Source organism: Ranitomeya imitator, chromosome 2 (genome assembly GCF_032444005.1).
Source record: "Ranitomeya imitator isolate aRanImi1 chromosome 2, aRanImi1.pri, whole genome shotgun sequence".
Taxonomy (NCBI): Eukaryota; Metazoa; Chordata; class Amphibia; order Anura; family Dendrobatidae; genus Ranitomeya; species Ranitomeya imitator.
Genome location: NC_091283.1, coordinates 771,118,205 through 771,180,297, shown reverse-complemented (window position 1 = coordinate 771,180,297; position 62,093 = coordinate 771,118,205). Strand labels below are relative to the sequence as shown.

The 62,093-nt window shown below is 45.5% G+C and overlaps 1 protein-coding gene across 2 annotated transcripts; it reads right to left on the bottom strand.

Annotated features, from left to right (window-relative positions):
• Positions 1 to 19,915: 19,915 nt before the first annotated feature.
• On the bottom strand, positions 19,916 to 59,509 carry LOC138667768 (intelectin-1-like). 2 transcript variants are annotated; one of them, XM_069755862.1, is made up of 8 exons: positions 59,328 to 59,509; positions 54,313 to 54,386; positions 53,355 to 53,522; positions 21,236 to 21,483; positions 20,853 to 21,011; positions 20,566 to 20,686; positions 20,373 to 20,476; positions 19,916 to 20,264 (listed from the first exon to the last, which is right to left on the bottom strand). In XM_069755862.1, exons 2-8 carry the CDS (start codon positions 54,374 to 54,376, stop codon positions 20,112 to 20,114), a joined length of 1,017 nt encoding a protein of 338 aa, XP_069611963.1. In that variant the 5' UTR covers positions 54,377 to 54,386; positions 59,328 to 59,509; the 3' UTR covers positions 19,916 to 20,111. The 2 variants fall into 2 exon arrangements, with proteins under 2 accessions (XP_069611963.1, XP_069611964.1); XM_069755863.1 differs by having other exon boundaries at positions 19,927 to 20,264; positions 21,236 to 21,417; positions 59,328 to 59,361.
• Positions 59,510 to 62,093: the final 2,584 nt, after the last annotated feature.

Here is a 62,093-nt window from a genome sequence, read left to right as displayed (position 1 = left end):
ACTCCATCTTGCGAGCGCAGCTTCAGACTGGCTCGAAGTCAGAAGCTACGTCATAAAAACACAATGCAAGTCTACAAGGGCCAGAACGAGGCCAGAATTAGGCTCTCATAGACTTGTAATGTAAAGTGACCTCTGCACAGCTACACTGTAGCTGTGGGCAGGTCACTTTTTGCCAGAGACCAACCTCAAATGGGGGAGAAAATGGATGAAAATGCCAGAAGGTGAATATCAGACAGAAGGCAGGGGTCTTACATAAAAAAAACCCTAGAGTAATGCTTTAAATTGATCAGATTTTCTACACATAGTGTCCTCTACATCTAGCCATGTAGTGTCCTTCTACAGCTAGCATGTAGAAGAAGATGCTCTGGTCAGATGAGGCAAAAGTAGAACTTTTGGGTCTAAGCGCAAAACACTGTGTGGCAGAAAACATCACCCTGGCAACACCATCCCCACCATCAAACATGGTGGGGGTATTATCATGCTGTGGTGATGATTTTCTTCAGCAGCCTCATGGAAGCTGGTCAGAGCGGATCGGAAGATGCATGGAGCTAAAAACAGGTCAATCCTGAAGGAAAACCTGTTAGAGGCTGCAAAAGATTTCAGACTGGGTCGTCAGTTCACCTTGCAGCAAGACAGCAACCTTAAACATACAGTCACAGCTACAATGGATGGTTTAGGACAAAGCATATTCACGTACTTGAATGGCAAAGTCACAGTAATTGCGAAAGGTGGTCCTACAAAGTATTGACTTCAGGGGGCTGAATAGGAATGCACATAACAATTTTCAGATTTATATTTTTTAAATAATTAAAAAATCATGTGTCATTTCCATTACACTTCACAAATACTACTTGGTGCTATTATGTCACATAAAATCCCAATAAAACGGTAATTAGACTTTAATGGTAATTGTATTTCCAGGAGTCCATGCTGACAGCACCAAGGAGGTCATCCTTCTTATCCTTTCAGGGTTTGGAAGAACAGAAGAGGTTACAAGGCCTTTCCCACCCTTTAGTGTCAAGTACCATATCAGGATGGATGCAACAATATTTTATTAAATTCTCTTATACAAATGTTAAATCACATAAGTATGGAAAATTTTCCAAAAAGCGAGGGAACTAACCATGCTATCAGAATGGACTCCTGAAAATACAATTACTGGGAGGTCTAATTACTGTTTTCATGGGCATCTCTAATGACAGCACCAAGGGAAATACCAGAGTATGGCGCTAGGTTGGGACAACTGCATGGAGAACCTTCCTACCAAAAACAGTCTACTGCCCCGAGACCATGTCAAATTTGTAGTGTCTGGAACAGGTGTTCAGGCTGGACCACGTTGTGGCCCTAAAGATTTGATCTACCAAAGCTCCCCCTCTCTCGCAGCCCAGAATGTGGAGAAAGTTCTAGTCGAAAGGGCTTTTAAAACCTCCGGGGGGTTCCCTTCTCATGCATAAGCCAGACCTATCATGGCTCTAATTCATCTTGCTATTGTAGACTTAGCTGCCTTTTTATCTCCATTTCTTCCCCCATATTGGATAAACAAATTGGGGTCCTGTCTCCAATCTCTGGTAAATGATTGTCCCTGACAAATAGAGAGTGAAAAAACTGATCCTTCCGATTCTTGGGATGCTGACAAAATGAAGGCAGGACTACCTCCTGGTTCATATTTGAGATAGACACTCCTTTTGGAAGAAAGGCCAGATCAAAAATGAAGACTATTTGGTCTTTATACATCTGTAGATTTAGATCTCTGATGGACAAGGCCTGTAACTATCCAAGTCTTAAAAGATAGTCTGCTAATATTCATATCACTCAAAGGATCGTAGAGATATTTACATAATGCATTAAGTACTAAGTTCAGAACCCATGGTAAAACAGATTTCCTCACCAAGGGTTTCAGTCTCTGAACTGCCTGAAAAATCTAGCAATCCAGGGATGTGATGCTAGAAAGGAATCAAAGGAAATACTTATGGCTGAATTTTGATCCCTGAGAGTACTTGGCCTTAACCCTTTGTTGAACCCTACCTGCAAAATGACTAGGAATATTTGGATGAGAAATATTTACAGAGGACCCTCCACATTCTAAACAGAATTGTTTCCAGATCTTATTGCTGATGTTACTGGCTTCCTGCTTGCCTGCATAGTGGATATTACCTCATCAGATAGACACCAGGATCTTAGAATTTGCCTTTCAGGATCCACACTGAAAGATGAAATTTGTCTGCATCCTAATGAAGACCTGAGTCTTGGAGAAGGAGGTCTTCCCCGAAGGGAAGCAGGATAGGTTCCTCCAAAGCCATCTTGCTCAACAGTGGAAACCAGCTCATTTGTGGCCAGAAGGGCACTATCAGGATTACTTTTGCCCGGTCCTACTGAACCTTGGAATTAAGGGTAGTGGGGAAAAGGCGTAGGATAGATCTTTGCTTCAATCCTGAGATAGAGTGTTGACCCCCTCGGGATTGTTCAGAGGATTTAATGAATAAAATCTTCTGACTTTCGCATTACCCCTGGTCACAAAGAGGCCTATTTGTGGAAGTCCCCACTGTTGACACAACATGTGAAAACCTTCCCCATTTACCTCCCATTCTGTGGGTGAGATCCTTTGCCTGCTTAAATAATCCACCACCTGGTTTTGTGCCCCCTCTAAGTGGACCGCCAAAATGGACAGAACTGTCTCTTCTGCCTAACGAAGAATCCTCTTCACTTGACTTTATAATAAGGGATGCTTGTGCCCCCTGATGGTGTATAAAGGATACTGTTGTCACATTGTCCAACATTACCTTTATATGTCTGTTTTTGACTGAAGGCTGGATTCATTGTAAAACTTCCCATATGGCACACAACTCTCTGTAGTTCGGAAATCTGGATCGAACTTCCAGAGCCCATGTTCCCTGGAGAAACCTCCCTTCCAGATTACCTCCCCATCCTAACTGACTCGCGGCGGTTGTAACCACCATGCAAGAGGAGGGAATCCATGAAATCCCTACTTGAAGGTTCTGTGGAATTGTCCACCAGACCAACAATCTTTTCACTGATGGGGAAAGGTGCATCACGTTGTCTTGAGTTAGCTGCTGACTGTCCGAGGCTAATAAAATAGACTTTTGGAGATCTCTCGAATGGAATTGAGTCTATTGCAAACAGGGAATGCAGGACATCATTAACTGCAGAATTCTCATCGCCCCTCTGATGGAGTCACGGTTCCTTGAGAACAGACGAATCCTGTCTTTTACCTATGTTTGTTTCTCTGCTGGTAGGAATGAGATTCTTAGATGGGAAACTAAGAAAACACCCAGGAATTTTTTCCTGGTTAATGGCACTAAGTCTGATTTTTCCAAATTTATTACCCAGCTTAGTCTCTAAAATATAGAGATGGAGGTCTGCAGATGTTCTATTATCAGGAAATCGTCCACGTAGGGGACTATGACAATACCTATCTTCCTTAAGGTACCGTCATACTAAACAACTTACCAACGATCACGACCAGCGATACGACCTGGCCGGGATCGTTGGTAAGTCATTGTGTGGTCGCTGGGGAGCTGTCACACAGACAGCTCTCTCCAGCAACTAACGATCAGGGGAAAGACTTCGGCATCGTTGAAACTGGCTTCAACGATGCCGAAGGCCCCGGGTAACCAGGGTAAACATCGGGTTACTAAGTGCAGGGCCGCGCTTAGTAACCCGATATTTACCCTGGTTACCATTGTAAAAGTAAAAAAAAAAAAAAAAACACTACACACTCACATTCGGTGTCTGTCACGTCCCCCGCCGTCACTTTCCCTGCACTGTGTCACCGCCGGCCGTAAAGCAGAGCGGTGACGTCACCGCTGTGCTCTGCTTTACGGCCGGCGCTGACACAGTGCAGGGAAGCTGATGGCGGGGGACGTGACAGACATCGGAATGTGAGTATGTAGTGGTTTTTTTTTTTACTTTTACAATGGCAACCAGGGTAAATATCGGGTTACTAAGCGTGGCCCTGCACTTAGTAACCCGATGTTTACCCTGGTTACAGGTGAACACATCTCTAGATCGGTGTCACACATGCCGATCTAGCGATGACAGCGGGGTGATCAGCGACCAAAAAAAGGTCCTGATCATTCCCCACGACCAATGATCTCCCAGCAGGGGCCTGATCGTTGGTTGCTGTCACACATAAAGATATCGTTAGCGAGATCGTTGCTACGTCACAAAAAGCGTGACGTTGCAACGATATCCTTAACGATATCGTTATGTGTGAAGGTACCTTTAGGTTAGCCCTTTTCTCCGCTACTAGTTTAGTTAAGACCTAGGGGGCCGAGACTAGGCCAAAGGGAAGACATCAAAACTGAAAATGATGAAAATGATGAATCAGTTTTTGGGATTTTATTGCAAACCTGACGGCATTCATCCTGACGGCAAGGATGAATGGGAACTTGATAATACACATTTTTAGATCCAGCGTACACATCAGTGCATCTCTGTCTATCAGGGGAATTGTTGATTTGATTGGCTTCATCTTGAACCTCTTGTATCTTACCCAGCAATTCAGAGGTTTTTCCGGAGAGCTTTTTGACCAAAAAAACACTTGAATAATGACCCTGGAATCTTTCTCCCTTGTGAACTGGGACTATTGCTCCAATTTTTAATAGGTCCTGTGTATCTAACCACAAGGGGGTGAGGGCCAAAGGGGACTGGGAATCCGTTAGGACAAACATTTCTGGTGAGATTTGAATACACTCTATCATATACCCTGACGATATAGTTTTTAGCATCCGTTGATCCTGAGAAATTTCCTGCCAACCTTCTAAATATAACTTAGCGGTACTCCCACACTCATGGGGTCATTGCCTTCCTGGACCTGATCCTCACCTGCCTTCTTTGGGGTAGCTCCACCTGCTCGATTTCCCCTTCCTTTTATAGCCTGGTTTCTTTGAGGGTTGGGGCCTATGAAAATGCTGATATTTCTTAGCCCTATCCTCAGGGAACCTTTCTTTGTGTCCTTTGCCTTTTACAGAATTTCATCCAGAATGGGTCCGAACACTCTAGATCCTGAAAAGGGAATGGAACAGAGTTTTTGTTTTGGACTGGGTATCCCCTGATCACATTTTCACCCAAATGGCCTGACAGGCAGCATTTAACTGTGCACTATTCCTGGCAGCAAATCTGACTGTAGATGCATCCGCAATTAATCCTGTAGCTAATTTAAGCAATGGAAGGGATCTTACAATAAGTTTTATCTCTTAAATTTTCTTCCAGGTCGTCGACTCACACAGATGCATGGACCAAACAACCAAAGTTATATTAGTTCTTATTATAGCTGCTGATGTTTCCCAAGTTCCAATTCAAAGTACTTGTTCTCTCCCACAAAGCTCTCCGCAGTGCAGCACCCCCTTACATCTCCTCCCTCATTTCTGTCTATCGGCCTAGCCGATCGCTGCGCTCTGTAAATGACTTTCGACTAACCTCTGCACTAATCCGTACCTCCCACTCCCGACTCCAAGACTTCTGTCACGGGGAGCCTAGGTAGGCTAAAGCTAATAACCCGGGCCCCTGCGATATCCCTCAGACTAGGGAAACCCTGTATGTCCCTCTCCCAGAGATTACACTGATGATGTGCTTGTCTGGGCCGCCAGGCCTGCCCTGACTCCTGTTTCAGTACTAATCTGAAACCTCCACCCTCCACCCAGTGATAATTCCTCACACCAACCCCTACAGGAAGCACAGACAGGGTAAACCAAAAACGCACCACGCCACAAACACACTCAGAAAAACACTATAATGTGCACAGGGCAAAACAAAACACAAATAGGAAGGAGAAATATGACAAAGGATCATACACCACCAGATATGATATTTCCACTCCAAGACCACCACTCCGAACCGAGATCACCAGGTACAAGACACAAGCCATAATTGGCGACGCCCAAAGTTCAGAAGAACTATTTAAAGGCCGTGGGCGTGACCCAGCCTCCAATCCGAGTACCAGCTAGATTAACCCTGGAACAACCTAGATAAAATCTAGCCGGCGCCACTGAGCGCATAGTGGACGAATGCAGAATTACCGCTGTCTGTCGGACGCCCTAGTGTGAATAGCGTCCGAAATGACAGTACCCCACCTTCTACAAGGGACCTCAGGGCCCTCATGACTTATAGGACCCGGCTTGTCCGGATGGCGGCGGTGAAACATACTGACCAGCCGGTCCGCATGAATGTCCGAGGCTGGTACCCAGGACCTCTCCTCAGGCCCATAACCACGCCAGTGTACCAGGTATTGTAAAGTGCGGCGCACTACTCGAGAGTCAACCACCTTGGAAACTTCAAACTCTAAATTGCCATCCACCAAAACTGGAGGTGGCATCGGTGCCGCGTCCACGAAACCCACCACCTTTTTTAATAAAGACCTGTGGAACACATTGTGAATCTTATATACCGTAGGGAGCTCCAAACGGTAGGCTACCGGGTTAATGATGGCAGTGACCCTAAACGGACTAATAAACCTTGGGCCCAATATAAGGGATGGTATTTTGAGTCGTATGTTTTTTGTGGACAACCACACCCAGTCACCCACACTCAGGTCCGGACCTGGCACACGTCTACTGTCAGCCACACGTTTGTACCTTGACCCCACGCTCAACAGGCGCTGTTTCACTCTCCTCCAGACTGATGACAGTTGTGCTCCTAACTGGTCCCCTGACTCAAAGTACAAAATTGAGGATGGTGCCCGTAAACATAAAAAACGGAGACTCCCCAGAAGATTCCTGGCGGTGATTATTTATGGCAAACTCAGCCAAAGGAAGGAACGTCGACCACTCCTCCTGGTTGTCAGAAACAAAGCAGCGTAAGTACTGCTCCAAATTTTGGTTCATCCGCTCGGTCTGACCATTTGACTGAGGATGAAATGCTGAAGAATGTGACAACTTGATCCCCAGCCGTAAGCAAAATGCTTTCCAAATTTTTGTCACAAACTGAGAACCCCTATCAGACACGATGTCAGACGGGACCCCTTGAAGTCTGACCACCTCCTGCACAAATACCTGAGTCAGAGTCTTAGTGTTAGGCAACGAAGGTAAGGACACAAAGTGCGACATCTTTGAGAACCATAGTAACATAGTAACATAGTAACATAGTTAGTAAGGCCGAAAAAAGACATTTGTCCATCCAGTTCAGCCTATATTCCATCATAATAAATCCCCAGATCTACGTCCTTCTACAGAACCTAATAATTGTATGATACAATATTGTTCTGCTCCAGGAAGACATCCAGGCCTCTCTTGAACCCCTCGACTGAGTTCGCCATCACCACCTCCTCAGGCAAGCAATTCCAGATTCTCACCACCCTAACAGTAAAGAATCCTCTTCTATGTTGGTGGAAAAACCTTCTATCCTCCAGACGCAAAGAATGCCCCCTTGTGCCCGTCACCTTCCTTGGTATAAACAGATCCTCAGCGAGATATTTGTATTGTCCCCTTATATACTTATACATGGTTATTAGATCGCCCCTCAGTCGTCTTTTTTCTAGACTAAATAATCCTAATTTTGCTAATCTATCTGGGTATTGTAGTTCTCCCATCCCCTTTATTAATTTTGTTGCCCTCCTTTGTACTCTCTCTAGTTCCATTATATCCTTCCTGAGCACCGGTGCCCAAAACTGGACACAGTACTCCATGTGCAGTCTTACTAGGGATTTGTACAGAGGCAGTATAATGCTCTCATCATGTGTATCCAGACCTCTTTTAATGCACCCCATGAGCCTGTTTGCCTTGGCAGCTGCTGCCTGGCACTGGCTGCTCCAGGTAAGTTTATCATTAACTAGGATCCCCAAGTCCTTCTCCCTGTCAGATTTACCCAGTGGTTTCCCATTCAGTGTGTAATGATGATATTGATTCCTTCTTCCCATGTGTATAACCTTACATTTATCATTGTTAAACCTCATCTGCCACCTTTCAGCCCAAGTTTCCAACTTATCCAGATCCATCTGTAGCAGAATACTATCTTCTCTTGTATTAACTGCTTTACATAGTTTTGTATCATCTGCAAGTATTGATATTTTACTGTGTAAACCTTCTGCCAGATCATTAATGAATATGTTGAAGAGAACAGGTCCCAATACCGACCCCTGCGGTACCCCACTGGTCACAGCGACCCAGTTAGAGACTATACCATTTATAACCACCCTCTGCTTTCTATCACTAAGCCAGTTACTAACCCATTTACACACATTTTCCCCCAGACCAAGCATTCTCATTTTGTGTACCAACCTCTTGTGCAGCACGGTATCAAACGCTTTGGAAAAATCGAGATATACCACGTCCAATGACTCACCGTGGTCCAGCCTATAGCTTACCTCTTCATAAAAACTGATTAGATTGGTTTGACAGGAGCGATTTCTCATAAACCCATGCTGATATGGAGTTAAACAGTTATTCTCATTGAGATAATCCAGAATAACATCCTTCAGAAACCCTTCAAATATTTTACCAACAATAGAGGTTAGACTTACTGGCCTATAATTTCCAGGTTCACTTTTAGAGCCCTTTTTGAATATTGGTACCACATTTGCTATGCGCCAGTCCTGCGGAACAGACCCCGTCGCTATAGAGTTCCTAAAAATAAGAAATAATGGTTTATCTATTACATTACTTAGTTCTCTTAGTACTCGTGGGTATATGCCATCCGGACCCGGAGATTTATCTATTTTAATCTTATTTAGCCGGTTTCGCACCTCTTCTTGGGTTAGATTGGTGACCCTTAATATAGGGTTTTCATTGTTTCTTGGGATTTCACCTAGCATTTCATTTTCCACCGTGAATACCGTGGAGAAGAAGGTGTTTAATATGTTAGCTTTTTCCTCGTCATCTACAATCATACTTTCCTCACAATTTTTTAAGGGGCCTACATTTTCAGTTTTTATTCTTTTATTATTGATATAGTTGAAGAACAGTTTGGGATTAGTTTTACTCTCCTTAGCAATGTGCTTCTCTGTTTCCTTTTTGGCAGCTTTAATTAGATTTTTAGATAAAGTATTTTTCTCCCTATAGTTGTTTAGAGCTTCAATGGTGCCATCCTGCTTTAGTAGTGCAAATGCTTTCTTTTTTTACTGTTAATTGCCCATTTTACTTCTTTGTTTAGCCACATTAGGTTTTTCCTATTTCTAGTCCTTTTATTCCCACAAGGTATAAACCGCTTACAGTGCCTATTTAGGATGTTCTTAAACATTTTCCATTTATTATCTGTATTCTTATTTCTGAGGATATTGTCCCAGTCTACCAAATTAAGGGCATCTCTAAGCTGGTCAAACTTTGCCTTCCTAAAGTTCAGTGTTTTTGTGACTCCCTGACAAGTCCCCCTAGTGAAAGACATGTGAAACTGTACAATATTGTGGTCGCTATTTCCTAGATGCCCGACCACCTGCAGATTTGTTATTCTGTCAGGTCTATTAGATAGTATTAGGTCTAAAAGTGCTGCTCCTCTGGTTGGATTCTGCACCAATTGTGAAAGATAATTTTTCTTGGTTATTAGCAGAAACCTGTTGCCTTTATGGGTTTCACAGGTTTCTGTTTCCCAGTTAATATCCGGGTAGTTAAAGACCCCCATAACCAGGACCTCATTATGGGTTGCAGCTTCATCTATCTGCTTTAGAAGTAGACTTTCCATGATTTCTGTTATATTTGGGGGTTTGTAACAGACCCCAATGAGAATTTTGTTACCATTTTTCCCTCCATGAATTTCGACCCATATGGACTCGACATCCTCATTCCCTTCTCTAATATCCTCCCTTAAAGTGGACATTAGACAATGGATGGAGCGGTACAAACGATTTGTTAATGGGAAGCTCAGGTGGTACCGCCTCCTGAGCCTCGGCAATCTCAGCCTCAACCTCGGTTGTGAGAGGCGAGACCACTACACCCTTTTGGAGGATGGGTACGGGTTCTTCCCGAGGTTCTCCCCCCAGAAAACACCTGGACAAAGCATCCGCTTTAGTGTTCTTAGACCCAGGTCGGTAAGTAACAAAAAAGTTGAACCGCGAGAAAAACAATGCCCAGCGAGCCTGCCTGGAGGACAGACGCTTGGCAAACTCCAAATAAAGCAAATTCGTATGGTCGGTAATAACAGCAACCTGGTGAACCGACCCCTCCAAAGAGTGTCGCCATTCCTCAAAGGCCAACTTGATAGCCAACAATTCCCTGTTGCTGATATCGTAGTTACGTTCGGCGGGCGACAGTTTCTTGGAAAAATAGGCGCTAGGACGCAACTCGCTCAAGGATGAGCCTTGTGACAGCACCGCCCCCACACCAACCTCAGGCGCATCAACTTACACGGTAAATGGTTTCGATACGTCCGGCTGCACCAGAATGGGGGCCGAAGCAAAACTGTTCTTTAGAAATTCAAATGCGCGCACAGCAGCCTCAGGCCAGACGGAGAAATTGGTACCCTTTTTCGTCATGTCAGTAAGCGGTTTAGCAATGGTAGAAAAATCTTTGATAGACTTCCTATAGTAGTTAGAAAACCCAAGGAACTGCTGAAGCGCTTTTAGGTTATCAGGCCGTTCCCAACGCAGCACCGCTTGCGCCTTAGCGGCGTCCATTTTAAATCCAGAAGCGGACACAAGGTAACCCAAGAAAGGCAACTCCTGAACCTAAAATACACATTTCTCAAGTTGTGCATAAAGCTTATTCTCTCTGAGAAGCTGTAATACCTGCCTGACATGCTCTAAATGAGTATCACGGTCGCAAGAATATATGAGAATGTCATCAAGGTACACAATAACGAATTTCCCCAAAACATGCGAGAACACATCATTTATGAACCGTTGAAATACTGCAGGCGTGTTTGTCAACCCAAATGCCATCACCAAATTTTCAAAATGACCCTCTGGAGTATTAAAAGCCGTCTTTCACTCATTACCTTGACGGACTCTTATGAGGTTGTACGCCCCCATGAGGTCAAGCTTGGTAAACCACTTAGCACCTGCCACCTGGTTGAACAAATCAGGTATCAGTGGCATAGGGTATGGATCATGAACCGTAATCTGGTTTAACTCCCTGAAATCCAGACACGGGCATAGTCCGCCATCTTTCTTCTTAACGAAGAAGAACCCCGCTGCCACCGGCAAGGACGAAGGCCTGATGTGTCCTTTGCTCAAACTTTCAGCAATGTAGTCCTTTAACGTTTGCCTCTCAGGACCAGAGATGTTAAACATCCTTGCTTTCGGCAATTTGGCCCCTGGTTTAAACCTGATAGTACAGTCATAGGGGCGATGTGGTGGCAATTCAGAGCAACCCTTCTCTGAAAACACATCCGCGAAATCCAGCAGTGACTCAGGAATGCTAAGAGTCACAGCGGACAAACATGTGGCCAGGCAATTCTCCTGGCAGAATTCGCTCCACTGAATTATGTCCTGAGTTTTCCAGTCAATCACCGGGTTGTGCATAGATAACCATGGAAAACCCAAAACCATTTGTGCAGGAAGATTCCTGAGTACCCTACATGTAACCTGCTCGAAATGTAGAACCCCAATGTGGAGTTTCACCTCAGCCACAAACTCAGTAATCTCACCCTGTGGGAGAGGAGCAGCATTGATGGTAACTACCCAGATAGGATGAGGCAGTTTTTCGATCCTGAAACTGGCCGTGCGTGCAAACTCTTCATCAATGAGATTAGTGGCAGAACCACTATCCACAAAAACAGTGATTGGCAGCTCTCTGCCAGCGATCATAACTTTGGCAGGGAGCATGCATTGAGAAACCACCATGGAGGATAAGCATAAGCTCAGATTGGCCTCCTCCACACCCTCTGAGCTTAGTAGTTTTCCGCCGTTGCGCTTTTCTTAGATAGCAGAGGACAAGTATTTACATAATGACCAGTTTTACCACAGCAAAAACAGGCTCCCTGCTTCCTGAACAGAGGGGTTCGATGTTTAACATGTGACACCCCTGTGACTTGCATAGGCTCCATGGGATCACCTGCAGCAACCTCACGTGTACCTACTCCCTCTCCCATCGGCGGCGTCTCCTGCTCCCCCTGACGCAAACGGCGATCAATGCGGACAACAAGACTCATAGTGGACTCTAGAGAAGCAGGAGTCTCGTACATCAGAAGGGCTTTTTTAACCCTGCCTGAAACCCCATGAATAAACTGACTCCGCAGCGTGGGATCATTCCATTTTGTGTCAACCGCCCAGCAGCGAAATTCCGAACAGTAATCCTCCGCCATACGCTCCCCCTGGCGGATAGCGCAAATTTTAGATTCTGCTAGAGCCATTCTGTCAGGATCATCATAAATGAGTCCAAGAGCAGAAAAAAAACTCTCCACTGAGTTAAATGCAGCTGAATCAGATGGTAACGAAAACGCCCATGCTTGGGCGTCCCCATTGTGTAATGACAACACCAGGCCCACACGCTGAGCCTCATTACCTGAGGAGATCAGGCGCATACGAAAATAAAGTTTGCAAGCTTTACGAAAAGTAACAAATTTACTGCGTTCCCCAGCAAACCTTTCAGGAAAAGGAAACTTAGGCTCAGCAACTCTACCTGCAGATTCAGCTTGCACACTACTAGACCCTGTTGTTGAACTGCCCCCTTCAACTCAGTGACCTGTAGGGACAGCGCCTCCAACTGACGGGTTATGGAAGTCATGGGATCCATGGAATACAAAAATATGGGCCGATTATAATGTCACGGGGAGCCTAGGTAGGCTAAAGCTAATAACCCGGGCCCCTGCGATGTCCCTCAGAACTAGGGAAACCCTGTCTGTCCCTCTCCCAGAGATTACACTGATGGTGTGCTTGTCTGGGCCCCCAGGCCTGCCCCTGACTCCTGTTTCAGTACTAATCTGAAACCTCCTCCCTCCACCAAGTGATAATTCCTCACACCAACCCCTACAGAAAGCATAGACAGGGAAAACCAAAAACGCACCACGCCGCAAACACACTCAGGAAAACACTATAATGTGCACAGGGCAAAACAAAACACAAATAGGAAGGAGAAATATGACAAAGGATCATACACCACCAGATATGATATTTCCACTCCAAGACCACCACTCCGAACCGAGATCACCAGGTACAAGACACAAGCTATAATTGGCGACGCCCAAAGTTCAGAAGAACTATTTAAAGGCCGTGGGCATGACCCAGCCTCCAATCCGAGTACCAGCTAGATTAATCCCGGAACAACCTACATAAAATCTAGCCGGTGCCACTGAGTGCATAGTGGACGAATGCAGAATTACCGCTGTCTGTCGGACGCCCTAGTGTGAATAGCATCCGACATGACAACTTCTCCCGCATTGCATCAATCCTCTGGAATGTTCTACCCCAAGAAATTAGGACCAGTCACAACTTGCACAGTTTTAGGTGCTCCCTCGAAACACATTTGTTCAGAGCAGTCTATCACGTTGCCTAATCAAAGTCATTTTATGTGTAAGTGTGCTTGTGTAACCCATTCACTATCTCGACCTATCCCCCAACCCCTGAAGATGGCTGGACCTTCACTGTAAATATATAATTATAAATACACACTTGTACTTTGTATCTCCCCCACCTCATTGTAGATTGTAAGCTCTCACAAGCAGGGTTGTTTTATTTTGCTTTAACCATGATATTATTGTTAAGTTGTTACTTATGACTGTTTTGTTTGAAACTGTTTAACTGTAAAGCACTGTGGAATATGTTGGTACTAAATAAATAAAGATTATTATTACTATTCTTTTAAGGAGGAAGTCTGCCTTACTATCCATGGATTCTTTTAGACTTGAAGAATCTTCAAATGGGATTGACATCTTTTTCAATACCTTGGCTACCGGGACGCAGGGCCATATTTAGAGTTTCTGCTGCCCTAGGCACTTTTAGTGCTGCCTCCCCAATGGTGAGTATGACACTAACGGCAGTGACTTTGGCAAGAATCGCTGTTGTGAAAGTCGCCTTTTGCAGCAGATCGGGCAGTTTTTTTCGCATCTGCCGCGTAACGGATCACTTACAGCAACACTGCGTTCGGGCTCATTCATTCCCTATGGGATTTGCATCACTTGCTGTGATCTGGCAAATGCGGTACCATACCTCCCAACTCTTGAAGGAAAAGAGGTGTAAAGGTTGCGGCGCACTATGTGCGCTGCAGCGAATTTTAGGCCACGCCTCTGACCACACCCATTTCACAACTAGTCACACCCATATCCAAGTCCCAACCACACCCATTTAGCACTGCTGATCACACTGTTTCATATACAATAATTATAACCAAAAAAAAATTTGGCCACACAATGCTTCATACTTTATAATGGCCACACATGATGCTCCATACTGTATAATGACCCCACATGATGCTCAATACTGTATAATGGCCACACATGATGCTCCATACTGTATAATGGACACACATGATGCTCCATACTGTATAATGGCCGAACATGATGCTCAATACTGCATAATGGCCGCACATGATGCTCCATACTGTATAATGGCCACACAGTGCTCCATACTGTATAATGGCCACACAGTGCTGCATACTGTATAATGACCACACATGATGCTCCATACTGTATAATGGCCACACATGATGCTCCATACTGTATAATGGCCACACATGATGCTCCATACTGTATAATGGCCGCACATGATGCTCAATACTGTATAATGGCCGCACATGATGCTCCATACTGTATAATGGCCACACAGTGCTCCATACTGTATAATGGCCACACACGATGCTCCATACTGTATAATGGCCACACATGATGCTCCATACTGTATAATGGCCACACATGATGCTCCATACTGTATAATGGCCGCACAGTGTTCCATACTGTATAATGGCCATACATGATGCTCCATACTGTATAATGACCACACATGATGCTCCATACTGTATAATGGCCACACGGTGCTCCATACTGTATAATGACCACATATGATGCTCCATACTGTATAATGGCCACACATGATGCTCCATACTGTATAATGGCCACACAGTGCTCCATACTGTATAATGACACCACATGATGTTCAATACTGTATAATGACCCCACATGATGCTCAATAGTGTATAATGCCCCCCTCCCATCTTGTATGCATGGCTCATCTTCTTCCCATCCCATATGCATGGCTCATAATTCCCCCCGCCTCCTGTATGCATGGCTCATAATTCCCCCCCGCCCTCCTGTATACATGGCTCATATCCCCCCACCTCTTGTATGCATGACTCATATTCCCCCCTATGCATGGCTCATCTCTCCACCCCCCCTCCCGTATGCATGGCTCATCACTCCACCCCCCCCATGCATGGCTCATCATGCATGGCGGCGGTCGGAGGGTGGGTGGGTTGTATGGCTGGGCCAGGGGGGGCGTGTGGGGGTTGGGGCAGTCGGGAGGTAAAAAAAAAAAAACCTTGCTCACTTGCTCAGGTGCCACCCCCCGCATCGTCCCCGCCCTAGGCACGTGCCCTTGAGTGCCTAGTTGCAAATACGGCCCTGTCGGGACATCTATCTTCAGGAACTCTTACCAGGGTTTTATATGCTCTGACTCAAAGGGCAGATAGAGTCTAAAGTCCCAGGGAATTAATAGTCTTTTCTCCGCATCCTCCTATTCTTCCATAATCATGGCGCGGATTTGGTTGTTTACAGGAAAGACTCTATGTATCTGAGATCTTAGTTCCTCGAACATCTCATCCTGTATAGAATGAGACTTCTGGGCTTCCTCTATCTGCATGGTATTCCTGACCACTCACAGGAGCTCATCTGTATTTTCGGATGAAAGAAGTATTTTTTCCCCTCTTTTGGAGGATCTGCAGCTATTTCTCCCTCCTCCTGAACTGATCTAAAGGAGTGTACAGTTAGGGCCAGAAATATTTGGACAGTGACACAAATTTTGTTATTTTAGCTACAAAAACATGTTCAGAAATACAATTATATATATAATATGGGCTGAAAGTGCACACTCCCAGCTGCAATATGATAGTTTCCACATCCAAATCGGAGAAAGGGTTTAGGAATCATAGCTCTGTAATGCATAGCGTCCTCTTTTTCAAGGGACCAAAAGTAATTGGACAATGGACTCTAAGGGCTGCAATTAACTCTGAAGGGGTCTCCCTCGTTAACCTGTAATCAATGAAGTAGTTAAAAGGTCAGGGGTGGATTCCAGGTGTGTGGTTTTGCATTTGGAAGCTGTTGCTGTGAGCAGAAAACATGCGGTCAAAGGAACTCTCAATTGAGGTGAAGCAGAACATCCTGTGGCTGAAAAAAAAGAAAAAATCCATCAGAGATATAGCAGACATGCTTGGAGTAGCAAGATCAACAGTTGGGTACATTCTGAGAAAAAAGGAATTGACTGGTGAGCTTGGGAACTCAAAAAGGCCTGGGCGTCCACGGATGACAACAGTGGTGGATGATCGCCGCATACTTAATTTGGTGAAGAAGAACCCGTTCACAACATCAACTGAAGTCCAGAACACTCTCAGTAAAGTGGGTGTATCTGTCTCTAAGTCAACAGTAAAGAGAAGACTCCATGACAGTAAATACAAAGGGTTCACATCTAGATGCAAACCATTCATCAATACCAAAAATAGACAGGCCAGAGTTAAATTTGCAGAAAAACACCTCAAGAAGCCAGCTCAGTTCTGGAAAAGTATTCTATGGACAGATGAGACAAAGATCAACCTGTACCAGAATGATGGGAAGAAAAAAGTTTGGAGAAGAAAGGGAACGGCACATGATCCAAGGCACACCACATCCTCTGTAAAACATGGTGGAGGCAACGTGATGGCATGGGCATGCATGGCTTTCAATGGCACTGGGTCACTTGTGTTTATTGATGACATAAGAGCAGACAAGAGTAGCCGGATGAATTCTGAAGTGTACCGGGATATACTTTCAGCCCAGATTCAGCCAAATGCTGCAAAGTTGATTGGATGGCGCTTCATAGTACAGATGGACAATGACCCCAAGCATACAGCCAAAGCTACCCAGGAGTTCATGAGTGCCAAAAAGTGGAACATTCTGCAATGGCCAAGTCAATCTCCAGATCTAAACCCAATTGAGAATGCATTTCACTTGCTCAAATCCAGACTTAAGACGGAAAGACCCACAAACAAGCAAGACCTGAAGGCTGCGGCTGTAAAGGCCTGGCAAAGCATTAAGAAGGAGGAAACCCAGCGTTTGGTGATGTCCATGGGTTCCAGACTTAAGGCAGTGATTGCCTCCAAAGGATTTGCAACAAAATATTGAAAATAAAAATATTTTGTTTGGGTTATGTTTATTTGTCCAATTACTTTTGACCTCCTAAAATGTGGAGTGTTTGTAAAGAAATGTGTACAATTCCTACATTTTCTATCAGATATTTTTGTTCAACCCTTCAAATTAAACATTACAATCTGCACTTGAATTCTGTTGTAGAGGTTTCATTTCAAATCCAATGTGGTGGCATGCAGAGCCCAACTCGCGAAAATTGTGTCACTGTCCAAATATTTCTGGCCCTAACTGTATTTCTTCCTTGGAACTCAGCTTCATCTCACATCTTGATATTTTAACACGAGGACGACCATGCGAGGAAAGTAGACCAGATATAGAAGCTTGAACTTCATCTCTGATCATGGATCTCATATTCATTAGGAAAGATGATTACTCCTCCCTGATGACTTTGGAAGTGCAGCTTTCACATAACTGTTTTCCCCATGTCTCAGGTAATTTGATGCTGCAGATGGCACATCTCCTAAGCTTCCCTGATGCTTTGCTGACATCCTTTTTAGGTCCTGATACTGAAGTGGTGGATGCTCCCCTGTCCTAAAATATTTGTTTAGATAGGGTTCCTTTTATCCTAAAGTTCCCATCTGCTTATTATGCCATAAAAAAGCCCCCACTCATGTGCATGTGGGTCTGTTCGGATGGGACATATGTTCTTCTAGAATACTCCATCATTTCCCACTCTCAGTAGGGCCAAACTTCATAGACAAAGGGTAATGGTTTTAAACATTACTGTGTCTGTGTCTCTTTACTTCGGTGTTCCACCATGGAACGCGTTCTGAGACACAAACTGGAAGTGCTTGCTGCTCCACTTCTGTTGATGTGCAGAAGTGCGCCTCTCTCTTAACCGCATCTTCAGCCTACTGGAGGCAGCCACTGGAGCCGAGAGCCCCCCACCGGAGGGCAGCATCTCATAAACCAGGAGCAGCACTCGACCGCTTAAGGCTGAGGAACCCCACTTTGAGGGGTTTCGGACACAGGTCACTTGACAATGGAAAGAAATAGCTGGGCCCCCGATCACCCTGAGTCTGCCTCAAGTGATCTTCTGCTTTTCTCTCACTGTTTCTATCCTCACAGGTACAGGAAAAACACTGGAGGGTGGGGGCAGGAGGGGATGACCTTTTGGTGCTTTAATGAGGGACATCCTGGAAATACATTTAAGTTTGAGTGTAAAGTGAAAAAAATCGGGAAAACGTCACATGATATGAATAATTTTTCAAGGCACTGTACATGACAACTGTTTGATTCCTGAGTATTGCAGTGTTGGAGCCCCAACTGATTACTAAAATGGCAGAATCAAGCAATCATTTGTAAGTAATATACGGTAACTGGAGACATCAGTATCAGTGCCCACAGATATGAATGTTATGTAAATAATGTTTATAATGTGTTATAGGCTTTTTTATTATATGTTTTTAAATTCCTATAGGATTGGTCATCAATATATAACACAGGTCAACAAAAAAAAATTTTTTTTCTGGTGTCCAAAATATTTTAATGAATTTGGGGTATTTTTGGGGTGCTGATTCTGAATATGCTATCAGTTTTGCCAGATTGGCTCAAGTTTTTGAGATTTTTGGTATCTTATTTATAGCACTTGTTGGTAAATGCGACGCATCATCTCATTAATTTCTTTGGATTAGTACTTGAACTGAGCAGTTCTCAATATAGTTTTGTGTTAATTAGTGTTCTAAAAGTTTGTTCATAGCTTGATTTTTGCACTAACTTTATGTTGTTGTCTGTTTTCCAGTGAAAAGCATGAACTCATCAAGAAGAAGTCTTAACGATCCAGACTCATTCTGTTACATTTGTGGTGAATACACACTGCCAATACACACTTCATCATCATCAGGTGGGGGAAGGTCAGGTAACATGGTAAACACAGGTACAGGCACATCTTCACAATGAGGGACAGGCCTTCTTGCAGATTCCATGTTAGGATACTCCCATTTTCGTTTCTTATGCTTATTGAATCCTTGCACTTGCACTGCACAGAAATAACAGTCATCATGATAATTTTTTTGCTCTCTCCACACCATTGGAACACCAAATTTGAAGCTTTTTCTTTGTCCTTTGCTCCATTTTCGTAATAATTCGATACATGCTTTGCACACTATGTGTGGTGCCCAAAACTTGTCTTGGTCCCCAAGCATAACCCCAAAATAGGCAAAATACACTTTTTTTTTACGAAGTCTGTTATGTTTCTTCTATGTTTTGGCAGTGTGTATTCACCACAAATGTAACAGAATGAGTCTGGATCGTTAAGACAACTTCTTCTTGATGAGTTCATGCTTTTCACTGGAAAACAGACAACAACATAAAGTTAGTGCAAAAATCAAGCTATGAACAAACTTTTAGAACACTAATTAACACAAAACTATATTGAGAACTGCTCAGTTCAAGTACTAATCCAAAGAAATTAATGAGATGATGCGTCGCATTTACCAACAAGTGCTATAAATAAGATACCAAAAATCTCAAAAACTTGAGCCAATCTGGCAAAACTGATGACATATTCAGAATCAGCACCCCAAAGTTACCCTAAATTCGATGAAATATCTTTGGCACCAAAAATGCTGTTGACCAGTGTAATCAAAGATAGTTCCACCATGAAGTGACTAACCCATCGGCACTCTTAGCCTTGTTTGGTCAGAGCTACAATACCAAATACTGTCTGCAACATTGCTATTATCAGAGCCATGGAGTTTTTGAGCCAAAGCTAGAATTGGATCCAGCAGTTTAATTTTTAATGTATTTCATTAACAGAGAAAAAGTGTAAAGCAAAAAAAAAATGTTTTTGTCCAAAATCCTCAAATTTCATTTGAAAGGCAATTTCAGCATTTCTGATACTTAATATATTTTAGTTTTATTGAATTCTTTATTGCTATAATACCGTATATATTAAATTAGCGGTAAAAGAGAAGAACAGCAGACTCCGTAATTTCCTTGCTGTTACTCCCTCCAACATGGGTTCCATAACCATCCCAGTCAAAGGCAGCAAAGTCTCCGCACTGTCTGGAACCTTCTCCTGGGATATAACCTCCTCCACCAATGCAGTGCTACAAATACAACAAGTACAAATGGAGACATTTTAGAAGTTTACCCACATTATTAAAGACTCTTATTAAATACAATATAGGTATTTAGATTAATATATAAGTCCTTACATGCTCTGCATTGCACGTTGTCACCTTCATTCCAGCACATAAAGCCAGGGCAGCTCTTTCAAGATTAACAGCCCGGAACTGGACATAGCCGGGGACAAACTCAACTGCAGTCAGAGAAAAGATTATTACTTTTGCATTCATTATTATGAAGATCACTGTAACCTTGAGGTACAATTTTAAAAAGCAACATTACATTGTCCATTTGGTGAATAATAAGCTTTTGTCTCTTGAGCACTTCCAAAGTCATACACAACGGGAATAGCAGGTCCATTACTTGTGAGGCAGGTTCCAGCATTGAACATCACAGGATATTTCTGTTAGAGAATTACTTGAATATTAATGGAGACATGAACAGAGCAATTGCCAAAATAATTATGTCATCTCAATGATTTATGGGATATCCACAGGTGTAGGGATATAAGTAATTACAAATAGCTACCTGTCTCACTACTACAAATAGCTACCTGTCTCACTACTCACCTTGTAGAGATGGAAGAGGTTTCCACCTTCCTGGGAAAAGAAACCATTGTTTGTATGATACCTTAAAATAGCGGTATCTCTCCATTTAGATAAGTGTGCGTTGTTGGGTACATGCCATAATCCCAGATCGTTAGAGACAATATCATAATATCCTGGGTTCTAGAAAAAATCAAGAGGTAACATAAACATAGATTGAACCTGGTAGCTCAGTGGTTAGCATTGCGATCTTCCAGTGTTCTGGAATCAAATTCCACCAAGAACCACATGTGCAAGAAATTTTTATTTTCTACTCGTATTTGTATGGGTTTCCTCCGGTCTCCTACTGTATGTATAGACTATCTGGTTGTGTTGTTGAAAGATTATACAACAGTAATAGTAAGAACCTTATAATCATCACTGGTTGCTCCTTCAGGTTGTCCAAATGTGGCGTAGTTAGCCCAGTTGTTATCTCCCTTTGGGTTGTTTATGTTATTCCCTGATTGGCTGGACCACCGATCTCCGACTGTGCATTTACCATCCATATTGTTTTCATGGACACTGGCCACCAACGTCCAACCTCCACCATCTGTAGTCATATCACAGTAGGTCTGATACACCGTACCAGCTTCAGTGGTCAGTGTGTATATTCCATCTAGAGGGCAATATAATTACATCATTGGTTATTTGATATACTATATTATAGGTGCATAATTCTTGTATACATATATATATATATATATATATATATATATATATATACATATACAGTGCTTACGGAAAGTATTCAGACCTCTTTAAATTTTAAATTCTTTGCTTCATTGCAGCCACTTGGTAAATTCAAAAACTTCATTTTTTTCACATTAATGTACATTTTGCAGCCCATCTTGACTGAAAGAAAGAAGTAGAAATGTAGAAATTTTTGCAAATTTAATAAAAAGGAAAAACTGAAATATCAAAATATCACATGGTCATAAGTATTCAGACCCTTTGCTCAGACACTCATATTTTAAGTCACATGCTGTCCATTTCCTGGTGATCCTCCTTGAGATGGTTCTACTCCTTCATTGGAGGCCAGCTGTGTTTAATTAAACTGATAGGATTCGATTTAAGAAGGTGTAGGGATGGTGCTGTTATGGGCAGTAAGGAACACGCTACCACTTTTTAAGAGACAGCACCCTCTTGTCTGCTGTAATGGAATGTCCTGCTCCCCCCTGCAATAGACTGTGTAAATGAACTGCCCTGTGCTAAGGGGAGGGGTTGAGCATTGGGAGTGTGTGAGTTGAAGCTGCTGCAGAAAACGTCGGTGCTTGTAGCTGAGGAACAGGACCCACAGCTGGGACAGAGTGGACTCGTGAAATTGGACAGACTCTTTGAGTGCAGCAAGGGTGGCTGTCCTGTGCTAGTTTGAGATGCCACTACGATACCAAGAAAGGGATTTACAATTTCCAGGAGCACCTCCTAGACCCAGAAGCAAGGAGAAGACCACGTTTCACGGAGCTGGCAGAGAGCCGTGCGCACCACTGTACTTGACTGTTGATGGCCCCCCGTGTTAGGAGTCGAGTTTCCTCTGCTGCACAGGGGGAATCTCGATCCGTGTCTGCTACAGTCTCCCATTCTGCATTGGCCGCAGTGGAGCCTGGTCAGCGGAGACGTCGGTCCCAGCGTCTCACTGAGACTGATACTTTGCAAAGGGTTACTGCTGCCTCTCCAGGCTCTGCTATTGTACCCTGCACTGATCTGCGGCGAGCAGGCTTTTCTGGGACTAATGTTATGACCTGGTGGTCAGGACAATAATGGACCTGGTGGTTAAGAGCACACGGAATGACCTGATAGTTACTGATAATAAGGACGAGCTCTGGGACGTGAGAACTCTGCTGACCGCAATCCCTAATCCTATCAATCACACTAGAAATAGCCGTGGATTGCTCCTAACGCTCCCTATGCAACTCGGCACAGCCTAAGGAACTAGCTAGCCCTGAAGATAGAAAAATAAAGCCTACCTTGCCTCAGAGAAATTCCCCAAAGGAAAAGGCAGCCCCCCACATATAATGACTGTGAGTAAAGATGAAAATGCAAACACAGAGATGAAATAGATTTAGCAAAGTGAGGCCCGACTTACTGAACAGACTGAGGATAGTAAAGGTTGCTTTGCGGTCAGCACAAAAACCTACAAAAAGACCACGCAGAGGGCGCAAAAAGACCCTCCGCACCGACTCACGGTGCGGAGGCGCTCCCTCTGCGTCCCAGAGCTTCCAGCAAGCAAGGCAACAATAAAAATAGCAAGCTGGACAGAAAAATAGCAAACCAAAGAAAAACAAGCAGGAACTTAACTTCTGCTGGGAAGACAGGTCCCAAGAACGATCCAGGAGAGAACTAGACCAATACTGGAACATTGACAGGTGGCATGGAGCAAAGATCTAAGTGGAGTTAAATAGAGCAGCCAGCTAACGAATTAACCTCGTCACCTGTGGAAGGAAACTCAGAAACACCCAGCAGAGGAAGTCCATGGACAGAACCAGCCGAAGTACCATTCATGACCACAGGAGGGAGCCCGACAACAGAATTCACAACAGACTAAGTCCTGCTTTGCACACAATGAGCATGCCCAGGGCAAGATCTCTCAGTGGAGATCTAGGGTCACATGCTCAGGTACTGCAGCAACTTCCATTGGTCCTTCTTGGAAGGTCCTGTAGGTGCTAGGACTAAGTCCTACTTTGCACACACTGAGCATGCCCAGGGCAAGATCTCTCAGTGGAGATCTAGGGTCACATGCTCAGGTACTGCAGAAACTTCCATTGGTCCTTCTTTGAAGGTCCTGTACGTGCTGCAACTATTTAAGGCTCGCATGGCCGCACGGCCATGCGCTAGTATCTTCTTAAGTTATGTGCTTTGCGCCAGTGTGGTCATGTGTTTGTATGTGTTCAGGGACCCGGCTGAAATAAGCCCCTAGAATGCTGGCACCTCTGGCAAGGAGATTGTGTTTATGTGTATTCAGGGACCTGGCTGAAATAAGCCCTAGAATGCTGGCACCTCCGGCGAGGAGTTTTGTGTGCATGCATGACCACTGACTGCTCTCATTTGGGTAGTTAGCCTGTGCCTCTGTGAAAGTCTAACAGGGCACAGAGCCTTGCTTTCTCGGCTGCTCTGTGAAGCTAACAGAGCTGGATCATACCGCCATATAGTGCCGCCATTTACTTAACAGCAGGTTCTTTCCTGTACGGTGGATCCCGGGTTGCGAACGCACCAATCCCATCTAATAAATATATTCGGTGCGTTCCGCCAACCCTAACAGTATACTAGCGCCAGGATCTGGCTAAGTAATGGTGGATGAACAGCGATTGCAGGGTACATCCAGCTGCTGGAGGGCCGGTTGGTATCTCTTGAGCGTGCAACCTCGGCGGTGGATATTATCCCAATAGTTGTTCAGGCTGCTAGCGTGGCTGCAGCAGCTTTACCCACTGCCACTTCTGTTCCGACCCTATCTCACCTCCCTTTGCCTGAGAGATACTCTGGGGACAGTAAGTCCTGTAGGGGTTTCGTGAGCCAGTGTGGTATACACCTCGAGCTCCTGGCTGCACGTTTTCCCACTGAGCGGGCAAAGGTGGGATTCATAATCTCTTTCTTGTCGGACAGAGCGTTGGAGTGGGCTACGCCGCTGTGTGAGCGCAACGATCATGTAGTGCGGAGTGTTCCTTGGTTTCTGGACACTCTGAAACAGGTCTTTTTAGGACCTCAAGTCACCCACAATACAGCGCTCCAACTGCTGGCTTTGACTCAGGGTTCAACCATGGTCAGCCATTTTGCTGTTCACTTCCGGACATTAGCGTCTGAGTTGGAATGGCCAGATAAAACCCTCATTCCCATATTTTGGAGGGGACTGGCTGACCATGTGAAGGACGCTTTGGCTACTAGGGAGATTCTCGCCACACTGGAGGAGCTCATAGCTGTATCTACTCGCATAGACCTTCGTTTTCACGAGCGAAGGTTGGAGCGAGCCCAGTGTAGGCAGAGGTTTCGGCTGGCTCCCACCTTCGCCAAACCTTTGGAATCTCCAGTCCAGGCGTCTGAGTCACATGAGGCCATAGAGGTGACTCGAGCGGGATCCAAGTCCCAGTCCGCTCGTGCACATAAGGTCTGTCATGTTTGCCGGCAGTCAGGACATCTTGCCTCCAAGTGTCCTCAGCGGTCGGGGAAACGTCAGCGTCTAGTGGCAGTTGGAGGAGGTACACTAGACACGGCGACGTTTGCCTCAAAGTTGTCCTTCAAGGGGACAATTACCAAAGGCCCATCCACTCTTTTGGTAGAGCTATGCGTGGACTCTGGGGCAGAGGGTAATTTTATGTCATCCGTTTTCGCCCAGCGTCATGCAATACCCCTGGTGATGCTCGCCAAACCAGTAACCGTTCGAGTGGTAAATGGGTCGACACTACCCTCACAGATTACCCACCAAACCATTCCTATCACGCTTTCTGTGTTTCCATCACATCAGGAGATTATCTCCCTATTAGTCATTCCTGAGGGAATTGAAGGCTACGCTATCATTCTCCTCATATAGAGTGGTCCTCAGGGAGAATTTTGGGATGGAGTAAATCCTGCAAGGATAGAGGTCAGAGGGAGTGCGTTCAGGTTGCTACAACACAGGTACCCGGAGATCTTTCCTCTCTCCCCAAGCACTATTGGTCCTATGCAAACGTGTTCTCCAAAAGGGCTGCGGAGACCTTTCCGCCTCACCGCCCCTTTGACTGTCCTATTGACCTCTTGTTGTGAATTCTGTGGCAGAGCTCCCTCCTGTGGCCACAAGTGGTATTTCGGCTGGTTCTCTCTGTGAGCTTCCGTTTGTGGAAGGGAGTGGTACTGCGGCTTCTGAGTCTCCTTCCTCAGGTGATGTGGTGATGTCGTTAGACGTTTCCTATTTAGCTCCACCTGGTGCTTTGATCCTGGCCTCTTGTCAATGTTCTAGTGTGGGTCTAGCTTCCTCCTGGATCGTTCCTGTGGCCTGCTGCTCTGCATAAGCTAAGTTGTGCTTGTGTTATTTTTTGGTTTGCTGTTTTTTCTGTCCAGTGTGCTCTTTTTGTTTTTGTGCTTGCTGGAAGCTCTGGGACGCAGAGGGTGTACCTCCGTGCCGTTAGTTCGGTACGGAGGGTCTTTTTGCCCCCTCTGCGTGGTTGTTAGTAGGGTTTTGTGTTGACCGCAAAGTTATCTTTCCTATCTTCGGTCTATTCAGATAGTCGGGCCTCACTTTGCTAAATCTGTTTCATCTCTACTTTTGTCTTTTCATCTCACTCACAGTCATTATATGTGGGGGCTGCCTTTTCCTTTGGGAAATTTCTTTGAGGCAAGTTAGGCTTGTTTTCCTCTTAGGCCTAGCTAGTTTCTCAGGCTGTGCCGAGTTGCATAGGTAGCGTTTGGCGCAATCCACGGCCGCCTTTAGTTGTGGTACGATAGTATAGGGATTGCGGTCAGCAGAGTTCCCACGTCTCAGAGCTCGTCCTATGTTTTTGGGTTATTGTCAGGTCACTATTTGTGCTCTGAACTTCAACATCCATTGTGGTTCTGAATTACCATTTCATGACAGTACAAGAGGCCAAGTACTAATGATTCTCAATAGAGGGAAAAAAGAAGTTCTGAGACCATTTTTTTTTTCTCTGCACTGTGTTCTGCCTTTTTTTTTTTCCCCTAGACATTTGGGTGGTTCAGGACACAGCTGTTGCAATGGATATTAAAGGTCTGTCTTCATGTGTAGATCAGCTCACGGCAAGGGTACAAAGTATTCAAGACTTTGTGGTTCAGAATTCTATGTTAGAACCGAGAATTCCTATTCCTGATTTGTTTTTTGGAGATAGAAATAAATTTCTGAGTTTCAAAAATAATTGTAAACTTTTTCTGGCTTTGAAACCTCGTTCTTCTGGTGATCCTGTTCAACAAGTTAGGATCGTTATTTCTTTTTTGCGTGGCGATCCTCAAGACTGGGCATTTTCCCTTGCGCCAGGGAATCCTGCATTAAGTAATATCGATGCATTTTTCCTGGCGCTCGGATTGCTGTACGATGAGCCTAATTCTGTGGATCAGGCAGAGAAGAATTTGCTCTCATTTTTCATATTTCAGTGCAGTAATGCAGTTCAAATTTTGTGTTTTCAAGTTTGCGTGTTTTGGCGCTGCGGTGTGCTGCCCTGTTTACTTAACTATATACGAGTTGGCGACTCTGGGTTCAGCACCTGTTCACGCTGTGTCTATGTTTGGATGTGCAGGTCAGGTTTTTGAAATGTATTCTCTAGCCTTCTGATCGTGCACTCCCCGCCTCCTAGCTTCAGGTGTTTTAATTATAGTAGGTCCAATACCCCTCCACAGTGAGAGAGAATTTGAGTCCAAGGAGAGGTTTCACATGTACCCATTCAGATGGAGACGTTTATTCTCAGCGAGGTAGGTCAAGCGTAGGGCCTCGTATAAGAGAGATGCCTTAACGTGGCTACGAGGTACACATAAAATTGGCCATTTTTATGCGCTAAAAGCTCTCATTTTTCATATTTCAGTGCAGTAATGCAGTTCAAATTTTGTGTTTTCAAGTTTGCGTGTTTTGGCGCTGCGGTGTGCTGCCCTGTTTACTTAACTATATACGAGTTGGCGACTCTGGGTTCAGCACCTGTTCACGCTGTGTCTATGTTTGGATGTGCAGGTCAGGTTTTTGAAATGTATTCTCTAGCCTTCTGATCATGCACTCCCCGTCTCCTAGCTTCAGGTGTTTTAATTATAGTAGGTCCAATACCCCTCCACAGTGAGAGAGAATTTGAGTCCAAGGAGAGGTTTCACATGTACCCATTCAGATGGAGACGTTTATTCTCAGCGAGGTAGGTCAAGCGTAGGGCCTCGTATAAGAGAGATGCCTTAACGTGGCTACGAGGTACACATAAAATTGGCCATTTTTATGCGCTAAAAGCTCTCATTTTTCATATTTCAGTGCAGTAATGCAGTTCAAATTTTGTGTTTTCAAGTTTGCGTGTTTTGGCGCTGCGGTGTGCTGCCCTGTTTACTTAACTATTTGTGCTCTGAACTTCAACATCCATTGTGGTTCTGAATTACCATTTCATGACAGTACAAGAGGCCAAGTACTAATGATTCTCAATAGAGGGAAAAAAGAAGTTCTGAGACCATTTTTTTTTTCTCTGCACTGTGTTCTGCCTTTTTTTTTTCCCCTAGACATTTGGGTGGTTCAGGACACAGCTGTTGCAATGGATATTAAAGGTCTGTCTTCATGTGTAGATCAGCTCACGGCAAGGGTACAAAGTATTCAAGACTTTGTGGTTCAGAATTCTATGTTAGAACCGAGAATTCCTATTCCTGATTTGTTTTTTGGAGATAGAAATAAATTTCTGAGTTTCAAAAATAATTGTAAACTTTTTCTGGCTTTGAAACCTCGTTCTTCTGGTGATCCTGTTCAACAAGTTAGGATCGTTATTTCTTTTTTGCGTGGCGATCCTCAGGACTGGGCATTTTCCCTTGCGCCAGGGAATCCTGCATTAAGTAATATCGATGCATTTTTCCTGGCGCTCGGATTGCTGTACGATGAGCCTAATTCTGTGGATCAGGCAGAGAAGAATTTGCTGGCTCTGTGCCAGGGTCAGGATGAAATAGAAGTATATTGTCAGAAATTTAGAAAGTGGTCCGTACTCACTCAATGGAATGAAGGTGTGCTTGCAGCGATTTTCAGGAAGGGTCTCTCTGAAGCCCTTAAGGATGTCATGGTGGGATTTCCCATGCCTGCTGGTCTGAATGAGTCTATGTCTTTGGCTATTCAGATCGGTCGACGCTTGCGCGAGCGTAAATCTGTGCACCATTTGGCGGTATTACCTGAGCTTAAACCTGAGCCTATGCAGTGCGATAGGACTTTGACTAGAGTGGAACGGCAAGAACACAGACGTCAGAATGGGCTGTGTTTCTACTGTGGTGATTCCACTCATGCTATCTCTGATTGTCCTAAACGCACTAGGCGGTTCGCTAGGTCTGCCACCGTTGGTATGATACAGTCAAAATTTCTTCTGTCTGTTACCTTGATCTGCTCTTTGTCATCGTATTCTGTCATGGCATTTGTGGACTCAGGCGCTGCCCTGAATTTGATGGACTTGGAGTATGCTAGGCGTTGTGGGTTTGTCTTGGAGCCCTTGCAGTGTCCTATTCCACTGAGAGGAATTGATGCTACGCCTTTGGCCAAGAATAAGCCTCAGTACTGGACCCAGCTGACCATGTGCATGGCTCCTGCACATCAGGAGGTTATTCGCTTCCTGGTGCTGCATAATCTGCATGATGTGGTCGTGTTGGGGTTGCCATGGCTACAAGTCCATAATCCAGTTTTGGATTGGAAATCCATGTCTGTGTCCAGCTGGGGTTGTCAGGGGATACATGGTGATGTCCCATTTCTGAATATTTCATCATCCACCCCTTCTAAGGTTCCTGAGTTCTTGTCTGATTACCGGGATGTATTTGAGGAGCCCAAGTCCGATGCCCTACCTCCGCATAGGGATTGTGATTGTGCTATCAATTTGATTCCTGGTAGTAAATTCCCAAAAGGTCGACTGTTTAATTTATCTGTGCCTGAGCACACCGCTATGCGGAGTTATGTGAAGGAGTCTTTGGAGAAGGGGCATATTCGCCCGTCATCGTCGCCATTGGGAGCGGGGTTTTTTTTTTGTAGCCAAGAAGGATGGTTCACTAAGACCTTGTATAGATTATCGCCTTCTTAATAACATCACGGTTAAATTTCAGTACCCCTTGCCATTGTTATCTGATTTATTTGCTCGGATTAAGGGGGCTAGTTGGTTTACCAAGATAGATCTCCGTGGTGCGTATAATCTTGTGCGTATTAAGCGAGGCGATGAATGGAAAACTGCATTTAATACGCCCGAGGGTCATTTTGAGTACCTGGTCATGCCATTCAGACTTGCCAATGCTCCATCAGTGTTTCAGTCCTTTATGCATGACATCTTCCGAGAGTACCTGGATAAATTCCTGATTGTATACTTGGATGATATTTTGGTCTTCTCGGATGATTGGGAGTCTCATGTGAAGCAGGTCAGAATGGTGTTCCAGGTCCTGCGTGCTAATTCTTTGTTTGTGAAGGGATCAAAGTGTCTCTTCGGTGTTCAGAAGGTTTCATTTTTGGGGTTCATTTTTTCCCCTTCTACTATCGAGATGGACCCTGTTAAAGTCCAGGCCATCCATGATTGGACTCAGCCGACATCTCTGAAGAGTCTGCAAAAGTTCCTGGGCTTTGCTAATTTTTATCGTCGCTTCATCTGCAACTTTTCTAGTATTGCTAAACCATTGACCGATTTGACCAAGAAGGGTGCTGATGTGGTCAATTGGCCTTCTGCTGCCGCGGAAGCTTTTCAAGAGTTGAAGCGTCGTTTTTCTTCTGCCCCTGTGTTGTGTCAGCCAGATGTCTCGCTTCCGTTCCAGGTCGAGGTTGATGCTTCTGAAATTGGAGCAGGGGCTGTTTTGTCGCAGAGAAGTTCTGATTGCTCGGTGATGAAACCATGCGCCTTCTTTTCCAGGAAGTTTTCGCCTGCTGAGCGAAATTATGATGTTGGCAATCGAGAGTTGCTGGCCATGAAGTGGGCATTCGAGGAGTGGCGTCATTGGCTTGAAGGAGCTGGTGGTCTTGACTGATCACAAGAATCTGACTTATCTCGAGTCTGCCAAACGATTGAATCCTAGACAGGCTCGTTGGTCATTGTTTTTCTCTCGTTTTAACTTTGTGGTTTCATACCTTCCGGGCTCTAAAAATGTGAAGGCGGATGCCCTGTCTAGGAGTTTTGTGCCCGACTCTCCGGGTTTATCTGAGCCGGAAGGTGTTCTCAAAGAGGGAGTAATTTTGTCTGCCATCTCCCCTGATTTGCGGCGGGTGCTGCAAAAATTTCAGGCTAATAAACCTGATCGTTGCCCAGCGGAGAAACTGTTTGTCCCTGATAGGTGGACGAATAAAGTTATCTCTGAGGTTCATTGTTCGGTGTTGGCTGGTCATCCTGGAATCTTTGGTACCAGAGAGTTAGTGGCTAGATCCTTTTGGTGGCCATCGCTGTCGCGGGATGTGCGTTCTTTTGTGCAGTCCTGTGGGATTTGTGCTCGGGCTAAGCCCTGCTGTTCTCGTGCCAGTGGGTTGCTTTTGCCCTTGCCGGTCCCGAAGAGGCCTTGGACACATATCTCGATGGATTTTATTTCAGATCTTCCCGTCTCTCAAAAAGTGTCAGTCATTTGGGTTGTATGTGATCGCTTCTCTAAGATGGTCCATTTGGTACCCTTGCCTAAGTTGCCTTCCTCCTCTGATTTGGTGCCATTGTTCTTCCAGCATGTGGTTCGTTTGCATGGCATTCCAGAGAATATCGTTTCTGACAGAGGTTCCCAGTTTGTTTCGAGGTTTTGGAGAGCCTTTTGTGCTAGGATGGGCATTGACTTGTCTTTTTCCTCGGCTTTCCATCCTCAGACTAATGGCCAGACCGAACGAACCAATCAGACCTTGGAGACATATCTGAGATGCTTTGTTTCTGCTGATCAGGATGACTGGGTGTCTTTTTTGCCTTTGGCTGAGTTCGCCCTCAATAATCGGGCCAGTTCGGCTACCTTGGTTTCGCCGTTCTTCTGCAACTCTGGGTTCCATCCTCGGTTCTCGTCTGGGCAGGTTGAGTCTTCAGACTGTCCTGGTGCGGATACTGTGGTGGACAGCTTGCAACAGATTTGGACTCATGTAGTGGACAATTTGACCTTGTCCCAGGAGAAGGCTCAACGTTTCGCTAATCGCAGACGCTGTGTGGGTCCCCGACTTCGTGTTGGGGATTTGGTTTGGTTGTCATTTCGTCATATTCCTATGAAGGTTTCTTCTCCTAAATTTAAGCCTCGTTTCATTGGTCCGTATAGGATTTCTGAGGTTCTTAATCCTGTGTCTTTTCGTTTGACCCTTCCTGAATCTTTTTCCATCCATAACGTGTTCCATAGGTCATTGTTGCGGAGATACGTGGCACCTATGGTTCCATCGGTTGATCCTCCTGCCCCGGTTTTGGTGGAGGGGGAGTTGGAGTATATTGTGGAGAAGATTTTGGATTCTCGGGTTTCAAGGCGGAAACTCCAGTATCTGGTTAAGTGGAAGGGTTATGCTCAGGAAGATAATTCCTGGGTCTTTGCCTCTGATGTCCATGCTCCCGATCTGGTTCGTGCCTTTCATATGGCTCATCCTGGTCGTCCTGGGAGCTCTGGTGAGGGTTCGGTGACCCCTCCTCAAGGGGGGGTACTGTTGTGAATTCTGTGGCAGAGCTCCCTCCTGTGGCCACAAGTGGTATTTCGGCTGGTTCTCTCTGTGAGCTTCCGTTTGTGGAAGGGAGTGGTACTGCGGCTTCTGAGTCTCCTTCCTCAGGTGATGTGGTGATGTCGTTAGACGTTTCCTATTTAGCTCCACCTGGTGCTTTGATCCTGGCCTCTTGTCAATGTTCTAGTGTGGGTCTAGCTTCCTCCTGGATCGTTCCTGTGGCCTGCTGCTCTGCATAAGCTAAGTTGTGCTTGTGTTATTTTTTGGTTTGCTGTTTTTTCTGTCCAGCGTGCTCTTTTTGTTTTTGTGCTTGCTGGAAGCTCTGGGACGCAGAGGGTGTACCTCCGTGCCGTTAGTTCGGTACGGAGGGTCTTTTTGCCCCCTCTGCGTGGTTGTTAGTAGGGTTTTGTGTTGACCGCAAAGTTATCTTTCCTATCTTCGGTCTATTCAGATAGTCGGGCCTCACTTTGCTAAATCTGTTTCATCTCTACGTTTGTCTTTTCATCTCACTCACAGTCATTATATGTGGGGGCTGCCTTTTCCTTTGGGGAATTTCTTTGAGGCAAGTTAGGCTTGTTTTCCTCTTAGGCCTAGCTAGTTTCTCAGGCTGTGCCGAGTTGCATAGGTAGCGTTAGGCGCAATCCACGGCCGCCTTTAGTTGTGGTACGATAGTATAGGGATTGCGGTCAGCAGAGTTCCCACGTCTCAGAGCTCGTCCTATGTTTTTGGGTTATTGTCAGGTCACTATGTGTGCTCTGAACTTCAACATCCATTGTGGTTCTGAATTACCATTTCATGACACCTCTTGCCTGGTGCTGAGCCTCCCCGGGGTCGAGTGTATCCGTTATCTCTCCTGGAGATGGAGGCAATGACTCAGTACATCAAAGAGAATCTGGCAAGAGGATTCATTAGGAAGTCAGTGTCACCTGCAGGGGCTGGGTTCTTCTTCGTACAGAAGAAGCCTGGAGACTTACGTCCATGCATAGACTACAGGGGTCTTAACGCCATCACCGTTAAGAACAAGTACCCATTACCCCTGATATCTGAGCTTTTTGATAGGCTACGGAGAGCAAGGGTATTTACCAAATTAGATCTGTGGGGTGCTTACAACTTGATTCGCATCTGTGAGGGGGACGAATGGAAGACGGCTTTTAACACCAGAGATGGGCACTATGAATATCTGGTGATGCCCTTCGGGCTCTGTAATGCTCCAGCCGTTTTCTAAGACTTTGTGAATTACATTTTCCGCGATATGCTCACCACCTCGGCCGTAGTCTATCTGGATGATATTCTCATCTACTCTCCAGATATTGACTCCCATCAGAGAGATGTTCGCAAAGTCTTCGACCTCTTACGGTCAAACTCCCTCTACGCCAAGTTGGAGAAGTGTGTGTTTGAGCAGGAGTCCTTGCCTTTCTTTGGTTATATTATCTCTGCCCAGGGTTTGGCTATGGATCCTGCCAAGCTACAGGCTGTGATGGACTGGCAGGAACCCCATTCACTTAAAGCGGTGCAGTGCTTTATGGGGTTCATTAACTACTATTGTCAGTTCATCCCACACTTCTCAACTTTGGTAGCTCCCTTGGTTGCCCTCACCAAGATGGGAGCAAATCCCAAGTTGTGGTCAGAGGATGTCTCCAAGGCCTTCCTTTCGGTTAAGTCACACTTTGCTAGTGCTCCCATTCTACATCGCCCCGATGTAGATAAACCATTTATCATGGAGGTGGATGCCTCATCCGTTGGTGCTGGAGCAGTCCTTTTCCAAAAGGATGCTCAAGGTCGGAAGCATCCTTGCTTCTTCTTCTCTAAGACCTTCACACCGGCATAGAGGAATTATTCCATCGGGGACAGGGAGTTGCTAGCCATGAAGTTGGCTTTTTCAGAATGGAGACATCTCTTGGAGGGCGCTCGCTTTCCCTTCCAGGTTTTCACTGACCACAAAAACTTGGTATATTTACAGATGGCCCAGCGGATGAATTCTCGCCAGGCTAGATGGTCCCTGTTCTTCTCCCGGTTTCATTTTACTCTTCATTTTCTCTCCGGGGAGAAGAACATTCGCGCCGACTCTCTCTCCCGCTCCGTAGTGTCATCTGAGGAGGAGGAGGAGCCTCGGCTTATTGTTCCTTCTGAGAGTCTGTGAACTGTAGCTCCGGTTTCGCTAGAGTCTGTGCCCCCGGGCAAGACTTTCGTGCCAGCGAACTTGCAACCGGAGGTTCTCTCTTAGGCTCACTCGTCCAGAGTGGGTGGGCATTTTGGGACCAAAAGGACATCCGAGCTTTTGGCGAGAACTTACTGGTGGCTGCATATGGCCCGTGATGTCAGGGAATATATTCGGGCGTGCGTTTCCTGCGCCCAGAATCGGTCTCCTCGGCAACGGCCTGCTGGGTTGCTTAACCCTCTACCGGTGGCAGACAGGCCCTGGGAAATGGTTGGGATGGACTCCGTGGTGGGCTTACCCCAGTCGCGTAGCTGCACCGTTATCTGGGTTGTCACCGACCATTTCTCTAAGATGGTGCACTTGGTGCCGCTTCCACGGTTACCTTGTGTTAGGGCTAGTGGAACGCATCAAATAATAAGATAGGTAGAATAAGGTGCGATCGCAGCCCGGGGTCCACCGTGCAGAGATGGAACCTGCTGCCAAGTAATGATGGACTATATGACGGTACAATGTGAATACACACGTGTTAACTTCACCCTGTGTGAAGGAAGCGAACCCTGCTAAGCCACAGGGCCGCGGTACCGCACACAAGAGCACAAGCAAGGAGTCTCAAAGCTCAGTCCTAAGACTTGGGATCTGAGTCTGTGTAGACTACTTGCAGTCGACACCGCAACTGGGGTGTCAGCGTAACCAAAATAATAACAAAGGAATACACGAGAGTGCGTGCAGTGCCGCACTGGCGGACGCCACTAACCACCCAGGCTTGGGTCAGGAAAGCACTGTGAAAGCGCACGACGCTGCACTGGCGGACACAGCAACTAGACGCTGTATTGGTGTGTAACATGCTGTTGGGTAAGTCGGGCGCTAAATAGCAATCATACACCTTCCGCGAACAGTCATCCAATAGGGAGGGTTATTTAAAGAGCGACTTTCACTCACAACACACACACGTTTACAAATGTACACTAGCGCATGGCCGTGTGGCCATGCGAGCCTTAAATAGCTGCAGCACGTATAGGACCTTTCAAAGAAGGACCAATGGAATTGCTGCAGTACCTGAGCATGTGACCCTAGATCTCCACTGAGAGATCTTACCCTGGGCATGCTCAGTGTGCAAAGCAGAACTTAGTCCTAGTACCTACAGGACCTTCCGTGAGAAGGACCAATGGAAGTCACTGCAGTACCTGAGCATATGACCCTAGATCTCCACTGAGAGATCTTGCCCTGGGCATGCTCAGTGTGTGCAAAGTAGGACTTAGTCCCAGAAACGTCTGCTCGCCGCTGGCCAGCACTGGCTTCAGTGGCAGAAGCTGGAAAAGCAGCAGTAACCCTATGCACAGAGTGAGACTGAGCAAGACGCTGGGACCGACGTCTCCGCTAAGCAGACTCCACTGCAGCTGGAGAAGAATGGGAGACCGCAGCAGAGATGGTTCAAGATTCCCCCTATGCAGAGGCGGGAACTCAACACCTAACATTACCCACCTCCCAGGGCCCCCCCCCCCCCACTGGACCCCACCACGCTCGAAGGCAGCAATGAGCTGTGGAGCTCGAATGTGTTCATCAGGCTCCCAGGACCTGTCCTCTGGGCCATAACCCTTCCAATCCACCAAATACCACGTACCACCTTGCACCCCAAAATAGCGTTCACCTCGTAATCGTCCATAGACGAACCCGATGTGCCGGCAGATGACTCGGAAAACGGGACATGTTTCAAGAGGGACACATGAAAGGTGTCGGTGATACCCAGGCATGGAGGAAGGACCAGACGGTAGACCACAGGGTTAACCTGTTTGAGGACCTTGAAGGGACCCAAGTAGCGAGGTGCAAACTTAGTGGACTCAACACGCAGCCTCATGTTATGGGCGGAGAGCCACACTAAGTCGCCAGGAGCAAAGGTTGGAGCGGGGCGCCGATGAGCATCGGCGGAGGACCTCATTCTCTCCTTGGAGACCTGAATGGCATCCTGAGTGTGGTCCCAAATGTCCCGTGCCTCCACAGCCCAGTCTGCCACCCTGGAGTCGGCGGAAGACACGGGCATGGGCACAGGGACACGCGGATGCTGGCCGTAATTTAGGAGGAATGGAGTCTGACTGGTGGAGTCGGCTATGGCGTTGTTAAGCGCAAACTCTGCCCATGGTAGCAAGGATGCCCAGTCATCCTGCCTGGCAGAAACAACATGTCGTAAATATGTGACCAGGGTCTGGTTGGCCCTCTACCAACCCATTCGTCTCGGGATGATATGCCGAAGAGAGATTCAACTCAATACTGAGTAGATGACAAAGCTCTCTCCAGAATCGAGATGCAAACTGGGGACCCCGGTCACTAACAATTTTGTCTGGCATACCGTGTAGGCGAAAGATATGCTTGATGAACAACACAGCCAGAGCCCGTGCAGAAGGTAGCCGTGGAAGAGGCACCAAGTGCACCATTTTGGAAAAATGGTCGGTGATCACCCAGATAATGGTGCAGTTACGAGACTTGGGTAAGCCCACCACAAAATCCATCCCGACCATCTCCCAGGTAAAGCAACCCAGCTGGCCGTTGCCGAGGAGACTTGTTCTTGGTGCAGGAAACACATGCCCGAACATAGTTTGTGACGTCACGAGCCATATGCGGCCACCAGTACGTCCTCGCCAAGAGCTCAGATGTCCTCTTGATCCCAAAGTGTCCATCCACCATGGACAAGTGAGCCCAAGAGAGAACCTCCGGTCGCAAATTAGATGGAACAAAAGTCTTGCCTGGGTGCACAGACTCTAGCGAAATCGGAGCCACCGTTCTCAGGCTCTCTGAAGGGACAATAAGCCGAGGCTCCTCCTCCTCCTCCACAGATGACACAATGGAGCGAGAGAGAGCGTCGGCCCGAATGTTCTTCTCCCCAGAAAGAAAATGGAGGGTGAAATGAAACTGGGAGAAGAACATGGACCATCTGGCCTGGCGAGAATTTAACCGCTGGGCTGTCTGCAGGTACACCAAATTTTTACGATCTGTGAAGTCTTGGAAGGGAAAACGAGCTCCCTCCAAGAGATGTCTCCACTCCGAGAAAGCCAACTTCATGGCTAGCAACTCCCTGTCCCCGATGGAATAATTCCTCTCTGCTGGTGAGAAGGTCTTAGAAAATAAGAAGCAAGGATGCTTCCGACCTTGAGCATCCTTTTGGAAGAGGACTGCTCCAGCACCAACAGATGAGGCATCCACCTCCATGATAAATGGCTTATCTACATCAGAGCGATGTAAGATGGGAGCGCTAGTGAAGTGTGACTTTATGGAGTTAAAGGCCTTGGAGACCTCCTCAGACCACAATTTCTGATTTGCCCCCTTCTTGGTGAGGGCAACCAAGGGAGCTACCAAAGTTGAGATGTGTATAATGAACTGGCGATAATAATTAATGAACGCCATTAAGCGCTGCACCGCTTTAAGAGAATGGGGTTCCTGCCAGTCCATCACAGCCTGTAGTTTGGCAGGATCCATAGCCAATCCCTGGGCGGAGATGATATAGCCTAGGAATGGTAAGGACTCCTGCTCGAACATACACTTCTCCAACTTGGCGTAGAGGGAGTTTGCCCGTAGGAGGTCGAACACTTTGCAAACATCTCTCTGGTGGGAGTCAATATCTGGAGAGTAGATGAGAATATCATCCAGATAGACTATGACCGAGGTGGAGAGCATATCCCGGAAGATGTCGTTCACAAAGTCTTGGAAAATGGCTGGGGCATTAAAGAGCCCGAAGGGCATCACCAGATATTCATAGTGCCCATCCCTGGTGTTCAAAGCCGTCTTCCATTCGTCCCCCTCACGGATGCGAATCAGGTTGTAAGCACCCCGCATGTTATGATCCGGTGACCTTGGAGCAGCATGAAAACTTTCCCTGGAGTAGGTGTTAACTATACTGACCGCAAATCCTGATCTTAACACCGCAACTAGAAGTAGCCGTGGGGTGTACCTAACAAGCCCTAAACACCTCGTCACAGCCGGAGGACTAAATACCCCTAAAGATGGAAATAGGAATTCTACCTTGCCTCAGAGCAGAACCCCAAAGGATAGGCAGCCCCCCACAAATATTGGCTGTGAGTAGGAGAGGAAAGACACACACAGTCAGAAAACAGGGTTTAGAACAAGAGGCCACTCTAGCTAAAATAGGAAAGGATAGGACAGAGTTCGGTGCGGTCAGTATTAAAACCCTTCCAAAAATATCCACAGCAGATTATACAAAAAATTCCTCCATCTAACTAAAAACGTGGAACGTATATCTGCAACTCCAGAGACTCCTACACACAGAGCAGGAATACAATAAAAAAAACAAGCACACAGCTTGTGTGCCATAGAAAAAGGAACAGACACTTATCTTTGCTGAATTGGCAGCTAAGCAGGAGAAGCCAGACAGAGGTCCAACACTTCCCAAGAAACATTGACAACTGGGAAGGACTAATGAGTCCAGCAAACCTAAATACCCCAGTCAGAATTGCAATCAGCAGATACACCTGTCCAAGACTGCAGCCCAGGGACAACTGCATTACCACCTACAACCACCGGAGGGAGCCCAAAAGCAGAATTTACAACAGTACAAGTTCCGTTTGTCGACTTAGTCCATCGGCATTACCGTTTTGTTTGCGGGTCTGTAGTGGATGGTGAAGTCCAGAGGTTGTAGGGCTAAACTCCACCGCAGTAAAGCAGAATTCACAACACCCGCAGATCTAATTTAGAAAATACACTTGCTCCCCGAAGCCTATCAAAGAGCTCAAATATCAAGGGCAAAGCATACTTATTCTTAACGGTGATGGCGTTAAGACCCCTGTAGTCTATGCATGGACGCAATTCCCCATTCTTCTTATGCATGAAGAAGAACCCTGCTCCAGCAGGTGACACTGACTTCCTAATGAATCCTCTTGCCAAATTTTCCTGGATGTACTGTGACATTGCCTGTGTCTCCGGGAGAGATAACGGATAAACTCGACCCCAAGTAGGCTCAGCACCAGGCAAGAGATCAATAGGACAGTCATAGGGGCGATGGGGCAGAAGGGTCTCCGCCGCCTTTTTGGAGAACACGTCTGAATAAGACCAATATTGCTTGGGGAGAGAGGATAAATCTGCGGGTACCTCTGTAGTAGCAACCTGAACGCACTCCCTCTGACACCTACCCCCACAAGATTCACCCCATCCCAGAATTCTGCCTGAGGACCACTCGATATGAGGAGAGTGGTACCGCAGCCAAGGTATTCCCAACAGGACCTCATCAATTCCCTCAGGAATGACGAGCAGAGATATAAACTCCTGATGGGATGGCGACATGGACAGAGTAAAAGGGATGGTCTGGTGTGTTATCTGTGAGGGCAGCGTCGACCCATTCACCACTCGTACCGTTACTGGTTGAGCTAGCATAACCAGGGGTATTGCGTGACGTTGGGCGAAGGCAGAAGACATAAAATTGCCCTCCGCCCCAGAATCCACGCAGAGCTCTACCGAGTGAGTGAATGAACCTATTGTTATTGTCCCCTTAAAGGACAATTTGGAGGCAAACGTTGCCGTGTCTAGTGTACCTCCACCTACTACCACTAGACGCTGACGTTTCCTCGACCGCTGGGAAGATCTGGTGGCAAGATGTCCTGACTGCTGGCAAACATGACAAACCTGGAGTGCACGAGCGGTCCGGGACTTAGATCCCGCTTGTGACACTTACATGGCCTCATGTGACTCAGGGGCCTAAACTGGATATTCCAGAGGTTTGGCGAAGGTGGGAACCAGCCGAAACCTCTGCCTACACTGGGCTCACTCTAACCTCCGCTCGTGAAAACGGAGGTCAATACGAGTGGACACAGCTATTAACTCCTCCAGTGTGGCGGGAATCTCCCTAGTGGCCAGGGCGTCCTTCACGTGGTCAGCCAGGCCCCCTCCAAAATATCGGAATTAGGGCTTTATCCGACCACTCCAGCTCAGATGCTAGGGTGCGGAAGTGGACGGCAAAATGGCTGACCAAGGACAAGCCTGGAGTCAATGCCAACAGTTGGAGCGCCGTATCATGGGTGACACGAGGTCCTAAAAAGACCTGTTTCAGAGTGCCCAGGAAAAACGAAGCACTCTGCACCACATGATCGCCATGCTCCCACAGCTGCGTAGCCCACTCTAACGCCCTGTCCGACAGGACTGACACAATAAACCCCACCTTTGCCCGCTCTGTAGGGAAACGAGAGGCCAGAAGCTTGAGATGTATAGAGCACTGACTCACGAAACCCCTACAAGTCTTACTATCACCAGAAAATTTTTCTGGCAGCGGGAGGCGTGATAGAGTCGGTACAGGGGTGGCAGTGGACAAGGTTGCTGCAGCCACGCTAGCAGCCTGAACAGCAACTGCGGTTACATCCACAGCTGAGGTTGTGCGCTCGAGAGCCGCCAACCTACCCTCCAGCTGCTGGATGTACTGCAAGGATTGCTGTTTGTCTGTCATTACTAGCCAGACCCTGGCGCTAGTGTAATGTTAGGGCTAGCGGAACGCACCAAATAATAAGATAGGTAGAATAAGGTGCGTTCGCAGCGTGGTTCCACCATGCAGAGATGGAACCTGCTGCCAAGTAATGACGGACTATATGATGGTACAATGTGAATACACACGGATTAACTTCATCCTTCACCCTGTGTGAAGGAAGCGAACCCTGTTAAGTCACAGGGCCGCAGTACCGCACACAAGAGCACAAGCAAGGAGTCTCAAAGCTCAGTCCTAAGACTTGGGATCTGAATCTGTGTAGACTACATGCGGTCGACACCGCAACTGGGGTGTCAGCGTAACCAAAATAATAACAGAGGAATACACAAGAGTGCGTGCAGTGCCGCACTGGCGGACGCCACTAACCACCCAGGCTTGGGTCAGAAAAGCACTGTGAAAGCGCATGGTGCCGCACTGGCGGACACAGCAACTAGACGCTGTATTAGTGTGAAACGTGCTGTTGGGTAAGTCAGGAGCTAAATAGCAATCATACAGCTTCCGCGAACAGTCATCCAATAGGGAGGGTTATTTAAAGAGCGACTTTCACTCACAACACACACACATTTACATATGTACACTAGCGCATGGCCGTGCGGCCATGCGAGCCTTAAATAGCTGCAGCACGTATAGGACCTTTCAAAGAAAGACCAATGGAATTGCTGCAGTACCTAAGCATGCGACCCTAGATCTCCACTGAGAGATCTTGCCCTGGGCATGCTCAGTGTGCAAAGCAGAACTTAGTCCTAGTACCTACAGGACCTTCCGTGAGAAGGACCAATGGAAGTCGCTGCAGTACCTGAGCATGTGACCCTAGATCTCCACTGAGAGATCTTGCCCTGGGCATGCCCAGTGTATGCAAAGTAGGACTTAGTCCCAGAAGCGTCTTCTCGCCGCTGCCCAGCACTGGCTTCAATGGCAGAAGCTGGAAAAGCAGCAGTAACCCTATACACAGAGTGAGACTGAGCAAGACACTGGGACTGATGTCTCTGCTAGGCAGACTCCACTGTGGCTGGAGAAGAATGAGAGACCGCAGCAGAGATGGTTTGAAATTCCCCCTGTGCAGAGGTGGGAACTTGACACCTAACACCTTCTGGACGGGCCTTGGCGGTGTTATTCATTAAGCACATTTTCCGTTTACATGGTATTGCCGTTTACTCAGCATAGAGTTGAACATCTCCTCTGCATACCATCCCGAGACGAATGGGTTGGTGGAGAGGACCAACCAGACTCTGGTGACATACTTGCGACATTTTGTCTCTGATAGGCCGGATGACTGGGCATCTTTGCTACCTTGGGCGGAATTTGCCTTGAACAATGTTATAGCCGATTCCAATGGTCAGACTCCTTTTCTCCTTAATTACGGCCAGCATCCACGTGTCCCTGTGCCCATGCCCGTGTCATCCACCGATTCTAGGGTGGCAGACTGGGCGGTGGAGGCACGTGATATCTGGGACTGCACACAGGATGCCATCTGGGCCTCCAAGGAGAGCATGAGGGTTTCGGCTGATACACACCGGCGCCCTGCTCCGACCGTTGCTCCTGGCAACTTAGTGTGGCTCTCCGCCCGTAACATCAGGCTGCGAGTTGAGTCCACTAAGTTTTCTCCTCGCTACATTGGCCCGTTTAAGGTTCTGGAACAGGTCAACCCTGTGGTCTACCGTTTGGCTATTCCTCCCCGCCTTGGTATCACCGATACTTTTCACGTTTCCCTCTTAAGGCCCGTTCATTTGTCCCAGTTTTCTGAGTCATCTGCCGGGACATCGGGTTCATCCACGGATGAGTTTGAGGTGAATGCTATTGTGGGGTGCAAGGTGGTAAGTGGCAAGAAATTTTATCTGGTGGACTGGAAGGGTCACGGTCCGGAGGATAGAACCTGGGTGCCCGTGGAGCACATTCGGGCTCCGCAGCTTTTGAGAGTAGCGAGGCTCAAAGAGGGGGGCCCTAGGAGGGGGGGTAATGTTAGGAGTCGAGTTTCCTCTGCTGCACAGGGGGAATCTCGATCCGTGTCTGCTTCGGTCTCCCATTCTGCATCGGCCGCAGTGGAGCCTGCTCAGTGGAGACATCGGTCCCAGCGTCTCACTGAGACTGATACTGTGCAAAGGGTTACTTGCTGTGAATTCAGTTTTTGGGCTCCCTCCGGTGGTTGTAGAGGGTAATGCAGTTGTGCCTGGATTGCAGGAGTGGACATGTGTATCTACTAATTGCAGGACTGACTGGGGTATATAGCTTTGCAGGATCCTTTAGTCAGTGCCAGTTGTCCATTGTTCTTGAAGGATTCACTTCCCTGCTGGTCTTTCCAGTTTGCTGTGTTTTTCTACAAAGATAAGTCCTGGCTTTGTTTTTGCTGTCCACCTGCAGTGGACCTTATAGTTCTGTGCATTTTCATGTTTTTGTCTTGTCCAGCTTGGTCTGTGAAGGATTTTTTGCAGCCTAGCTATTTCTCTGGAGATGCAGATATACCCCCCATGTCATTAGTCAGATGTGGTGATCCGTATTTTCTGCGGTGGATATTTTCTAGTGTTTTTATACTGACCGCATAGTACTCTGTTCTATCCTTTCTTTTTAGCTAGTATGGCCTCCTATGCTAAAATCTGATTTCATATCTGCGTATGTTATTTCCCTCTCCTCTCACAGTCAATATTTGTGGGGGGCTATCTATCCTTTGGGGACTTTCTCTGAGGCAAGATAGGTTTCCTGTTTCTGTCTTTAGGGGTAGTTAGATCTTAGGCTGTGCCGAGGGGTCTAGGGAGTGTTAGGTACCCCCCCCCCACGGCTGCTTTTAGTTGCGCTGCTAGGTTCAGGGTTTGCGGTCAGTACAGGGACCACCTTCTCCAGAGTACGTCTCATGCTGCTCCAAGGCCACCAGATCATAACAGTACAACTGGCCAACAATGAGTTAATTGCATCTCAGAAGAAGGGTGGAAAGATTTTGAGCCATTTTTTTTCCTTAGCCTGTTTGGTCTGTTCCTCCCTCTTTACCTCTGGGTGGCTATGGAGTCTTGTATTAACATGAATGTTCAGGAGTTAGTTTCTCGGGTGGATCAGCTTGCTGCTAGGGTACAGGGTATTTCAGATTATATTGTTCAAACTCCTGCCTTAGAACCTAAAATTCCCACTCCTGATTTATTCTTTGGTGACAGATCCAAATTTTTGAGTTTCAAAAATAACTGTAAACTGTTTTTTGCATTAAGACCCCGGTCTTCTGGTGATCCAATTCAGCAGGTTAAAATCATCATATCTCTGCTGCGTGGTGACCCACAGGATTGGGCATTTTCCCTGGAAACTGGCAATCCCGCTTTGCTTGATGTTGATTCGTTCTTTCAGGCATTGGGGTTGTTGTATGATGAGCCTAATTCTGTGGATCAGGCTGAGAAAATTTTGTTAGCCCTGTGTCAAGGTCAAGAAGCGGCAGAATCGTATTGCCAGAAATTTAGAAAATGGTCTGTACTGACTAAATGGAATGAGGATGCCTTGGCGGCAATTTTCAGAAAGGATCTTTCTGAATCCGTTAAAGACGTTATGGTGGGGTTCCTCACGCCTGCTGGTCTGAGTGATTCTATGTCTCTGGCCATTCAGATTGATCGGCGCTTGCACGAGCGCAGAATTGTGCACACTGTGGCGTTGTCCTCTGAGCGGAGCCCTGAGCCTATGCAGTGTGATAGGATTTTGTCTAGAGCTGAACGTCAAACATTCAGGTGTCAGAATAGGTTGTGTTTTTACTGCGGCGATTCTGCTCATGTTATTTCTGATTGCCCTAAGCGTACTAAGAGAATCACTAGTTATGTTGCCATCAGTACTATACAACCTAAATTTCTGTTATCTGTGACCTTGATCTGCTCATTATCATCATTTTCTGTCATGGCATTTGTGGATTCAGGCGCCGCTCTGAACTTAATGGACTTAGAATTTGCCAGACGTTGTGGTTTTCCCTTGCAGCCTTTGCAGAACCCTATTCCTTTGAGGGGCATTGATGCTACACCATTGGCTAAAAATAAACCTCAATACCCCTTGCCTTTGCTTACTGATTTGTTTGCTAGGATTAAGGGGTCTAGCTGGTTTACTAAGATTGACCTTCGAGGGGCATATAATCTTATTCGTATCAAGCAGGGTGATGAATGGAAAACTGCATTTAATACTCCCGAAGGCCATTTTGAATATCTTGTGATGCCATTCGGACTCTTTAATGCCCCATCTATGTTCCAATCCTTCATGCATGATATCTTTCGGAGTTATCTTGATAAATTCATGGTTGTATATTTGGATGATATTTTGATTTTTTCCAATGATTGGGAGTCTCATGTGAAACAGGTCAGGATGGTATTTCACATCCTCCGTAATAATGCTTTGTTTGTGAAGGGGTCAAAGTGTCTCTTTGGAGTGCAAAAGGTTTCTTTTTTGGGTTTGATTTTTTCTCCCTCATCTATAGAAATGGATCCGGTTAAGGTTCAGGCCATTCATGATTGGATTCAGCCAGAAATTCTTGGGCTTTGCTAATTTTTATCGTCGTTTCATTGCCAACTTCTCCAGTGTGGTTAAACCTCTAACCGATTTGACCAAGAAAGGCGCTGATGTGACGAATTGGTCCTCCGCGGCTGTTTCTGCCTTTCAGGAGCTTAAACGCCGATTTACTTCTGCCCCTGTGTTGCGTCAGCCAGATGTTTCTCTTCCATTTCAGGTTGAGGTTGACGCGTCTGAGATTGGGGCAGGGGCCGTTTTGTCTCAGAGGAATTCTGATGGTTCCTTGATGAAACCGTGTGCCTTCTTTTCTCGGAAGTTTTCGCCTGCAGAACACAATTATGATGTCGGCAATCGGGAGTTCTTGGCTATGAAGTAGGCATTTGAGGAGTGGCGACATTGGCTTGAGGGGGCCAAGCACCGTATTGTGGTCCTGAACGATCATAAGAATCTGATTTACCTTGAGTCTGCCAAATGACTGAATCCTTGACAGGCTCGATGGTCCCTGTTTTTCTCCCGTTTTGATTTTGTGGTCTCGTACATTCCTGGTACTAAGAATGTTAAGGCGGATGCCCTCTCTAGGAGTTTTTTTCCTGATTCCCCTGGGGTTCTTGAGCCGGTCAGCATTTTGAAGGAAGGGGTGATTTTTTCTGCCATCTCCCATGATTTGCGACGGGTTCTTCAGGAATTTCAGGCTGATAAGCCTGACCGCTGTCCTGTGGGGAAACTGTTTGTTCCTGATAGATGGACTGCTAAAGTGATTTCTGAGGTTCATTGTTCTGTGTTGGCTGGCCATCCTGGGATTTTTGGTACCAGAGATTTGGTTAGTAGGTCCTTTTGGTGGCCTTCTTTGTCGCGGGATGTGCGTTCTTTTGTGCAGTCCTGTGGGATTTGTGCGCGGGCTAAGCCTTGCTGTTCCCGCACTAGTGGGTTGCTTTTGCCATTACCGGTCCCCGAGAGGCCCTGGACACATATTTCTATGGATTTTATTTCCGATCTTCCTGTTTCCCAAAGAATGTCGGTTATCCGGGTTGTCTGTGACCGATTTTCTAAGATGGTTCATTTGGTGCCTTTGCCTAAATTGCCTTCTTCTTCTGATTTGGTTCCGTTGTTTTTTCAGCATGTGGTGCATTTGCATGGTATTCCAGAGAATATTGTGTCCGACAGAGGTTCTCAGTTTGTTTCTAGGTTTTGGCGGGCCTTTTGTGCCAAGCTGGGCATTGATTTGACTTTTTCTTCTGCATTTCATCCTCAGACAAATGGCCAGACTGAGCGAACTAATCAGACCTTGGAGACCTATTTGAGATGCTTTGTGTCTGCAGATCAGGATGATTGGGTGGCTTTTTTGCCATTGGCCGAGTTTGCCCTTAATAATCGGGCTAGTTCGGCTACTTTGGTTTCGCCTTTTTTTTTTAATTTTGGTTTTCATTCTCATTTTTCTTCTGGGCAGGTTGAGCCTTCTGACCTTCCTGCAGTTGTGCCTGGATTGCAGGAGTGGACATGTGTATCTACTAATTGCAGGACTGACGGGGGTATATAGCTTTGCAGGATCCTTTAGTCAGTGCCAGTTGTCCATTGTTCTTGAAGGATTCACTTCCCTGCTGGTCTTTCCAGTTTGCTGTGTTTTTCTACAAAGATAAGTCCTGGCTTTGTTTTTGCTGTCCACCTGCAGTGGACCTTATAGTTCTGTGCATTTTCATGTTTTTGTCTTGTCCAGCTTGGTCTGTGAAGGATTTTTTGCAGCCTAGCTATTTCTCTGGAGATGCAGATATACCCCCCATGTCTTTAGTCAGATGTGGTGATCCGTATTTTCTGCGGTGGATATTTTCTAGTGTTTTTATACTGACCGCATAGTACTCTGTTCTATCCTTTCTTTTTAGCTAGTATGGCCTCCTATGCTAAAATCTGATTTCATATCTGCGTATGTTATTTCCCTCTCCTCTCACAGTCAATATTTGTGGGGGGCTATCTATCCTTTGGGGACTTTCTCTGAGGCAAGATAGGTTTCCTGTTTCTGTCTTTAGGGGTAGTTAGATCTTAGGCTGTGCCGAGGGGTCTAGGGAGTGTTAGGTACCCCCCACGGCTGCTTTTAGTTGCGCTGCTAGGTTCAGGGTTTGCAGTCAGTACAGGGACCACCTTCTCCAGAGTACGTCTCATGCTGCTCCAAGGCCATCAGATCGTAACAGTTACTGCTGCCTCTCCAGGCTCTGCTATTGTACCCTGCACTGATCTGCGGCGAGCAGGCTTTTCTGGGACTAAGTCCTGTTTTGCACACACTGAGCATGCCCAGGGCAAGATCTCTCAGTGGAGATCTACGGTCACATGCTCAGGTACTGCAGCAACTTCCATTGGTCCTTCTTGGAAGGTCCTGTAGGTGCTAGGACTAAGTCCTGCTTTGCACACACTGAGCATGCCCAGGGCAAGATCTCTCAGTGGAGATCTAGGGTCACATGCTCAGGTACTGCAGCAACTCCATTGGTCCTTCTTTGAAGGTCCTGTACGTGCTGCAACTATTTAAGGCTCGCATGTCGTATCTTCTTAAGTTATGTGCTTTGCACCAGTGTGGTCATGTGTTTGTATGTGTTCAGGAACCCGGCGGAAATAAGCCCCTAGAATGCTGGCACCTCCGGCGAGGAGATTGTGTTTATGTGTATTCAGGGACCTGGCTGAAATAAGCCCCTAGAATGCTGGCACTTCCGGCGAGGAGTTTTGTGTGCATGCATGACCACTGACTGCTCTCATTTGGGTAGTTAGCCTGTACCTCTGTGAAAGTCTAACAGGGCACAGAGCCTTGCTTTCTCGGCTGCTCTGTGAAGCTAACAGAGCTGGTTCATACCGCCATATAGTGCCGCCATTTACTTAGCAGCAGATTATTTCCTGCACGGTGGATCCCGGGTTGCGAATGCACCAATCCCATCTAATAAATATATTTGGTGTGTTCCGCCAACCCTAACACCCCGGGACTGGATCTGAGTCCCCAACATCACCGTGAGTTTGTTCCTGTTATGTGCACGTCAGGGCCTAGTGTAGGCTTCAATAGACAGAACAAGGCAGCCATGTGGCCTGCTTAGTAGAGGCCAGGGAGGCTATAGGGAGGCTATATGTAGCATTATTCTTTGTTTATTGTTTGCATTTGCTTGTGTACGTATATTGAGTCTGTAATAGTTGGAGCACCATGCTATTTTACGGCCACCTAAAGAATACAACTCTTGTAAATTATCTTATGCCATTGCAAACCCCTGTTTGCACCTTCCTCATCCACTTCATTCCTTGCCTTCCAATAAATTTACCCTTTATTGTTTGCACCTCATCTTGTATATGGTAGTCTACCTGCACTGTGGTGGTCCCCCGGCCATCGCTTCAAAGGCACGCACCTGTCTATATAAGACCTCATAGCGCATGTCACACCAAATGAGAATCATGAGGTCAAAGGAACTGGCCAAGGAGCTCAGAGACATAATTTTGGCAAGGCACACATCTGGCCAAGGTTACAACAGAATTTCTGCTGTACTCAAGGTTCCTAAGAGCACAGTGGCCTCCATAGTCCTTAAATGGAAGATATTTGTGACCATCAGAAGTTTTCCTAGACCTGGCCGTCCAGCCAAACTAAGCAATCATGGGAAAAGAGCCTTGGTGAGAGAGTTAAAGAAGAACCCCAAGATTACTGTGGCTGAGCTCCAGAGATGTAGTAGGGAGGGAGATGCAGCCCTTCACTAGTTGGGTCTTTATGGCAGAGTGGCCCAACGGAAGCCTATCCTCAGTGCAAGACATATGAAAGGCCGCATAGAGTTTGCTAAAAAACACATGAAAGACTCCCAGACTATGAGAAATAAGATTCTCTGGTCTGATGAGATGAAGATAGACCTTTTTGGTGATAATTCCAAACGGTATGTGTGTCTAAAACCAGGCACTGCTCATCACCTGCCAAACACAATCCCAACAGTGAAACACGGCGGTGACAAGATCATGCTGTGGGGGTGTTTTTCAGCTGCAGGGACAGGTCAACTGGTTGACATTGAAGGAAACATGAATGCGACCAAGTACAGAGATATCCTGGATGAAAACCTCTTCCAGAGTGTTCTGGACCTCAGACTTGGCCGACGGGTCACCTTCCAACAAGACAATGACCCTAAGCACACAGCCAAAATAGCAAAGGGGTGGCTTCAGAACAACTCTGTGACCATTCTTGACTGGCCCAGCCAGAACCCTGACCTAAACCCAATTGAGCATCTCTGGAGAGACCTGAAAATGGCTGTCCACCAATGTTCACCATCCGACCTGATGGAACTGGAGAGTAGCTGCAAGGAACAATGGCAGAGGATCCCAAAAACCAGGTGTGAAAAACTTGTTGTATCATTCCCAAGAAGACTCATGGCTGTACTAGCTCAAAAGGGTGCTCCTACTCAATACTGAGAAAAGGGTCTGAATACTTATGACCATGTTATATTTCAGTCTTTCTTCTTTAATAAATTAGCAAAAATTTCTACATTTCTGTTTTTTTAGTCAAGATGGGGTGCAGAGTGCATTAACGCGACAAAAATGAACTTTTTTGAATTTACCAAATAGCTGCAATGAAATAAAGAGTGAAAAATTTAAAGGGGTATGAATACTTTCTGGTCTCACTTTATATATATATACTGTATACATATATATATATATCTATATATACATACAGCATATACAGGTCCTTCTCAAAAAATTAGCATATAGTGTTAAATTTCATTATTTACCATAATGTAATGATTACAATTAAACTTTCATATATTATAGATTCATTATCCACCAACTGAAATTTGTCAGGTCTTTTATTGTTTTAATACTGATGATTTTGGCATACAACTCCTGATAACCCAAAAAACCTGTCTCAATAAATTAGCATATTTCACCCATCCAATCAAATAAAAGTGTTTTTTAATAACAAACAAAAAAACCAACAAATAATAATGTTCAGTTATGCACTCAATACTTGGTCGGGAATCCTTTGGCAGAAATGACTGCTTCAATGCGGCGTGGCATGGAGGCAATCAGCCTGTGACACTGCTGAGATGTTATGGAGGCCCAGGATGCTTCAATAGCGGCCTTAAGCTCATCCAGAGTGTTGGGTCTTGCGTCTCTCAACTTTCTCTTCACAATATCCCACAGATTCTCTATGGGGTTCAGGTCAGGAGAGTTGGCAGGCCAATTGAGCACAGTAATACCATGGTCAGTAAACCATTTACCAGTGGTTTTGGCACTGTGAGCAGGTGCCAGGTCGTGCTGAAAAATGAAATCTTCATCTCCATAAAGCATTTCAGCCGATGGAAGCATGAAGTGCTCCAAAATCTCCTGATAGCTAGCTGCATTGACCCTGCCCTTGATGAAACACAGTGGACCAACACCAGCAGCTGACATGGCACCCCACACCATCACTGACTGTGGGTACTTGACACTGGACTTCAGGCATTTTGGCATTTCCTTCTCCCCAGTCTTCCTCCAGACTCTGGCACCTTGATTTCCGAATGACATGCAAAATTTGCTTTCATCAGAAAAAAGTACTTGGGACCACTTAGCAACAGTCCAGTGCTGCTTCTCTGTAGCTCAAAAGTGGCTTTACCTGGGGAATGCGGCACCTGTAGCCCATTTCCTGCACACGCCTGTGCACGGTGGCTCTGGATGTTTCCACACCAGACTCAGTCCACTGCTTCCTCAGGTTCCCCAAGGTCTGGAATCGGTCCTTCTCCACAATCTTCCTCAGGGTCCGGTCTCCTCTTCTCGTTGTACAGCGTTTTCTGCCACATTGTTTCCTTCCAACAGACTTACCATTGAGGTGCCTTGATACAGCACTCTGGGAACAGCCTATTTGTTGAGAAATTTCTTTCTGGGTCTTACCCTCTTGCTTGAGGGTGTCAATGATGGCCTTCTTGACATCTGTCAGGTCGCTAGTCTTACCCATGATGGGGGTTTTGAGTAATGAACCAGGCAGGGAGTTTATAAAAGCCTCAGGTATCTTTTGCATGTGTTTAGAGTTAATTAGTTGATTCAGAAGATTAGGGTAATAGGTCGTTTAGAGAACCTTTTCTTGATATGCTAATTTATTGAGACAGGTTTTTTGGGTTATCAGGAGTTGTATGCCAAAATCATCAGTATTAAAACAATAAAAGACCTGACAAATTTCAGTTGGTGGATAATGAATCTATAATATATGAAAGTTTAATTGTAATCATTACATTATGGTAAATAATGAAATTTAACACTATATGCTAATTTTTTGAGAAGGACCTGTACATATATATATACACAGTATACATATATATGTTTATTAACATTGGATAAATTCTATACATTACTCACATGCGTGTGAGCTTATCTACTATAGAATTGTCTAAGGGTCACTTCCGTCTGTCTGTCTTTCTGACAGTCTGTCTTTCTGTCTGTCACGGAAATCCCAAATCGCTGATTGGTCGTGGTCAAACGGCCACGACCAATCAGCGACAGGCACAGTGCGCCTGTGAAATGGCCGCTCCCTACTCCTCTGCCGTCAGCGCCCACTCCATACTCCCCTCCAGTCAGCGCTCACACAGGGTTAATGGCAGCGTTAACGGACCGCTTTATGCCGCGGTGTAACGCACTCCGTTAACGCTGCTATTAACCCTGTGTGACCAACTTTTTACTATTGATGCTGCCTATGCAGCATCAATAGTAAAAAGATCTAATGTTAAAAATAATAAAAAAAATCATTATATACTCACCTTCTGTCAGCCCCCGGATCCAGCCCCTGCCTTTCTCGCTCCTTGCGACGGTCCGATCCATGCATTGCGGTCTCGCGAGATGATGACGTAGCAGTCTCGCAAGACCGCTACATCATCATCTCGCGAGACCGCAATGCATTCTTGGGACCGGAACATCGCGAGGAGCATCGGTAAACACCTGGGCTGGATCCGGGGGCCGACGGGAGGTGAGTGTATAACTATTTTTTATTTTAATTCTTTTTTTAACAGGGATATGGTGTCCACATTGCTATATACTATGTGGGCTGTGTTAGATACTGTGTTGGCTGTGTTATATACTACATCTCTGTGCTATATACTATGTGGGCTGTGCTATATACTACGTGGCTGTGGTATATATTACGCGTCTGGGCAATATACTACATTGCTGTGCTCTATACTACGTGGCCTGGGTTATATACTGCATGGGCAAAGTTATATACTATGTCTCTGTGCTATATACCACGTGGCTGTGCAATATTTTATTTGGCTGTGCAATATACTACGTGGCTGTGCAATATATTACGTGGCTGGGCAACATACTACGTGTCTGTGCTATATACTACGTGTGTGGGCAATATACTACGTGGCTGGGCAAAATACTACGTGGCTGTGCAATATACTACGTGTCTGTGCTATACACTACGTGTCTGTGCTATATACTACGTGTCTGTGCTATATACTATGTGTCTGTGCTATATAAAACATGTCTGGGCAATATACTACGTGGCTGGGCAATATACTATGTGGTTGGGCAATTTACTATGTGTCTGTGCTATATACTACATGTCTGTGCTATATACTATGTGTCTGTGCTATATACTACGTGGCTGGGCAATAAACTACGTGGCTGTGCTATATACTACATGGCTGTGTTATATACTACATGGGCTGTGCTGTATACTACGTGGCTGGGCAATATACTACGTGGCTGTGTTATATACTACAAGGCCTGTGCTATATACTATGTGGCTGGGCAATATACTACGTGGGCTGTGTTATATACTACGTGGGCTGTGTTATACGCTACTTGGCTGTGCTATATTTCTCTTCTGTATCTGTGCATCATGAGTCGTGGTATGTGTTAAAGAGGGGGGCCCACTGAGACTCTTTCGCCCGGGGCCCTCAAAAACCTGGAGCCGGCCCTGACTTCACTGATTGGTCACGCCCGGCCGCGAACAATCAGCGACAGTCGCAGTCTGCCCACGAATGGGCGCGGCCTTTGAACCACGCTTCGCTAATTGGTTGCGGCCGGCCGGCCGGCCGAATCCTTTGTATAAATTGCATTATTCTGAAAACTTCATAAATAAACTACATACATATTCTAGAATACCTGATGCTTTAGAATCGGGCCACCATCTAGTGTGTTAGAACTTATGAAATGATTCATGTATCTCACCCTCAGCATATGTATATAAATTCTTGATTTCCTGGCAGCTCCTGTATCCATGTTCTGACCCACCAATTGAATACCTAGCATTTGATGTAAAATTATTTGTATTATTCTTATCCAAGCACGCCAAGAGAGATTGAATGCTTTCCTCGATCTCAGGAACAGATGCATTTTCTAAGGATCAAAAAAATATATATAAATGATGCATTTAATGCAGTATAGATTACAAACAATCACATAACAATAAACCTCTAAAATAATTTATTCCCAATTTCTTAGTGTCTGGGACATGAAGTCCGTCAAATATACACTCTTTAAAATCATTTTTGTGGAAATAATAACAAAGCTAAGCTGATCACAAAATGACCAGTAAAGTGAGAATGGCACATTATTGTAAATATTTTTGTGATCAATTACCTTTCCATGTGATGTGTGTTTGAACACCAACAATGTTAATACATGCACTGAAAAAATGTTAGAGCACTGAAGTGGTGCAACTAGTGTAAGATCCCTGCACCTAATATTGTACTCACCAACAGCAATCTCAACTATCTTTCCGATGCCACACCAGTCCCGTGCCACCATCTTGTGACCGCAACTTATGACTGACCGGAAGTCAAAGGTACCGATCATAAGCTCTCAGTACAAGTCTAGGAGTGGCAGAACAATGCTCTCATAGACTGGCATTGAAAAGCGACATCTGACTCACTCCAGCAAACACTGAAATGATCTGGCAGGTCACAAACTGCTGAATACCGACCACAGCGGGAAGATAATAGCAAAAGATGGTAGATGGTATATATAAGACTAAGTGCAGGGGCCTTACATTAGTAGCATCACTCCAGCACTGCAATAAAGAAAAACGCTGGAGTGGTGCCTTAAAGTAAATTTGAATTTTTGAAAATACTATTTTATCCACTACTCTTATAGTAATTTACTTTTATAAAAAAAAAAAAGTACTCACTGCAATTGTTCGAACATTCTCCAGAAAGTGCTAAGGAGAGCACTACGATGCACAGCACCAGCATTTTAGCTTAGCTATGATGAAGTAAAAATTTGAAAGAAAATTACAATAAAGCGCATCTTTATGTCACCAGTTTGAATAGCCATTTTGGTTTCAAATTTGCTTTATACACTGTAGTGAGGACAGTTGAAATCAGACATCAACATAACAACAACAAAAAATCTTGTATATAAACACTTTAAACGTGTATCACTCTTATAGCTAGTAGAGGTAACCAAACATGTTATCCAAATTCAGCTGCTGGATCATGTGCTGGCTACAGAAGAGGATGCCACACATCATGGCAGTGGAGGAAGATGAGAATAATTGTTTCTTTTTAAAATGCACTGGAGTATAATGGAAGGTGCAAAGGATAGGAGACATTATACCAGAATGGGGGCATTGTATGAGAATTATACCAGAACGTGTACAGGAGGGGGGAAAACCTAGCTATAAGTGATGACCGAACGTGCTCGAAATAGATGTTATCCGAGCATGATCATGTGCTGAGTGTCTTCAGTGTGTTCGAGTCCTACAACTGCATGTCTTGCTGGCTCTTAGACAGCCTCAACACATGCATGGATTGCCTAATAGGGACTCGAACATATTTTTCAAGCATGCCGAAGACACTCGGTTAGCACATGAGCATGCATGGATAACACTTTATCCAAGCACATTCGCTCATCACTAATTGCTAGGCTTTTGTCCCTCCGATAAACATTCTTGTAGAATGTCCCCATTCTGGTATAATGTCCAGAATGTTTGAAATGCGGAAGAAAAAAATAAACATCTACTTTTCTTTCACAAAAATTTTCCTTTAGACCTAATTTTTTTTACTTTCGTAAGGGTAACAGGAGAAAATGGACCATACAATTTGTTGTGCAATTTCCCCCTGAGCATGACAATACCCGATATGTGGGGAAATCTACTGTTTGGGCACACGGCAGGGCTAGGATGGGAAGGAGCGCCATTTCACTTTTTAAATGTAAAATTTGCTGGCATAATTAGCGGATGCCATGTCATGTTTGGAGAGCCCCTGATGTGCCTACACAGTGGAAATTCCCGATAAGTGACATAATTTTGGAAAACATACCCCTTAGGGAACTTATCTAGATGTATATTGAGCACCTTGAACCCACAGGTTCACTTCACAGAGGTTTATAACGCTAAGCCATGAAAATAAAAAAATCACATTTTTCCCAGATAAATCTTTTTTAGCTCCAACCAAATTTTGGATTTTCATAAGAGTAACAGGAGAAATTGCTCCATATGATTGTTTTTGCAATTTCTCCTGAGGGAGACTTGGAAGGGAAGGAGCGCCATTTGACTTTTCGAATGTAAAATTTGCTGGATTAGTAGTGATGAGCGAGTGTACTTGTTGCTCGGGTTTTCCTGAGCATGCTCGGCTGGTCTCCGAGTATTTGTGACTGCTCGGAGATTTAGTATTTGTTGACGCAGCTGCATAATTTACAGCTGTTAGCCAGTCTGAGTACATGTGGGGTTTGCCTGTTTGATTGGGAATCTCCACATGTAATAAACCTGTCTAATAGCCGCAAATCATGCAGCTGCAGCAAGGAAAACTAAATCTCCGAGCAGTCATAAATACTCGGAGATCACCTGAGCGTGCTCAGGAAAACCCAAGCAACGAGTATATTCGCTCATCATCACTAATAATTAGCGGATGACATGTCGAGTTTGGAGAGCCCCTAATGTTCCTAAACAGTGGAAACCCCCCACAAGTGACACCATTTTGGAAACTAAACCCCTTCCTTTGGGAACTTATCTAGATGTGTATTGAGCACCTTGAACCCCCAGGTGCTTAACAGAAGTTTATAATGTTAAGCCGTGAAAAAAAATTACATTTTTCCCGCAAAAATATTTTTTAGCTCCAAATTTTGTATTTTCACAAGGATAACAGGAGAAAATGGTCCCCGAAATTTGTTGTGCAATTTCTCCTGAGTTCGCCGATAGCCCATATGTTTTCAAAAACTACTTTTGAGGCACAGTACAAATCTCAGAAGGGAAGAAACGCCACATTACAGTGCAGATTTTGCTGCAGTTGTTTCAGTTTGCCATGTTACATTGGCAGAGCCCCTGATGTGCAAACAAAGCAGAACTCCTTATACGTGATCCCATTTTACAAACTAAACCTCTCAATGAATTTATCTAGGGGTACTGTGATTATATTGACAGCACAGGTGTGTCACAGAATTTTACACCATTGAGCAGGGAAGATAAAATAATTTATATTTTTAACACCAAGATTGTGTGTTAGGCTAGGTTCACATTGCGTTATGGCAGTCCGTCTAATGCATAGCGCTACGCACTGCGATAACGCAATGTCCCAAAAGGGATCGCGTTAGCCGATCCCGCTAGCGCAGATGCCCGATCTGTGCTAGCAAGGAACGGACCGCAAACGCTGCAACCAGCGTTGGAGGTCCGTCACTCAAATGACGGCACATCGCTAGCCCATGCCCAATGTGGGTGTGCGCTAGCAATGCGTTCGCCATTACAAGCAATGGCGGAGTTAACGGACTACGTTACACCGCGTTATGCCGCTGGTGTACCGCCATAACGCAATGGGAACCTAGCCTTAGACCCAAGTTTTACATTTTCCTACTAGGAAATGTGTAAAAATGGCACCTAAATTTGTCCCACAATTTCTACTGAAATAACGATAGCCCTATATGTGGTTGTACAGTACTACTTTGCCATACAGAGAGAATCGAGAGGGAAGGAGCACTATTTGCGTCCTGGAAGGCAAATTTTCCTAGAATAGTTTGCAGATTCCATGTAAAGAGCCTCTAAGTGCTAGAAAAGCAGAATCCCTCCTCGTGTGACCTCATTTTGGAAATTATAACCTCTTTCGGAATTTATCTACTGTTGTAGTGATGATTTTGACTCAATAAGTGTTTTACAGAAACAAGCAGCAGTGGATGTTGCTGAGTGAAAATTGCAAACTGACGTTGTAGTGACCAGTAAATTAGGCAGGCTCTCATCACTATAGAAATGCCAAACATGTGGTCGTTAAATGTGGTATAGGCACACTGGGGCTCAGAAGGGAGGGGGCATTTGAATATGAGAGCAGAGAATTTGTTGAATTTCTTTTGGGGGGCGAGGAGCCATGTTGCTTTTCCAGAGCCTTTGTGCTACCCGTAATAATATCTTTATATAGTGCCAACATATTCCGCAGCGCTTTACAGTTTAACAGTTTCAAACACAACAGTCATAGGTAACAACGTTAACAATACAATAAAGCAAAATAAGACGACTCTGCTTGTGAGAGCTTACAATCTACAATGAGGGGGGGGGGAGATACAAAGTACAGGTGTGTATTTACAATGATGTATTTACAATGATGGTCCAGCCATCTTCAGGGGGTGGGGGGTAGATGGAGATAGTGAATGGTCTACACACACACACATAAAATGACTTTGATTACTGAACGTGATAGGCCGCTCTGAACAAATGTGTTTTGAGCGAGCGCCTAAAACTTTGCAAGCTATGGATGGTCCTAATATCTTGGGGTAGAGTACCAGTAACATGGAAGCCCCTATATTTCCTTTTACAGATGATGGATCTGAGTGGGGACTTGCTTTTTTGTGGATTGAATTGAAGCTTTTCTTGGGAACATTTTATATAACATTTATGATCACATTTATCAGGCGCTCTACTTTGGGGTTTCCTTCTAAATCTCTGAGTGACGTGACAGATGAAACCCCCGAGGGATCAATTCACTATAATGAGGCAGCAGAGATACTCTGGACTCTGTCTGGCTTCTATTCAGAGGTGTCCTTCTTTTCAGAAGTGCACAAAACTGTGGCCTACAGCATTTTTATGCAATCCTAAAAAGATGGACACCGCCGGATTACAGGTCCTCTGGCATCCACAATGCCTCCATCTGCCTCATTTTAGGGAATCTTCCACCAAAGGTTCTGTCTGAATCACATATTTCAGAGATTTACATGGAAACCCCGGAGTAAGCGCTCAGCATAGAGCGTAGGATAAATGTGCGCCAATTCTTGCAACGATCTTCGGGAGGCAGAATGAAAAAATCAGCAGCATGTGAAGAATTGGTTTTATTGATTTTTTACGCCGTTCCTCATGCGGTATAAGTGATTAGGCGCCTTTATTCTTTGGGTCGCTGCGATTACAGTGATACCAGATTTATATCGGGTTTTTTATGTTTGGCTGCTGTCACACACTAAAAGACGCTTTTTATTGTGAAAACTAGTTTTTACATCACCATACCTTGAGAGCTATAATTATTCCATTATTCCATTAGCAAACATAATCATGTTATGGTGATTGCATTGCGTTGTCCTGATGGAAGTGTGACCTACTGACAGCGGCATCAAGAGGGGTTAAATGCCCACAAGTGGTGCTAGCACTGATTGTGGGAGTTGCTGCGGGGTATCAGCTGTCTCATAGAGCTGACACCCACACCTGATTGTCACGGCGCTCAGCGAGAGGCCGCTCGATCGTGCTGCCGTACCTGTACTGCGGTTTTCGGGATCGCAGCTCACCCAGATCAGTACATGTATGGCACATGTTGGGAAGGGGTTAAGCAAATAATTGTAAATATTATTAAACGTGGCCATTACAGTTTTAAAATCCAGTAAACTTATTATATACATTATCATAATTAATTATAAAAAATTAAATCATTTTTTATCATCAGCTTTAGGAGGAGCAAGTTTAAAACATAACATTTTTCTTCTGCAGATAAATTGCCATGAATAGAATATAATGCTTTTTATGTAATGCACTTATAATTGGATTTGCTTCATAATGAGGTTTTAAAAAGGAGGAAATATTATTATATGGTAATTGAATTCAAACTCCTGATAGTGCTACCAGGGCATTGAAAACATCAGAAGCAAATGTCATATAGTATGTAATTGAAATAAAACCTTAAGAGACCAAAGTCAAAATGTAGCTCCTAACCGAAAACTCATAGAAGAGATGAAACTTACCGGTTCCCAAGCTCTTCCAAAACTGGAAGTATCTGGTCCAAATGTCAAGGCATCAACTTTTATAGCAAATGCTAGTTCTAGTTTCCATAAACGCTGACTATAATAATAAAATATTAATTGCGTAACTGGTAATCTTAAACAAACATTCCACCATAAAAACATGTTCCAACCAGGAGAACGATAGATATCTAATTTGGGTGAGAGGATATGTATGATTTTTTTTTACACCGCCCACTACCGCAATAAGCTGACATTTTGTTTTCTGCAGCCCATTTGTCTGTTTTGCTGTAAAGACTAAATTGGGGTCATCAACTATTTTTCTTGTTGGAGACCTAGATATGGCAGAAGAGCAACAAAATACATGTAGACTTATTTCATCCTAGGCATTCCTAACAGTGAAATTCATAGCTAAAGTATGCAACAATTCCACAGAAGAATGACCCACTGTGGATTGGAAAATCCACGTCACTATCTGATTACTGTGCAGATTTTTTTCCACGACATGTAGAGAAGGTTTTGAAAACCCCACTCACTTGTACTGTCATACTGTAAATTGCTATGGATTTGGGGTGCAATACCTGTACTGAAAATCTGCTGCTATTCTTCCAAGTCTGATTGTGAAAAAAAAGCAAAGTAGCCCAGCAAAGCAAAATAAAAAAAGAGTATCTTTTATTATTATTTATTTATATAGCAACATTCATTCCATGGTGCTGTACATGAGAAAAGGGGTTACGTACAGTTATAGATATCGTTTACAGTAAACAAATTTACAATGATAGACTGGTACAGAGGGAAGAAGACCCTGTCCTTGCAGACTTACATTCTACGGGAGAATGGGGAAGAGACAGAAGGTCGGGGTGCGGCAGCTCTGGTAGTGGTAAGGCGGCAGCTCTGGTGGTGAGGCGGCAGCTCTGGTGGTGGTGAGGTGGCAGCTTGAGTGGTGGCAAGGTGGCAGAATGGTTATTGCAGGCTGTAGGCTTTCCTGAAGAGATGGGTTTTCAGCTTCCGTCTGAAGGATCCGAGGGTGGTGGATAATCGGACGTGTTGAGGCATGGAATTCCAGGGGATTGGGGATATTTGGGAGAAATCTTGGAGGCGGTTGTGTGAGGAACGAATTAGTGTGGAGGAGAGTAGGAGGTCTGGGGTGGATCGAAGATTACGTGAGGGAAGATAGTGGGAGATTAGTTCAGAGATATAGGGAGGGGACAGGTTGTGGATGGCTATGTAGATCAGTGCTAGTAGTTTGAACTGGATTCGATGGGGAATTGGGAGCCAGTGGAGGGATTTTCAGAGGGGAGAAACAGGGGAGTAGCGAGAAGAGAGGTGGATTAGCCGGGCAGCAAAGTTGAAGACAGACTGGAGTAGTGCAAGAGAGTAAGCGGGAAGGCGACAGAGGAGGGTGTTGCAGTAATCGAGATGGGAGATGATGAGGGCATGCACAAGAGTTTTAGTAGATTGTGGGCTGAGAAAGGGATGGATTCTGGCAATATTTTTGAGTTAGAGGTGACAGGAGGTGGCCAGAGTTTGGACGTGCGGTTTGAAGGACAGGGCAGAATCGAGAGTTACCCCAAGGCAGTGGATTTCAGGTTCGGGAGAGAGCATGATGCCATTTACCATAATAGATAGATCAAGTAGGGGGATACGTGAGATGGGGTAAAGATGATGATTTCGGTTTTGTCTACATTAAGTTTTAGGAAGCGATAGTTGAAGAAGGAGGATATGGCTGATCAACACTCAGAGATTCTGGACAGCAGAGAGGAGACATCTGGGCCAGAGAGGTAGATCTGAGTGTCATCCGCATACAGGTGGTACTGGAAGCCATGGGACTTTATGAGTTGTCCTAGGCCAAGGGTATAGATGGAAAAAAGTAGGGGCCCTAGGACAAAGCCTTGAGGGACTCCAACAGAGAGAGGGCAGGATGAGGAGGTAGTGTGGGAGTGGGAAACGCCAAATGTGCGGTCGGAAAGGTTTTATTATTACTTCATTTAAAAAATCTAAACTGCTTGTAAGAAATAGTTAAATGACATTTTATGTTAATTATTTTAATGAAGCAATAGTGAAATATTACAATATTTTATTTCCCTATTCTAGACTTATTGGACTATTTAGAATATTCACTTGGGCCAAAGGTGTAGCCCTAGCAGAGAATTCCAAATTTGGACAGGGGTGAGTAACCTGAATATGGCCTAATAATCCATGATAATGTCTTGAGAATAAGAGCACAGTAAGGGTCTGTTTCCACGATCAGGAAACGCTGCGTGTCTGACGCTGCATAGAGCCGCAGCGTCAGACACGCAGCGTCCAGATGTTACAGCATAGTGGAGGGGATTTAATGAAATCCCGTCTCCACTATGCGTGGTAACATGCACGCGGCGGCCCTGCGACTCCGGACATGCTGCGCGTCTTTTCAGATCGCAGCATGTCCGTATATCTTGCGGCGACGCTGCGTCGCCGCAAGATATAGCACAGGGCCCTATGGTGGGGAGCGATGATGCCGGATGTGTGCTATGAACACATCCGGCATCATCGCGTCCCAGAAAGGGGGCGGGGCTACCGCAGAGCGGCTAAGCCGCTCCGGCGATACCGCCGGCCATCCTGATCGTGGAAACATACCCTAAGACTTCCGAATAAATCGGAGTGAGATCAGAACGCAGTGTACTGACTGCCCCGCGGCTTTCCAGAGCCGAGTGTGACATCTTCATGTATCTCTATGCACCTGTCACACTTGGAAGAGTTGCCGACAAATCTGTGCACTGCGTGCCCATC

What these genes read in the sequence shown, in the direction of transcription:
- LOC138667768 (XM_069755862.1), bottom strand. Translation starts at nt 54,376, where the DNA reads ATGCTGGTGCTGTGCATCGTAGTGCTCTCCTTAGCACTTTCTGGAGAA. An exon ending in AGAATGTTCGAACAATTGCA is followed by an intron (nt 53,523 to 54,312) that starts GTGAGTACTTTT and finishes TTTGATCCTTAG; the next exon opens with AAAATGCATCTGTTCCTGAG. An exon ending in TTATTCACCAAATGGACAAT is followed by an intron (nt 20,477 to 20,565) that starts GTAATGTTGCTT and finishes CTCTGACTGCAG; the next exon opens with TTGAGTTTGTCCCCGGCTAT.